The 59,438-nt window shown below is 42.2% G+C and overlaps 1 protein-coding gene across 1 annotated transcript; it reads right to left on the bottom strand.

Annotated features, from left to right (window-relative positions):
• Positions 1–4,786: 4,786 nt before the first annotated feature.
• LOC104274599 (kelch-like protein 29) lies at positions 4,787–45,663 on the bottom strand. Its single transcript, XM_009870281.1, has 6 exons — positions 45,527–45,663; positions 30,108–30,307; positions 23,953–24,212; positions 11,167–11,365; positions 7,703–7,885; positions 4,787–4,971 (listed from the first exon to the last, which is right to left on the bottom strand). The coding sequence occupies exons 1-6, from the start codon at positions 45,661–45,663 to the stop codon at positions 4,787–4,789; spliced, it is 1,164 nt and encodes a 387-aa protein (XP_009868583.1).
• Between the last annotated feature and the right edge of the window lie 13,775 nt (positions 45,664–59,438).

Here is a 59,438-nt window from a genome sequence, read left to right as displayed (position 1 = left end):
TGTTCACTGCCTGTGCTGCGTGCATTGGTGTCGATGCACTTTAGTCAGGCGATCGATCTTGCCAGCTTTTTTGGGGGAGAAGCCCTAATTCTATTGTGACCATGTCTCAATAAACAGTAGATTCTGAAGCAGTTTCTAAAGCTTATAAAGCTTATTCTTTACACTGAATTTTTTAGACTGTCTTTCAAGTACACACTGCCAGACAAGGTAATCTCCCAATTTTAGACAACCCTATTGTAAAAGTGCTGTCAGGTCAAGGGGATTCATCTTCTTCTGTCCTTCAAACAGATAATAACCACAAAGCACCCACATTTCCACACCTTTAGTCACATATATTGTCTTGTCAGTATACGCAGTTTTCTCAGCTCTCAAATTGCATACATTAAAGGGCCCATCCATTATCTAAAAACCTAGTTTGTTGATCCACTTCATTTCGCTGCCTCCCAACCCAACTCATATCTCAGCAGAAGACAGAAAGTGTAATACCCTCTCGCCTAACACCTAATGACTCGCTCCCTGTCATACAGCTACTTGCCAGAGGGGCTTGATGGAGAACTGCAGCCCTGCTGTTATTTCCCTAAACACTCATTTCAAAAACATAACTCTCCCTGAACATCTACCCATGTACAGCCACAAAAATGGGACTTATAACTCAGCCCCTCTGGCACATGCATATTGTTTTAAGATGAGTAACGAATGACTCCGACTCGTCTGTTTGTGATAGTCCCGAAATATTATCCATCAAGCTAGAATTTTTACTGCCTCCTTACAGACAAATGGCAGATAAGGGGTAAAAAAACCTCAGTCCTGTTGAAGTTGATGGGAAAACCCTGACTGATTTAAGTGGCACCAGAATTTTCGATTGAGGCTGCACCCTTCAGCATCAATGACCCAACCAAAAGCAAGATGAGAGGAGAACAGGAGCGGATGCCATAAATCATTAGGAGTCCAGCGGTGCTTATTTGCTTTAATGCTTTCTAATGGTGCAGCAGATGTATTAAGTACAGTCAGATGGCAGCATGTACAGCTAAGGTGGTCTGACATTTGTTTTTAAAAAACAAAATGCAGTAAACCGAACTTTGTAAGCTTTTAACCATGTAACATGAAATATCACAAGAACTCCAGGAAAAATCGGTGGGGAACAAGAAGGACATGGGGAGAAAAATGTTATTTTCTCCATCTTCAAAGACCTGCTGTGGTGAGACACCCTGTAGTCTCCATGCTGTGGGGCTGCTAACTGGTGAGGTCAGGGTAGGTCACTTTGGACCAGAGACATTCCCTCCACCACGCCAGTGAATATGCATCAAAACCTGATTGAGGCTGGACATGGTTACGCTTGAGCTAACCGAGCAAGCAGAAAGCACAATGTGGTTGGAAAAGACAAGCTGCATGTGCACAAGGGGAGACGGTAGGTGACCTAGCAAGGGAGGGTGTCCACCACCTTGCCCTTCACAAGGGTGGCACAGACCAGGACCGCATTCTGTGTCAGGCCTGGATATGTCCCTGCACCCTCATCTAGGTGGATAACAGGGCTATACTCTGAGATGTCTCCACTGAGGTGAAAAAACTAAAACCCAAGAGAGTGTGACCCTGAAACTCAGCACCAAAGGGAACAGTGTTAACCTCAGAGGTAAGTGTAATTTCGGCATCGTGTCACCTTATTATTTTAATATGGTGCTTTTCTTGGGACCAGCTGGAATGATAGAGAGGTTTCCACTCTCCTGAGAGATGATATCTCAGTGCCCATCCAAAGGAACACAATATTTGAAGAGGAATGTGCAGCCCATACAGAAAGACGGTGAGAGAAGGTTGGTTGCTTGTAGCTCTTGGAGGGGGAGAAAGAAGGCAGAATCAAGAAGTGGGCATTAACTGTGGATAAGACAGCAGAAAACTGAGGAATTAAAATGACTTTATATATATTAATTTGCCTTTTTCACAAGCTGCAATCCAAATTCAGAAAGGCTCATTGCTTCCAAAAGTGGGTAGAGTGATTTAAATTTTGGAACACAAATTAGCTGCCTGTTCCAAATGGGGAATGCTTTTGTCTGAAAAGGTCTGACTTTGCTCAGCACAGTTACAGGGCTTGACTTTTTCTCACCTGCATTTCTAACAGCAGACCCTGAAACATCCTTTCCAAAATGCACAGCTTTCAGTCATGCTATGCCTTGTTTCTGCCATCTCCTCTGTCATTTTGTTACAAAGAATAAATAAGGAAGCATCCCCAAACCTCCCTCGTTTCTTGGCATAACCCTAAGGAGACCATGTTGCACTTTTTCCATGGCTTTGTCTCACAAGCCACTTTCTAGACAATAGCAGATTAATTATAACTACGGGTTTAGCAAATCCCCAGGACAAGACATCCTCATTGTGGTTGAGACAGCGTGTGCTGAAATGATAGGGAGGAAATCTGCTCCTTTCCCACATACAGGTCTCTTGGTGGACTTGGTACAGCTGAAAACCAGCACAGCTGCTCTCGCTGAGCCATGAAGGATACGCCGAGGGCCTGAGCGTGACTTTGCAGGCTTCAATGTCATTTGTGGCAAGGGCTTAGGTGACTAAGATGAGAAGGAAGGAGAAGGGGTGACTTTGCTTGAGTTGGGGTTCATTCAGCTGACCAACATTTTGGATACTTTTTTAAAGAGAGACCATGAGAATCAGAGCATACAGAAATGAAACCCTGGGAAACATAAAAAGAGTTAATTTAATCAATGACATCTATCAAAACACCTATCCATAACAGCATTATTTTGATGTTCATTTTGTCAAGAGATAGAATGAAAGGAAGGAATTTTTTACCATTAGGGTAGTGAAGCGCTGGACCAGGTTGCTCAGAGAGGTGGTAGAAGCTCCATCCCTGGAAACATTCCAGGTCAGGTTGGATGGGGCTCTGAGCAACCTGATCTAGTTAAAGGTATCCCTGTTCACTGCACTGGGGTTGGACTAGATAAATTTTAAAAGTCCCTTCCACCCTAACCCATATTATGATTCTACGATCTCTTTCTGACTTCAATTTCTAGACAAATACCTTCAGAAGACAGAAAAAAATCTGTATAAACCAGTGAGATTTCTTTCAAAGCAAGTCCCGATGGAAGCGCCCACCTTGAGCTCAGGGTTAAGGTGGGAAGCAATGCTCATACGTTGCTTTCACTGCCATGACTTTTCATTCATTCCTTGCTGTCTGCATTTCCCTGACTTGCTGAGGGTATCATCACCAACATCGGTTCCTCGGCCTGTGCCTGGGCTAGGAGGGAAGCCCTTGTCCCACAGCACACATCCTTTCCATTCTGTCACATCCTTGTATCCTAGGCAAAATATGGCCAAATTTGTGAAGACAGAGGAACGCAAAACTAGGACCATATGTGCATGGTGATCATGCAGTACCAGCTGGGATCTCCCTGGCCACACGTACAGGCAACTGGCCTGTCCCACGCACCGAGCTAGGCAGAAATCCTTTGGGAAAAAAGAAGTTATCACACGATTAAAGATTATACCAAAAAGTAGAAGATCTGCAGAAGGAAACTGTATTTTTAACACTTCCTAATTTCCTGTCTGTTTGCCTTTGAAACATTAATAAAGGTTTAATTCAGGTTTTGGTATTTCAGTATTTACGATATCTACTTAAATGAAAAAATAAACACCCCCTGCATAAATGGAACGTAAATGTTGCAGCACCAAAATCCAGAAATAATAGATCAAAAACCATCTTTAACACTAATCTTCCGAAAAATATTCATTTTCTTCTTGCAAATCTTTCTTAATGACCTATGCATTCTTGGTTCACCTGTTAAGGCAACTTCTACTGTGAAAAGCCTGCTTCAAAACGTTGCTGAAGAAGTGTTCAAATTCAGCACTTAACACTGACAAAAAGAGAAAAAACTTGGTCTTTTGGGGTGCCAGATCTACTAAGGAAACACATTTCACAAAAATGTGTGCTTAATCTATTGTCACAATGCATTTTTAAGTGTTTGGGCAAGGCTAGATCTGTACTGATCATTTTGGAATGGAATATTCTCATACAATGCATTTCTATTTTTTAATGAAAACACTGACATGCATATAAAATTTCTGCATTTACTGAATGTTATAGTTGGTTTTGGAATTCTACTTTGTGAAATATTTCTTTGTGCTTTTGTTCCTTCCTTTTTATTTTTTAAATTCCACGTAAGAAAAGGAATTTTTTTTTAATCTGTAGTCCTCTTGAATAGAGAAATTTCCATTCTCTTGCATCTCTATTCAGCTCGTCTCGGCCAGGAATTCAAAACTGTTTCCATTTATTGTCTGTTTTACTCAGGGCTTGGCAGGTCCCAGCCCCAGGCCAAGACCACCAAGGGGAGAATCTTCCTTCCAGCCAGGTCAAGGCTGAGGTGCTTTACCAGGAAAGTACACGTAACAAACTTACTTTGAGGTTGCTTTTTTTTTTTTATAAAAAAGGATTATTGTGGTCTGTAAAGACTTTCATCAGAGCTAAATTCAAAGGAAGTTTATTAGTCCATTGTATAATCTGTGTAAAGTGTGCAAAGAAGCTTAATTCCTTTCTTTCCTCCCCCGAGCAAACCGACAAACAAACTGGCAGCTTTCGTCTTTGGTTTTGAAACAATGCTTTCCACTGAAGCTTTAAAAAGAAATCTAATCCTGCATAGTTTCCTCCTTTCTTAGCTGTTATAAAAGCATATTTTAACATGTACAGCCCATTTGATGTGTCCTTTAAAACGGAAATGGTCCTTTAGAATAGCATGAAGAAAAAGCTCCAGCAAGCAGCATGATTTGGGGATTTTTTTTTTTTTTTTTACCTTTCCACATGGTCAACGTTGCCTGCCACACCGACCCCTCCAATGGTATAAATTTTCCCATCGTACACCAGACTGTTATGTCGACACCTTGGGACTGTCATGCGGGACACGAGGTTCCAGTTATCGAGCAAGGACATGTAACACCAGACATCAGCGAGCGTGACACCCGACTCCATGCCGCCTGGCACCGACGGGCGGGTGAGGGAAAGAAAAGGGGAGAAGTACGTGAGATCCTGGAACGGCAGCAGCTTTGCACACAGCAATCAAAGCCAGTTACAAAGTAAAAACTCTTCAAATGACATTTGACTAATTAAAATAAATCACCCTCAATACTGAGCATCTGTTCCGATGATGCATATCTATGTCATTTATTCATGTGCCCTAAAGGCTGTTTTTTTAAATAATATGACATGAAGAAATCAAGATGGCAGGCTACGAGGGACATATACATAAAGGAATAGACCCTTTTCAGTGTTCATAAATAGCTTCCAGGCTATAAAAGTACTGTGATACTTGCAGGAAGGTGTCAGGAGCCAGAGCTTATCTCAGCTTGCAAGACACAGGCTAGTTTGAAATCTAAAAAACACAGTGATGGACTGAGACAACACACACATGGGCAGAATAAAGTCAGTGCTTGCATTGTAGCCTTAAAGTTTAATTTTCAGGGACAAATTTCTTCTTCATTTTGAATTGCTGATAAAGGAAAGAAGCTCCTGTAAAACGGTTCAAGATGCTCCCGTGAAATATTTATATTGGTCATATTTAAACTTTTGACTAAACCTTCCAAGGTAGCCACTTAGTGAGTGTCTTACACTCTGAAGCACAAAGAAGTGAAAGGATTTATTTGAGACCACACTCGGAGTCTGTGGTCGAGCCAGGAAAAGAAACTAAAATTAGTCCTGTGGTTTAATGAGAAAACCAGGCTTCCTCCTTGGTATTTTGCTCTCCAACCCTATGCTATTCTGCGTGCAGTTCAGTACTTGGAGCTCGCAGAGGTTCATTCCCACTTCTTTTGGTTCCCCCTCCCTTTTTCCTGTGTCTTGTAAGTTCGAGCAAAACAAAATATCAACCAGCACTCAGCTGGGTTTCCAGCCATGCAGGACTTTCAACTTTCCTATTGGCAGCCACCAAATACCACCAGATCGGTCATCCAGATTCAAGGGAAAGAGCTGAAATAAGCTTTGGATTTAGGATTCAGCAGCTTTTGTTAGCAGGTATGGCACAGCCTAAACCAGCCCTACATCCTGGAAAGTACCAGAAGGCTTTCGCTCCAGTGGCAAAAAGAGCATCGGCAAAAAAAGTCAAGAAATTTCCAATCAGTCCTTAGGGTATCTGTGCAGTATTAATGGAATTTAACACCACAGGCAGCAGTTTACTGTGGAAAATGCAGTGAGGGAACTCGGCAAAGGAAAGGCAACAGCTGTAACTCCTTACTGGTACTGCCTGGTGCATCTGCACTCCCAAACATATCCTCAGAGCCCACACATCCACCCCTCTCTCCCAGGTTCAAACCTCCACTCAGCTGCCATCTAAGCATCTTTGCATCACCTGGTGGGAATTGCTTCTCCCCCTCCAGCCAAGCAGAGGTACCACCAGACTGCAAAAACCCAGACACCGTGATGCTGCGGGCGCAGTGTAGACAGCTACTTGGGGAGTTAAAGCTTTTTAAGGAGCATGGACTCAGTTTCAGTGAAACTAAGAAGATTATAGGGCTAGTGACTACTGTCAGAAGAGAGTCTCAACAACAAGTAAAAAATATGAATGCTCCTGTAAGCAAATCTTGTAAGTGTAGGTCACATATTCAGTAGTTCAGCCTGTCTGTCTCAAATTCCATAACCCACCATTTAGACTCAACTACAGCCAGTATTTTAAATTGTGTTTCTATGGCAGTGAAACCTCTTTGCATGTTTGATGGTTGTCAGACCTATTTTCTTCACGTTGTGACTGTAAACGTTGCTGTTGACTGCTCTGAAAGAACATTACCACCACACAGAAATGGAGAACGCTAAAAGCAGGAAAATCCTTCTGTCTCAACCTCCTTTCCACTTGCCTTTTTTTTTTTTTTCCCCAGGAGCAGCTGGCTAAAACTCTGGTGTGTCCTTCTTTGTGTTGTCTGTGTTTTATGGAGGAAACTCCCTACAACATCATTAGGAGGAAATTCTCAGCTTGGTAAATCCAGGCAATGAATGGATTGAGAGCAGCACCGTGGAGAAGGACTGGGGAATATTGGTGGATAAAAAAGTGGAAATGATTTGGCAATACGCAGTCACAGCACAGAAGGCCGACTGTACCCCAGGTTGCCGCAAGACAATGTGGCCAGCAGGTCGAGTGAGGTGATTCTCCTCCCCTGCTCTGGTGAGGTCCCACCTGCAGTGCCGTGGCCAGCTCTGGGGTCCCCTGTGTAAGAAAGATGTGGAGCTGTTGGAGCAGGTCCCCAGGAAGGCCACGAAAATGGTCAGAGGACTTGAACGCCTCCTCTATGAGGACAGACTGAGACAGTTAGGGTTGCTCAGCCTGGAGAAGAGAAGGTTCCAGGAAACACCTTATAGTGGCCTTCCAGTATTTAAAAGGGGGCTTACAAGAAGGATGGAAGGAGACTTTCTGCCAAGGCCTGTAATAAAGGACCAGAGGTAATAGCTTTAACCGAAAGAGGGTAGGCAGATTTAGATGGGACATAAGAAAGAAATTTATTACAATGAGGGCAGTGAGACACTGGAGCAAGTTGCCCAGAGAAGCTGTGGATGTCCCATCATCGGAAGTGTTCAAGGACGGGTTGGATGGGGCATTGAGCAGCCTGGTCTAGTGGAAGGCGTCCCTGCCCATGGCTGCGGGATTGGACTAGATGATCATTAAAGTCCCTTCCAACCCAAACCATTCTGTGATTCTGTGTTTCTACGAAATCTGCTGCTTACCTGAGAGATAGATGTTGTCCCCAGCGCTGACCACACTGAAAAACTCTCTATCATAGAAGGGCAGGCTGGCCAACGGATACCACTTGTTGTTTTGAGGATTTAAGCAAGTGACGGCTGTTAAAGCGCGTTGATTCATGCCAATCATCTGACGACCCCCAACTAAGACTATTACCTCGGCTACACCTAGGATTCAAGTAAGAAAATAATATTATAATAAAGTTTCATCTGTTGACAAGGCAGGAGCCTATCAAAAAATACTCGTTAGTCAGGGTAATTATAATGTATCATATATAGGTCTGTTTTAGACTGTGCAATCAAACCAAGAAGAGTGAGAATACAGAGTGTGTATGTGTGTGAGTGTTGGGTGAGGAATGACACTATGAACACGCCTGGGAGAACCTGGGAGGGAGCATGCTCTAGGCAAATCTTGAAGGGGAAAGAAAGAAAAAGGCAGTTCCATGTAAAGGTGTCCATTGACTTCAACAGTCTTTGGGTGAGACCTCCATGTATTAAATTCCTGTTTTACTGAAGAAAATGTGAATTTTGTCCAGGATTCTGATAGCTTTGGAGCTTGGCTGTTATCCAGGGAAAGTATGTTTGGACTTGAAGAAGGTGTTATCACATGAAAAGTTAATGTCTGGAGATTTAGACTATGGTTATGATTCTTCATCCCGATCTCTCTGCATGTACTCTATTAAGATATTATTATGTGGTGGGTTTTTTTTCATGCTTTTCCCAGAGAAAGCAGGTTTTCCAGATGTGGACAACATGTGCTCAAGCCATGGATCAGGGTCTTAGTGTAAAAGTTGCCAGAAAATGTGGTGGAGATAGCCCCTGCCCTAACACAATTATTAACTGAGATTTATCTGCACTTGAACAGCTTCCCCAAGCCCAGAACACGCAGGGTGTCATCACCATCATCATCATGGATAGGCTTAGCAAACGAAGATATGGGAAGGGCTCTACCCACACTTGCTACAAGCACACTGATGGCTAAAAAGGCCGATGCGGGATAGGCAAGTCCGGTTGCAAAAGGCACAGAGGAAAGTCTCCTCAGGCGGTATTGGCGAGGCACGGTTCTTTGTGCGTTGTCTTTTCTTCTCAAGACTCATTCTATGTGCATTCTCAAAGAAGGCAGCAGCATTATGGATGGTCTCCATGTCTTCCGACTGGAGGCCAGAGTGGACACTGATGGTAGTCAACATGGCCAAAACTGAGGTATTGTTTCAGAGAGTCCTTGTATCTCCTCTTTGGGGCTCCTCTGTTGCGGCAGCCCGTGGCGAGTTCCCCACAGAGCACAACCTTAGGGAGGCGGTGATCCTCCCTCCTGGAGACGTGCCCTGCCCAGCGCAGCTGTGTCCTCAGCAGCACGGCCTCAGTACTGGTGACCCCTGCTCGTTCAAGGACAGCAAGCTAAATTCTCTGTTTGTGCAAATGGACAGAACTTTTGAAATCCACATCTCAGGGTTTTTATTCCCACTTCACAGCGAGAGATGAGTAAAATCTCATCTGAGTCTTGCTCCAGACTCATCCCTGCAGTGATGGGTCACAGTTTAACCCTGGGATGTTTTCTGTCTCCAACTCCAAGAATCAAGTTCTGGCGATAGTTTAGATTTAGCATTTAGCAGAAGTGTTAATAATCTGCAGCAATTGTAAGCTTCAGTGCAGTTTGTCACCAGGAGAAGCAGGCTTAGAAGCAGGAGCACTAGGCCGTGAGCTGGAAGGAATCACCATTTTTGTGTCTTGACCTGTTGCTGTGACGCGTTACGGTGCTCAGCCTCGACACTATGTGTTTAGGCAGGGAAGTCAGAAGCACAGAAGTGAGATTGCCAGCAAGAGAAATTAGGAACTGCAGCAGAGAGAAATGAGGCTTCAGAGTAATGGATTATCGTCGTTCTTCATTAGAGTTTTTCAAAAAAATATTTGTGTCATTTAAGTAAGGTTACTCTCTGAAAAGTTATTGAGTTAAAGTGCTGTACAGTTTTAAATAAAGATTTTGGAGTAGCATGAGATCATTATTTTTGCACCGCAGCAGAAAATCTAATCACCTGTGCAAGACATAACTTGATTATAATCAATGACCCTGAGAGGGCATGTGACATGCTGCAGCGAGTCCACAAAGGGTGTTTAGAGATCCTTTGTGCCTACATGAATGCCGTTGATATGCAAAATAACATGACTCCATATAATTAGGCTCTGACCTAAAAAACTATAATCACCCTCTCTTACCCTGAGAGAATCACTTTTCCCTCATCAACAAGCTTCTGGAAATGGATCATATTACACCTACAATTTTATATACATAAAATAAGCACTTTTCAAAAATCCCTTCAAACATCACACCATTAGTTGTCTTCAGTGAAAGACTTTTTAGGGTAGATTGTTATTGAAAGTCCTCTACACTTCATCGTTCTGAAAGGTGCCTTGATGAGGCAGTCTCCAGAAGCTGCAAATGCCGCCGTCTCCGTGACACATCAGCATTAGTGGCAGTGCCGGGAAGTTTTGCCTGGCTTTGTGATTGTACTTACGGGAGGCAGAAGTACAGGCAGCATGTTAAAACAATTCCCCAGTTTCATCTGACTCCCTCTCAGACGCAGGTTTCCAACATGATCTGCACCACTCTCTGTTCACCAAGTATTCAGCAAGGATATTTCTCTCACTACTGTGCTATGGGCTCTGCTGACAGGTTGGGCATTTGGGTTTTTTTCATGTACTTTTTGAAAAAGAAAATGCATGCGTTCCTCAGGTCAGACTCTTCTTGAAGAGAAGTTCTCCATAGCTGCTGGGTTTTTAAAAAGGAGTCTCCTCTTCTGGAGACATTCAAAACCTGTCTGGATGCGTTCAGTGACCTACTGTAGGTGATCCTGCTCTGGCAGGGAGGCTGGACTAGATGATCTTTTGAGGTCTCTTCCAACATTCTGTGATTGTGTGAATCTGTGAATATATCATGTGTGATTCATTTGTTTTGAAGGTAGCAAACAGCCTGAACTGGTACTGTAAAATTTACCATATGAAAATAATATATTTACACAGGGCAGTGAAAGTGGAGCTGTTTTATGAATATTAGTCAGATACTCCCCACAAAAGGCTGAAGGCCAAAGCAGCACATTATTAACTTATTTTTGTGTTTAGAGAAACTGAGGCACAGAGGACGAGGGGCTCATTTTTAGGACAATGGGGGAACATCACGATCTCTGCCAAAGATAAGAATTCCTAAAAAACGGGCTCCTTTTAAATCTTGTTTCAGGAACGCACATCTAAACACCCACGCCTGACCATTAGGAGAGGCTCCTCAATGTGTGAGCAAAGTAGATACGGAAAATTGAGCTTGAAATATCGTCAGGCTCCAAGAAGGAGCCAAGGGAAGGAGATGATGTCAGTGCCCCATCTCAGGGCACGTCCCGGCCGTGCGCAGAAACCACTGGAGCAGGGAGCTCGTGTCGCTGAAAGAAGTTTTGCTTTACCTGCAGAAAGCCTGGGCCGGGTCCTCGGTGTCTGCATCTCTTGTCGGGCATGCGGCAGCATGTGATAACGTTTAGCTTCGTTCACTAGATCCCGGCAAGCCTCCGAAGACTTTATCAACTCCTCGTTGTCAACAACATTTAGCAGATAGCTGGGATGGATGAAGGGGAGGCGCACCACTGCCAGCAACTCCGCAGCGTACTGTGAGGGGGGGAAAATAATAACACACTGCAGCCTTCACGGCAGAGTTCAGCTGCTCAGCATCTCCGCCTCCTTCCCTGCAAACCGTGCCCTGTCACCCAACCTGGAAGGATGCTTGGCAAGGACCCTGCGTACCGGCCCTGCCTAGAGACTGGGGGGACTGAGACAATGTAGCCCCCAGTGCTTCCCAACCAGGGCTGGTTTTAGTCCCGGGAAACTGGAAATATTCTTCAAAAGGTGGAAACTCTAGTTATATAGTCCTGTCTGGAGGGATTTTTGAAATAAAAGCTCATTCTGAACTCAGGCTGGTTATAATCTTGTGTACTAGAGACATGGAGCAAGCTTTAGAGTTTTCTGAATTGACCTTGAGATCTAAGTATGGTTTTTTCAGTGTAAAAAAAAAATCCCAAACAAGTCTTTTCTGGCACTATAAATGTGAAACAAGCCAGATTTCAACAACTTCTGTGGCAGAAACTGAATAATATTATCCAATTTAGTAAAAATCTTTTAATTAATAGGGTTTACTTGTCGGTGAAAAAAATCATGTAGTTCTGGATTTTGGGGAAGTCAGACTCCAGAGGGTGCTATACAAATACTGACAGTAAGTTTCATCTTCTAAATAAATACATTAAACCTCGTAGGGCAAAGAACACCCGAGCAAATGAAGCTGTCTGTCACTGAACACAGCTTAAAGGAGAACAAAACCCCAAGAGAGAAAACTGCAATTGAATAACCAAGAGTCCATCCCTAGATTATTCTTTTTATATATAATTAGTTATATCACAACACAGTACAAGAGTACAGTGAAAATCAGGGTAATAAGAAAACGTGATTCTCGAGGAGCAACACACACAAACAGGCTGCAAACTAAGGGTGCGCAGCAAGAAAAGATAATCATCTTTTGTAATAAATATTCATATAGTGGCAGCATCCAAATATCCCAACTGGGATTGAGGCCAGGATGCAAATAAATATTTCTGAGGTCCGTGTGACTGGTCCTGAGAAACGCTGGTCGCCAGCAGCATCTGCTGCCCTGCAGATGCCTCCGGTCTTCCAGAAGCTACTTGGCTCTCGCTTTCTTTGTCAGCAGCGTGCCTGTCCCTGCAGCGCTGGCTGGGAGAGCCAAGTCACAGCAGGAGCAGGAGCAGGGAAGGGAATGGGGCAGGGGCACAATGAGAGGAGGGCAGGGACGCAGCTTGAGCCAGCTAAGGGGCTGGCCAGGCGGGTGAGGACACAGTGACACCCAGGACTGCTTCCAGGGCTTCCCCTTTCCTCATCCAAATTGAAGAAACATGCTTCATTGGGGAAGAAACCAGAGGATTTCTCCTCCTCACAGCAATTTATACCGGAAAGCCCGGTGCAGGGTAAGTCAAAGTGAGGCTGCGACTACCCGTGGGGAGGTGAAGCCCACAGGGCAGCAGGGAGATGACCACAGTCTCAGGCTGAGTCCCAGCTCCTTGCTCACCAGCCCTCCTCAACACCGGTGCCAGCAATTTTAGGTAGAGCACAGTGTTTAGCTCTGGACGCCCTGAGGTTATTTGCAGATGGGAAAGAGAAGTGATGCAAAAGGCACAAACCAACGACAGTACTCATCTGGAAAAAATCCCATGTGAGCGGTGAGTCTGTGGCTCCTCACTATTACCTCTGGTGTGACAGACGGCTCAGGAGAGCTTGAGATCACTTCATCAGCCTCCAAACTAGAAAAGAAGACACTCCTCTCTTTTCCCTTGCTGAAATCCATTTCCAAGGCACTTTCTAGGAGGTAAAAAGACTTTTCCCCTTTCCTGGAGTCACAAATGTCAGGCACTTGGCTGCAGATATCTTAATGTCATTAAATGGTACCTTGTAGGAGAAGGAGCAGTGGACATATGGCAGTGGGTGGCAAAGCTCGGATTTCAGGAAGTGCTTTTTTTAAGAAGGTTGGAGGCGTTTAACCTTACGTGGGAGCCAAGATGAAACGTGGCATTGGGACACGGGAATAATGCAGATAGTGGGTGTACTGGGGACAAGCCAGACAACTCCCATGGTGGAGGTTAATCCCCACTACAGACTGCTCAGGAAGCTGTACGAGTCACTAAAGGGCAGTTTAAATAAGGTTATAAATTACATGGAGTGTACAGAGCGAAGCCAGCACCTTCCTTTGGTGTGGTGTGACACACTAGAGCTGCCCCTGACGGTCCTGAAGCAATTCTGTGCTGGAAACACCCATAACATGAAGCAATGCAAAATACAGGCACAAACTGTTGTGCCACTAAATTAGGACAGGCACCATAATGTCCCAAAGCGGAGTGGGAATTAGCACTGGGAAGAGAGCTTCTCTCTGCCAGGGGCAGACAATTCCCACGGGCACGGCGGAGCGGCCGCCTCCATCTCCCACCTTTCCCAGAATAAATGGGGCAGCGCCGTTGCCTGAGCACGGCGAGCTCTACCTCTCACTCGCCCACCTTGCTTTAATTAGATAAGTGAGAAAATGTGATTCTGTTTCTCTCCTGGATTTTTTTTCCGCCCTTTCTCTCCTCTTTTGTCTGAGCTCGTGGCTTATTTTGAAAGGGGAATAATAATTAGAACATGTGGCTCCCTTTCATCAGCTTGAAAGTTAATGTCACATATCAAAACCGATGTCACTTTTCACTCTTTTTCTTCCCTTTGCTCTCCTTGCTAGAAAAAGCCGTCTCTGTGTGTGTGTGTGTGTGCGTGCGTACAACCATGCACAGTCGCGACTTGGGCTCATCGCTGAGAGCATTAAGGGTACCTATAATCGCAGTGTTTTTCACCAAGGGATTTGAAGAGTATGTACCATCACAGTGTCTCTAGAAGACAGGAGAGGCTTTTATAAACCGATGGCTTTTCACACTAGCTCTTTTAAGCACTATAGTCAAGGGTGAATTTCATTTAGCCTCACTGATTTAAGAATATTCAAGTGATTTAGACAATCAGCAGCCCTTTTCTTTTGGATTCTCCCTTACGAAGGCTTCCTAGCTCTGTTAGCTATGATTGTACTAAATATCCCGTTACTATTATCCTTTTCATTTAAGACTGGAATAAGCACCGTAAAGCATTTCAACCTCTTTACCATCTGTTATTTGCTCTCCATTCTCTCTTGTCTTTCCATTATTCCTTATACAGCTATGAAATATCTACTGCATCTACCAATGTTACCTTTTTTCATTAAAACAGCAGAATACGTGCACAGGGCACACTGCCAAATTTAGCAGACAACCTCAGGTCCCTGGAGTTGCGGTTTGTGCCTGTAACTCTAAGGATGTTTCCTTCTCACTACTTGACTGCAGGTGCTGGCTGGACAAATAGAAATATTTCTCAGGTCTTTGCTGGGAATCACTTACGACTACTCTACAACCTGCAACACATGCCAGGGTGAAACAGAGAATATTAATGACCCTTCTGGCCTAAAATTAGGAGTTATCAACTCATAAACATGGGAAACCATGCCTCAGCTCCTTGGAAATGGACACCATTATGCAAAAATCTAAGAAATTTACTGTTTAAAATGCTAGGAAAGTTTTTGAACACCACCAGGACTGTTTTTGCAGGTGATGAGAACCTCGGCATAGCTCTTGTTGGATGAAGGCAGTTGCTCAGGTTTTGCACCAACAGAGAATCTAGTCCCTAAACTCCTTGCTCCAGATCTAGTCCAGAAACTCCAGTGAAGCTGCTGGATGCCCTCGTGGTGTCGTGCATGTCCGGGGTGATCCTGCAGGAGCCGGGACACCACCACCACATGAATACAGGTTTTTGGACAGTCACTGGGGACACAGTACAGTAGCAACTTTTGAGAGCTGCTACCTGGGCTGCTTCAAGGCACCTGTTTCACCAATCCTGATTTCATTGGCTGAACTGAAAGCAGAGTCCTTCAACCAGCCTGCAATCACGAGCACGTTTCATAAAAAAAGAGGGAAAGAAAAATCTTAGCAGATCTTATCTTTTCTTAATTACCTAAATGTTTTTGGGGGAGATACTCAGCTCTACATTCAGACACCTAAATAGGTACACACAAGCAAGTATTTACTTGTCAGCTAGACATGTGTAAACTCATGTTATAATTAATAGAGATTTAGTCAACACACTTGACACAGTCCCCAGAGCAACCTGAGCTGAGTGGATGCATCACGCACCAGAGGAAGCAGAGGGTTTCAGTGTCCCCTTCTGGCCTAAAACTGTGATCCATCAGCTCCTGGGAAAGGGACTGTGCTCCTCAGACGATGCCGCAGAGATGTCTACAAGCAGATTCAACCCAGACTGGAGGATGATGAATTCTCCCCTCTGGTGGGAATTTTCGCATCCATCTGCCCTGGGTGCTGTGCTCAGAAGTTCATGATCATGCTATGAAGAAGCCTAAATGTTATCTTGGGACAGTGTTGACTCAGAGGAATATATGATCAACTCACTCCACTATACCTTGAAGTTGACCCTTTCAAGCCTTTTCCTAATAATCTGTTCAAATACCAGTTACTCCCCTCTCGGTAGGCAGGCCAGAGCTTGAGGAGACTAGATTACAAAACAGTTGAATTTGCTTTTTTTTTTTTGTCGTTCCTGGCTGGTAGTTTTAGTGGGAACATTTACTTTGCTAAACTTTTTGTGACATTTCTTCTATTAATTATATAGGTATTATGAATGCTTGCTTGCAAGTGGGCTTTGTTCTGGTATCTTCTAAGTCTCAGTTACAAAACCCTCTTCAGTATCGCATTAAAAATAATCTTTTTATTCTCAAATCTCTAATCCAGTAAAATCCTCACAGGTATTCTGCAAAAGGACTCTCACTGTGCTCCTGCATAGACTTCGGCTACAACAGTACACAGTTAGTTTTCAAAGGAAATATATTTACTGCTTCAGAGTCAAATTTCCTTCTCCTTAAATGTTACACTGCAAAGCTCTGAAGAATTTTAACATTTTTGAAGTAATGCCCAGAGAGGTTAAAATAATGTTTCCCTTATCCCTTATAACTCATCTGTCTCTCTAGTTTACTGTTCTTCCTAGAAAGAACCCTTTGTGCTATCTGCCTAAAGAAACAGGATTCAGCTAGAAATACAAATACAGAAGTTAGATCACCTACATTATGATAGGGTTTTGCTCCAAAAAACTGCTGTTTCAGCTCTTTAAGCGTAATTCCAATAGAGTTTGGAAAACATTATGAAGTAGGGAGACATTCAGCCCATCTGAGAGCAACAAAGGAGATTTATGTTGTCTCACACAAACTCCTTCAGACTTGCCCCAGGTCTTGCATCAGCCTGATCTGAGAGCTGCAGCACGGACCCGCTCGGACAGAGGGAGCCATGGGGGACAGATCTGAAGCAGGAGCAGTTCCCAGCTGCATAAAACTCTTTCAAATGAGAAGTGGACACTGATTAAGAACAAAATAAAATATCCCCTAAAACCCCCAAAGGGCAGATGCTAGCCATTGATGCCCTACTTGCGACCTGGTAATGAACTGCTCAGTGAGCTGTGTGGCTGGTGACACCTGGGGCTGGGGAGTGGTGGCCACACAAGAAGGTGTAAGGGGGTGGTGATGTGAGTGTGCAACCATCTCCAGCCCAGGCTTCCCAACTTGATACTCAAATTATTGCTGACTCCACGTTTCCAGGTACAAGTCCAGCAGGGAACTGGCTGAAATGGGGAAGCCAAAGTTGCTGGTGCACTGCTTTGCTGTTCGCAGAAACTGCCTTCTTCAGCTAGATTTTCACAGCACTGCCCCACTACTCCATAAGGAGCATACTTGCTTTGATACATCTAATCCCTGGATATTACAAAGAGACATTGTGTTTCCAGAAACCTCCTGCACATTCCTACACCCAAGGTCACACCCAAGCCCAACCTAAGCTCTCTTCTGCCCTCAGTATATTTATTAATCACGTGTATCGACTGCTTGGAACTGCAGTGTGGCCTTCAGATTAAACCAAAAGGCTTGGTATCACGTCAGCCGACAGCCTCATAATATCATGATAAACATGTGTCAGAAAATCTGGTTCACAGGCGTCAGGTTCAGCTGGTGGCTCAGTGGCGGGATGCCACGTGCATAAATCTCATGCCTAGCAAGAAGGAAAGAGCAGCCCCTCTGTCTTCCTGAAATAAGGTTTCAACGTGACATCTTTATGGCAGCACAGCTGACTACACACTGTAATGTCATCAGCACTGCATAAAGAGAACTGCTGTCCTCTGCTCCGAACCATTGGCAAAGCAGCACACAGCTCCGTACTCCTACCAGTAATATGACGAGAGTTTTTTAAACACGCAGGAAGATTTATCATCGATCCATCATACTGGGAATTCACCTGACACTGAGGCTTAATACAACTTCACTCTTACCACACACTATCAAATAAACGCCCCAAGCTCCCCTGAAGGCTATTGTAGTGGTGAGTGGTGATTTGTTTATGGGCAGTCTCCTGCTCAAACACCCGTACGCACACAGATGCACCACACAAGCACACTGCCAACAACACAACGGCTGAAGCTTCCAAGACACTTCACAGAACCTGATACATCCATCCGCATAACATACTGACACGTGAATCTGCGTGCAGTAATTCTCCCAAATGCTTCTTGCCTGTGGTGTAAAATGATTTTGTTTCTGGAAGTCGGTCCTGAGCGCTGGGGCCAGGTGCAGCACAAGACGAATGCAACCGAGCACGTGTGAGATGCTGCTTGTGGATGTGTGTGTCTACTATAAGGTCATTGCTTCAGCAACAGCAGAGGAATATTTTGTAACAAATAGGAAAACGTGCTGGAAAAGCCACAGATGCAGAGACTGAGAAGACTGGGAGACAAGGGAGCTCCTCAAGCCCATTTAAACTTCAAAGAAATAATTCAGCAGATTTTCAGTCGAGCGTATCTCTTTAAAAAAACTTAGAAGTTTAGTATGGCTGGAATTTAAGGAACTGCTAATGACACCTGCATCCTCTTTGCTTTTTGTTTAATGCAGTTTCTTCCTCCAATATATAGCTAAGGGCATGTTCCTGCACTGATTCTGTTCCTGCTGCAGCCTTTTCTTCTCCCTCTGTAAGCCTGTACAGGCTCTGAGTGTGTCTGCAAAAGTCTCATTTAAATCTGAGCTCTTTGAGCAGCCCGTCCCTGGGAAATCACCGGGGTTACTGCTCATCCCTTGCTTTTTTCACTTTCAGAGAAATTGGAGCTTCTTGCACTTTCATTATGGCATCTTTTTGAATTTGTCTGCTCTTCCCACAAATGGTTTTCAAAGCATCAGGGTAGCCTGGGCTTTTCAAAGAAGCCTAATTGAACCATAATGGAGTGTTAGCGCCTAATTCACATAGGCTCCCTTGGAAGCTTCCCTTTCATACTTATTCCAACACCACTTTCCTGAAGCGTAATGCCCTTAAGTACATTGATTGAACAATTAATTCCCTTTTATGATGAATTTAAGTAATTTGGACATGCTGGTATTGTGTATCAGCGTCTGAATATATCATTACCCTCTTGTCATTGCAGAGCAGAGTTGGGAGTGTGCTTGTTCCCTGTCAGATTCTCCATTTTCTTGGAGCAAGCCACTCTTCTGCAACTTTGGAGACTCTTTAAAATGTGCTAGAGAAATGATGCTGCCATTTCAACAGCCTAAGACCGTAAGCCAGGGATCTTCCATCTGCTCTCTCATGGTTACCAACTCCTTCTCCTCTGTAGAATCTTGCACCCATACTGCCATTCTCCATCACTGCTAAAATATAGCTCATGGGCATTTGTACCATTTTTGACATAAATCCTCTTTTTCTATCACCTTTCCTTAGCTCCACTGACAGATACAGGGCTTTCAGGTGGGCTTTGTGCTTCCTTAGACTAATTTGCCGAGTCTCAAATTCGTCCCTGTGGTCCTTACTGTTGTTATACCACTTGTATCCTTCCAAGCACCTCCTCTCCTTGGGGCTTCAAACACTCATAGACGTTTATCCCTCCTTAACTGTCATTAGGCCAAGTCATGCATATTCACATCTTTTAATCTTTTTTTTCTCACATCAGTTCCTTCAGTATTTTAATCATTTGTGTTGCTCTTCCCTAAATTACCTTCAATTTGTTTACGCGTCTCTGGTTCTCAGGCACCATGAAGATGCTGTTTAGACAAATCCGCCTCTGAGGACAAAGTTCGTAAGAAGGCTTGCTAATGCCTTTATGGTGGAGATATTTCATTTTGCTGCTGGACATGATGATTTTAAACAGGATTTGAAAAAAAGAGCACACAATAATATCCTCGCAGAGTGTAACAAAAGGTGACTGCCGTTCAGCTGAGCCTCTCATCTGTCACTCTTTGCTGCAGTATCTGCCTCTCTTCCAGCACTACTCCAGGCAACTTGTTGAAATGTTTGTCCTCTCCTCACTTCTTATGGCTCCTCAGGTGGAGACGGAAGCCTCCTGCCTGTTTTCCTAGGCTTTCTGTTATTAATAAATATATTACTATGTTTTTCATCTCAGAGAAAACAGATACAACTTCAGACTTGGAGCAGAAGGTGAAAAAGTTTCCAATGAGCTGGGGTATGTGCATGCTCCGGGCAGGCAGCGAATTTCCACGCGTTCAGCAACTTCACATCTTCCCCATCCTGCGCTGACGCTGGGCATGACCGCAACTCTGTGCAGCTCCGGCAGTCATTAGGACGAGCGGCCAATGTAGCTCGTTATCCATCGGGTCCTCCCAACAGCCCATGTGGGAGGCACCACTTCCCTCCAGCTTATCATGCAAGAAATGGGGGCAAAAAGGTGAAATGACCTGCCCAAGGCCACACAGAAAACTGGGGGATGAGCTCAGGTGAAGACTGCTTGGAGCCTGGTAGAAATCTTTGCTTATTCAGATGACTCAGTCCGTTCTGGTTTCCAGACAGTAAAGCCACCATTATACAATATATTTTTTGCATGAGTTCACCAGAGTTGTAATAAGCTTATCAAGGGGATAACTGTTAGGATAAAGCCTACAATCTTGTCCATCAGTCAGGAAGAGAAATAAATGGAAAAAAACCTAGTAGATTCAGCTTTTCCAGATGTGTCAGTCGGCTGCAGGCTTTCCACTCTGTGACAAGCAATCAAGAAGACTCCTATAACCAGCGCTCCGCGTCCGTGGTACAGGAAATTACCTACCTAGCCCAGACCTCACATCACAGGTTGCTTCTTTCGGTTAGGCTGATTTTACACGACTGCACTACCCAGCAGCACTAAAATAGCTCCACAAACATTACCATACGAGCTGGTGTGCTGCTCCAATGTTCTGGATACAGTTATTTACCAAATCCTATCTTAAGACATATGTCATTATCTGAACCGCCTTTCTGTCTTACGTAGATGGATCAGTAACCTTTAAAGCGCTGTTATTCCCTCTTTACAACAAGGCTTGGATGCTGTTTTTTTGTAATGCCACGGAGCTTTTATAAGCACTATAAGATTCCATATAAGCACAATTTGCAAAATTAAAAGTCAGCCAGAGCGCAGCTTTTCAACTTGCCTTGCAAACAAATCCTGCCTCCCTCCCTGTCACTGCAGTGAAGGAAACACAAGGGCTGAGATTTACTGTCCCCAGGTGCAAGCTTGCACTCCAGAGTGACACAAAGCCGTTAAAGCCCAAGGAATTGTGGAGGGCTGCAGCTGCCCTGGGGGCAGAGGGTGCTGATTTAGAGAGAAGGCTCCTTCAAAGCTCCTCTGTGGGGATGTCTCTGCTGAGTGAGCCCCTGCCAGGCTTTGCCAGGGAAGATGGACATGCAGGTGAGATGAAGAGCATAGACCTTTCCCTGTTTCTGCCAGATACCCACCTTTGGGGGAATCACCAAGTCGGTGCTTGGAAGAAGCTGCCAAAGAGGCATTTTAATCACCTGCCATCAGAGCTACTGAAAATAAAAACGGGGCGATAGAGCCTGGCTTGTCAGGCAAAGAGAGGTGGGAAGAGGGGAGATAACAAATAAAGTGTGAGCCCTGGAAATCCAGGCCCTGAAAGATATAGCTGCCAGGACTGCCTTTGGGGGAAGGAAATAAAACCCAACCAGTCACTTGAGGAGTGCAGTAGAGCAGCACTGATGTGTTGGGGCTGTTGCAATTCATAGCTAAAACCTCTTCAGCGACCTTCTAAACAGATCCCATCAGCTGGATGCAGAAGCAACAATTTTGTTGCTGCACTGGTATCCTCTGTGTGCTGGTTCCCCACCCCAAAGAATCTAGAAACAGCTGAGCGAATTCATCTCAGCGTACTCAGACTAAAGTGAAAATATGCATGCACAGCTTCTGCAAGAAGGTCCATCCCACATTTGGTATTGCCATGGTTGCCCAGTACTGCAAATCTCTGAGCAGCCTGCGCATCTCACGAGGGCAGCTCTTGACATGATGGGCCTCAATGCACACCAAGCACAAATTTTCACTCATCATCTTTATCAGAAATAAGATTATTTAGGTCTATCTTCTTTACTATCCACCATCAGAGCTATTTGTTCCTGGGCTCTGAAAATGCCAAAGTCATTATTTTAAAGATGGTACTTTTCATGGTAAGTATGAGTTCCTACTTTGAGAAAGTAAGTGCCTATTTAACTAAGGGATTTATAATAGATCAAGCAGTGCACAGAGTACAAAAAAAGTGAGAACTACGATCCAAAGAAATTAGTATAGTGGTAGGATTGGACAGGAAAAGAGTTATCTGCTTGGTATCTTTAATATTAATTTATTCAGGATCCTCATCTCTGGATAAATACAAATTAAAAATTAAAAGCCCTTGTAAAGTAATGCACGAAACCAAAGCACCACAGAGAAATTTGGAGAAGCAAATAAAACTGCCATCGTAAACTACAAGGCACTGCAGAAGCAGGGCAGCGGGGAAGACAAGTTGGAAATAAAAAAAAACCAGAAAACCAAGCCAACTGCAACACGAAAGGAAGGGAGGAGGAGATGGTGGTGGTGGCAGCAACGAGAGGGGGGCAAGAAGAACCATCACTTAAAAAAATAACATCACTGCAGGAGGACGCAGAAGAAAATATTTAAACTAGCAATTTTGAAAACGTAACCCAGGCCCCCTGGTGAGTGACACCTTCTTTCTGCACCAGACAAAGAGGCCCCTGCCGCAGGGCTCCTGCTCTGGTCCCTGGGAACAACCCCTGAGGCTGTGTTGGGTTCAGAGCTCAGCGCTGCACAGAGCTGCCTCCTGTCATCAAACGTCCAGCAAGCAGGGAAATACTCTGTAAAATAGTGTGTTCTTCAAGGCCAGCGAGAGCCAAAAAGACGCCATAATCAATAAATCAATGATATCGTGTACGTGTTTTAGGCAATAATAATATTGGGCAATACTAAATGGCACCACCAGCACAGGCAGGAGGTGGTCAGAGAGAGCGGCGGGTCCCCAGCCCAGAATTGTCCTGCTGAGCTACATTAGTGGCTCACAGAGGGCAGGACAAGTTTGGAGAAAGGCCCCGGGGGCTGCTGGCACGGGCTGAGCCGGCAGCGGCAGCAAGGCTTGGCCTGGCATGGAGTGCCCCACCAACCTTAACGCCCTTATCCACATCCAGCAGCCCACTGAGGTCAGAAAATGCTATTTCTTCCACTTGCCAGGTGGCAATGACAGAAATGCAACTGCTCCAGGTCACATCCAGTGATATATTTAATATCCTCCTGCACATTCAGGTGCTTGAATTCCCACGTAAATCAAGCAGGTAGAGCCTTTCATGATGTGGCATGGCATCAACGACATGTGGCCAAGAGTTTCCCTGCATCTCAGTCTGGTCCATAAGCAACTGGACCATCCAAAACTTTGACCGGGGATCAACAGCAGTTGGCCTTGCCAGGTACAGGATAGCAACTTCGATCTTCAAAGAAGTGGAAAGGGAGAAAACAACTCTCCCCTTTTGGGGTCTGTGGGAAGAACTGGCCTCCAAATGAAGAGGTTTGGGGCTCAGACCACCACAGTTCACCACTCACAAAAGCCAAGTTGCAAGAGCTGAACTGGAGGCAAGTGGCAGGTTTTAAAATATCACCAGGGACATCTTCTGGTCCCAAGGACAATCATCAGCCTCCAAACAGCCATTGCTTCTAGCTTTTATATGTAGACAGTGCTCAGCAAAGTAATACACTCATTTTTTTTAGTCAAGAGCAGACTGCATAGCTCAGACGGTTAAGGAAAGGGCAGCCCTAATACATATACAATACCCAAGGGGTTATCTAAGCAGACAGTAAAGATATAGAATCATTTTTTTTATGTACTGAAGTTCTATTCATTTAGTACATGACATCAAAAGAAATACAGATTTTCTGACAGATTTTTGTTTCCCACTGTTACTGAGACACATCCCCTTCTAAAATCAGGATCTCACACAACTCTCATCCTTCCCCATTTATCTCTGACTGAGCCTGCAGCCAACAACTCGAGGCCCTAGCTTTGTACCATGCATGCCACAAACAAAATTTTGATTCTAAATGGTCAGATACAGGGATCAGATTTTCAAAGTACATGTTTTGTGCATAGGCTGCATTCCCTTTCTCTCCTTCTGTCTGAACTGCCCATCCCATCTCCTACGCACCCTCATGTTTAAAATTGCGTGAGGATGGTTTCTATTTTAAAAGAGGCATTCACAGGAATGGAGCAGTGAGGCTGCTGAGATTATTTTTACCTGAGCTCTGATTGCAGCATCCTTCTTAATCCACTTTATCACTGTTTCATACACCAGCTCCTCTGCTTTGGTGTTCAGGCTGTCATTGGACATGTAGGAAATGAAGTCGTCTTTTGAGATATTGAGAATCTCTTCCTGGTTTGCCACCTCTGGGAAAATTTGCAGGGCGTATGCTTTGGCCATGTTGTATAGTTCAGTGCACTGCATGGCTTCAGCCATGGCTAATATTCCTAAGCAGTTGCTGGCAGTCAGCTGTTTTTCTAAAAGGAGCAAAGAGGGGGGAAAAAAAAAAGCCAGTGAGATTTATGAAAAGTAGGATTCACATTTTTTACCGAGATCATGAAAAAAGTAAGTGCCAACGACAAACCTCCAACCCTAATTAATTCCAGGGAGTTAATCAGAAGCAGCATCCTGGGTTTCTTTAGGATTAGGGTTTAATGTACAAAAAACCAATGTCTGTCTAACAACTGAGCTGGGGATAAGGAGAGAAATGCACTTTCTGAGTTTGCTTTCTGTGTGAGCCTTCACAAGGCACTGGGGAAACCTACTGACATAATAGTATCTGGGGCTTCCCAAGGGATGGAAACCCAGCCAAGAGGCTGCTGCTATTCCTACCGCCTACAATGTTGCTTTAAGAAATAGCAAAGATGTAAACGCCAGTGCAGACACTTAAGAATAAATGCAAACAGCACTAAGGACATTTCTGAGGATGCTGCCGTCGCTTTATGATAATTTTTGCCCTGTTCAGCTACTAAGCTACTTCAAATAAAAAAAAAAAAAATCCTCCTCCTGCTTTCTTTTTCAAAGGAACTTTGTTGCTGCTGAATGTGATGACATCCCTTATGCAAAACACAGATTATACTAACGCCTTCTGTTAAATGTTGTGTAGTGGGTTTCAAAGAAAATCATGCACAGAGGAGACAGCATTATCTCCTACCCAGCAACCAAAAGTAACGGCACAGTGTGTAGCTTTGCGTTAAAAGTGTGCTACACCATACATTTGGCTGTACTTTTTTCCTTTTCTGCTGTTCTGAAGAAGAAAAACCCACCAATTCCAGACATGAATAAGAGGAACTCTCAGATTCTCCTCAGCTTTTGTTAACCAAGCCACTACTAATAGGCAGAATATATTCTTTTAAGATATAGGACCAAGATAAAAAAAAAAAAAGAGGCAGACTGCGACAGATCACAAAAATATTGGTATCAATGGCAGGCTTCTGCGCTGTCAGAGAAGTATATCACATTTGGGCAGTGTCACATCCTATTTCAGAGCACTGGACAGGAATGTGTGATAGCCCCACATCTCTTCAAACAAAACTCTCATCAGACTGCTTCTGCTGGAAAAGCTTGGGAATTTTTGCCTACACCCAGCTTGTGCCTTCATCACATTTAAAACCTGCACACTATCTATACGTGGCTTTTATTAAAATGGGATTATAACCTACTGTAGGGTTTTTTTTTTTTTTGTAATCTGGTATAAGGGTAGGAGTTTTGGTGTTGGTTTTTCTCTTTTATTTTTTCCCCCTAACTCTTTTCTTTTACAGATCCAGCAATCTTGAAACTAGGTTATCTCATTTTGAATCAGTTGATCGTACTGACTCCAAGGAGCCCATTTCCTCAAGCAAACTAGAGTAGTGGCACTGTTTGCTGTCAGTAGATTTTGTCATTCAAAGACTGCCCAGAGCAGGCTGAAAACTGGTAACTATGAAGCACAAAGCTCCCAAATTTTTTGCTCTTCCAGGTTCCTTGGTTCTATCTGCTGGCACAGTTCCATGTATGCATACAGCTAGGGGTAAAATCATCATCTAACCGAGCCCAAAACTCTCATCATCGCCTGGCAAACTCTCAAGTCAAAGACAAATCTGACATTGCTCCTTCTCACTAAGTAGCCATTTACTAGCACACAATGGAAAAGACTTCCAAGAATGAGTCTTCATCTCCAGTGGACTGGGTCTGCCTTTGTCAGGAGAGATACACCATCCCCAGCTGACTCTCTGGCATGGGACAGAAAAAACACTGGTCACGACTGGTTTCTTCAGATCTGGATAGGTTTTTCTACCTCTAACAGTGCCAGGGGACTGATGCAGCCTGGTACATCGGTGACCAAGCAGTTCTACCTTGTCCCTTTGAACTTTGCTCCTTTCTCTCCCCCAGAAACCACTTGGTGGGGCAGACCCAAATGATGTTATCCCAGTTACTCTGACTATAAAGGGAGCCTACATGACTACTTAGATATAGGCTTCTGGTAAATACCTAATGTAGTGCATCTCATCGATGTAGCCCATCCCCAGTGACAGCAATCTGGGGGCACTTCTGGATGCTGAAATGACAAAGACATGCAAGGACCAGTTCTACTCCATCTGCTCCTAAGCTGTTTTCCTTTGGGCACTGATCTCCTTACAATAATTGCTGGTTTTGCCATAGTGACACCAGACTTGTAACAACTCATTTTTCTGGAGTTTCACCTTGAGTCCATTCAGAAGACAGTTGCTCATTGCTAAGCTATTCCCAACTCTCAAGGACAGTTCATGAGTGGACTCCAAGGACATCAGGTTTAATCTAGTAGGTTCTCTCTGGTTTGAGACAGTGCTGGCTGGCATATTTGCTTCTATGCATGTCACAATATTGCAGATCAGCAGCCAGTATTCTCCACTTAAGTTAGATATGATTTGGGAACAGGATCCTGTGCAGAGTCATCATGAGATAATCAGCCAGGCAGACTGCTAGGACTACACTTCTGGGAGTGGGATGACTCCAGATAAAGTCAGAGATAGACGGTTTGTAGGAAGAATTACTCAGCAAGATTATGGTAACAGTAGGTGGAAACTCAATGGCTGATGTAAGCTCCTCCTCTGTGCATTAAGTACTGTATTTTCACTTAGAGATGCTTTCTAGATGATGACTTGGATATCACTAAAATTAGCACAAAATGTGCATTTCCTCCTTATACTCTATGTACATCCCGATGGGGATATTATTCCTGAGGTGTTCCTAATAGTGTCAAAAGCATGTGAAGATGGAAGACAGATGGCAGACTTTTGGATACATTCCTCATCTAAAAGATTTCATTTCCCCTTTGAGAGTGTTCCTCATTGCTCTGATCTCCAGATCCAGTTGATGCTCCAGTTTCTCCACTGCTGGGCAGAATGGTTGTCCAGCTGCTGCAAAAATTTTTCATCTTGGATAAACAAAACAGTACCCATAATACTTTCTCCTGAATTCATAAGGACCACAAAGGCTTCTTCTTCCCTCAGGTGGATATGCCTATTCATGCACATCTCACCATTTCTTGTTCAATTTTTCTCATAGCTTCCCCTCACACTCTCTGCAAACTTTGTGCCTTTTACCCAGGAGAATAAGAAAATCCAGAGTTCCTGCTCTTTCCTATTCTGCTCCATGAATCCATTAGATTCCACCAGCTTCTTCAGACTTACAGAAGAATACTTTCATTTATCGGCAGCAGGCTGAAGTACAAGCTCCGAATGTGTTCACTCCTGTGAACACACAAACCGTGATACTGATGAATCACCTGAAATCCGATTTGAGCCATGACTGTGATGACAGTGTAAAACAAGTAGGAAAATAAAATAAAATAAAATAAAATAAAATACAATACAATAAAAAATCCCCAAATCCTCAAGTATTCAGCCATATGGATAGAGGAGATACCTATGATGTCCTGAGCAGTTTGCAAACATTTGCCCAGTTATCATATGGTGCCTGCACGAACTTGTTGGCATCGTTGCATCAGTCGGCACAAAACTGTTGTCATTTCTCATGGTCTAGACAAAAGCAGAGAAGACAGCATGTGGGGGAGAGAGAACGTCGCTATAATTAGCCCAGTGAAGCTTGCTAGGAAATCTCCCATTGAAATGAAACGATTTTCCTGACACATTTGCAGCATGTTTGCACCAGAAAGTGCAAGCAGATTTGACATTCCTCTGCCCAGAGCTGCTGAGAGGCCCAGGACAGAGACACAAGAGCTGCCTGGACATCAAGCAGTCAGGATGCTGCTGGAGCTTTGTGGCTAAAAAGGATGACCTGAATTTCCCCTGAGATGTGCTGTGCTCAACAGACCTATTGATTTAGGGTTTTTACTTCTTTGGGCCTCTTTGGACTTCCCTCCACTTCTCTCACTATTTAGACATGGCCACTGATGGGCAAGAATCACTGTTTACACTCGTGAATCCTCCAGAGACCCTGGGAAAAACCCTGATTTTTACCACATTTCTGCTTTGTGGGGAGCAGAAGTGGCTGGGATGAAAAGAAAAAATACAGCCACAGAGAAGAAAAAGTGCTTTTCCCTTAACTTTCTAGATGGAAAATGCTCTGCTATCTCTGTGGAGCAATCCAGTCACAGCTATAAATAAAAATAAGCAATTACACTCCATGAATTCTCCAAATGAGAATACAAAATTCCAGCAACCCCCATATATCACTGAACTTACAACCAACTCTACTATTTCATACCATAACATGGTTCACTGATTTAAACTATTAACTATTGGGAAAGAGAAATCTCACATTGATTTAGTGAAATAAATGTATTTTGGTTTTGTGGTTGAATCTTTAGAGATAGCACAACTTAAACACATCTCCTGTTCCTGGAAAGACTGTAAGATCTCTAATCACTTCAAAAGGTGACGAAGGGAAGCTGGGGGAAAGCAATGCCAGAGCCAGAGCCCTCACTCAAGCTGCCCAACCAAGAGTGGATTGCCAAGCATAGGTTTCACCCCCATTATCAACTCATTTCGGAACAGACTTTTTTAAAAGTGACACGTAAAAAGTGGTAAAGAACAGAAGAATACAATACCACATATTCTTTACTGACGTCTGCATCGTACCAGCCTAGTCACACCACTCATCTTGCCAGAGTCAGCTTAGCAGTGAAAATTAACACAGCAGTAAACTAGATTCATCTGAGGTCTGTTTTTTTTTTTTAAAATTTATTTTTTAATGAGGGCAACGTTTTCTAAACTCTCATCTTCCACACTTTATAATTCTAGCTGTCAATTTTAAATGAGAACTGCCCAAGAAGAACCTATAGTTCATGTGGGTTGAAGGGGTGCAGAGAGAATGACATCTCTCATACCAAGTTCAGGGAGTATGAATAGAAATCAGATGTTCAAAAAATGTATTTGGAACTTGGAAACAGGAAGCAAATCATATAAGAACAAGCTCATGTTTTGTATTGATAATTTTGTGCTAATAATTTATATATTATTAATGGCTCATTAACTGATATTATAGCCATGCTAGTGAACAAGTAGTATGTGGTGAAGGCAGGAATTTAAACCGTGTTTTTCATTTGACGTCCAGTTCTGACTCCTCTAATGCCATGACAGAAATGGGGCTGGATGGTTCCAGTTCAGACCAGTAAAGCAAAGTTAACTGAGCAGGTCACTTTAGACTGCTGTGAAATAAGCTATATTGGAAAATATGCAGAAAATACAATGAGCAGGATGACACGGTGCTCCAGACAAGAGGAATGGGCTTCTCACGTGCACAGAGGCACTGGTGAGGATCTTGAACTGAACACTCTCACTGGGACAAACGCTCCCCACGCACGCAGGGCACACCAGCTACCAGGGGAGGATACGGCCACCTTTCATTCCCATCCACCACTCGTGATGACACACATCCATCAGACTGCAACTCCGTACGGAAGATCAAACCTCGTGAACATCCAATGTGGAGTAGTACAATCAGATCTGGCTTTACAAGAACGTTAGACATGTGAAAGATTTTCTCAGGGATACAAGAAAATTGCAGACCCTGCTCTTTCAGTGCTTGACCAAGCTGGCCTCGTGCAGCAGCAAACAGTTGCTGTGGCAGTAACAAGCGACCTGTGCGTCACAGCCCGGTACCTGTGCAGTCATCAGCCTCTGGGAAACAAAACGTCATCACAACAAGTACGAACCAAGATGTGAAAGCAGTTGTCACTCAAACAACAGGCTACACTTCTCCAGGAGATTATCTTCCACTGGCCACAGCGTCAGCATTTTAAATTTAACTCTCAACCCAAATAAATACTGTGTTCTATTTTATTACATTGAATTTTGGGCTTCCTAATTGTCTTTCAAGAGTTGTTAGAAGAAAGGCTTACAAACCTTAAAACGAGCTCTTAAAATCTCACTAGATGGAGTGATTCTTACCTAGAAACGAAACGCAGACTTTACAGAAAGTATGAAACTGGAACTTGCTGGCAGCTTCCAGTAGGGTTTTTGCATTCGCTGAATCTATGATCAAAGAACCTGTATAAACAAACTCCAGGAGTAATTCCAGGACATCCGCAGTCAGGTTGGACATGGCCAATTCCAGCTTCTCGCCGCTTCTGCTACTGTCTCGTGGTGACCTGGTAACAGCAGACAATTAAATTATGGACATTACACCATCCCCATTTTGCTGGCATTTACTGATTAGTGAGGGCTAGAAAATCGCTTTGCACCTCATTATATTTCTCCGTTATTTTTGTTTACAGAACTGAAGAATACGAGTTTTAAAACAATTGAACTTAAAAACTTTAACTGGATCTGAAAGAGAAGAGTCTTAAAGCAAGTCTTATGAAAAAACTGTTCATTGCTACTCTGCCTTTTCATGCAAAAACAGTTGCAAAAGAAAAGGAAAGGAAAGAAAGAAAAAGAAAAATGAATGAGCCAACATTAATGAAAATGAAGAATGGGATTAGCTTTCAAAGGGAAACAATACATTTTAACATCTTGGTTAACATCTCATCTTCTGCGCATAATGTAACTGTTAAGAAAAACATTTTCCAATTTCAAGAGAAAAGGTCATCTACTTTTTCAGGAATCCAGCACTGGAATAATTTTAAATGTCATGTGCATTGAAGGATACATTTAAAGACCTTTTCATAAAAAATAACAATAATAAATATTAATTTCTGTTTAGCTTGAACTTCTCAGTAGGTTATATTGAAGTATAGATATGATAGATATGATATGCATATACAGACACTCATATACAAAAACATATATATGCTTATTCTAAAAATCTATTGTTCCCTTTTAGGCACTAAAAAAAGGAAGCCCTTCATGGCAATTGCTTTGAAAACTGAATACAAGACAAGATAGACAGACAAAATGGTTAGAGCAAAGAAGGGAGAGGGGGGAAAACAACAACCAGCTCTGCCACAGGAAGCCAGCAGCCATCCTCTAGGAGTTTCATGACCGTGGCCTACGGTTTATCCCGCATGAAGCGCTGAACAATTTGGGGATCAAAGTATCTCCTGCATTTGAAGTGTGGATTAGTGCTTGTGAAATTATTGGACAAAAAGAAAATTATACTGAATTAAAGTAAGGGCCGAGTTCTTAATGCATAGTTGGCTGATGTGTCTGCAACACTAAAGGCAGGTTACACCTGAAAGACAAAAGTGATGATAAATTTGGTAACATCAAGGAGGGGAGGGGAAATCTGTTGGAGTAAGAAAATAAACTCTTTTAATGGTTAGGACCAGCCAGCACCTTCTCAAAGAAACATGAACTTCTCCTAGTCACTGAACAGTCAACGTCTGCTGGCTCCAATTCTGCTAGAGTACTTGCAAAAGCCATTGCACGATGGACACAAACCCGGCACACGAAGCTGCGTGACTTCTATGGACTGGCCAAAGCATCGCTACTCACAGGCAATGGCAGCTTTAAGCATGAGCAAGAGCGCTACCAACCTCTCGGATTCACAAAGCTGCCTAGAAAGGTGATGGTCAGACCTCTACTATCATAATGGTGGAAAAATAAACGACGTATGAGGTTCAGTTCTCTTCTTTCATGACACCCCACCCCACCCACACGAATAAACCCTAAAATCATTTGGGGAAATGGGTAAAATTTCCAGTGGATGCTTTGACACCGGTCTTCCACTGACTAGTCCTGTTCAAGTCAAAGGCACAGCTTTAATCCATACGAATTTTGCAGGATAAGAGCTTTCAACAGGTTTCATTTTTCAGCTAAAAGTATTTTGATGGTGCCACTACCATAATGGAGGACCACCTGGCTGTCCTGCATTTAATCTGCTTCTCTAAGGTAGTGAACAACAGTTACTCCCATTCACGAAAGGGAACTGAGGCACGGGGGAGACAAAATCACTTGCCTGAGATCATATAGAACACCACGGGCAAAGCAAGGAACTAAACCTCATTTTTCAGTTCTAAATATTGGACTATCCCTTTGTATGGGAACTCAGGTAGGTTAGATCATATTCCACAAGCAGATGGGTGAGAACATATACTGATCACAATAGCCGTGGTACCCCTACCTGCACAGACGTGTACACTACCCTGAATCCTTATGCTTTATCACACCTCAATACTCTTTCGGAACTCCTGCATATGGATTCAATTTTGCACTCAAGGAGGAAAACCTCAGGTGTTAAAACAGAAGAGCTGCCATTTGCTAGATCCTCAAGAGGATGTCACAAAATGGCATATATTTTTTTCCTTCTCACACTCACATCCCAGTAACACATCTCAGATCTGTTTTATCTCCAGTTGTGCACACATCTGGGGCTGCACCCTGAGCTCTCAAAATGCCTCCTGGCACTGATCTAATTCTTACCAAGTTGTTTCCAGAAGTGGTTTGTACCTGACAGTGAGTTCAAATTCACGTGAGCTGGTTAATAAGGGCATTGCCTAAAATTTAAGTGAGATTTGGAGGTACCCACAAGCGACAGAATTGGGCTCTGCACTGTAAGAAGCCTCACTGTAAGCAATTATTTATTTAGTGCCACTGATTGCACTGTGCTAGTGATGGCTGTGGGGACAACTGTATGTGACCCATGGGGAATTGCACGCTCTCACCCAGTGCAGAGACCAGGAGGCACGAAGAATGACATGACACACCCATGTTAGCAATGTTGCAAGCTGCTGTTTTTCAGAATAATTAAGTAATAATCTCCTTTTACTTTGTAATACACCAAGCAATAAACTGCTGCTGCAATTGATTAAATGCCAAAGAAAAGCTAAGGTGTTTAATCAATCATTAGAGCCACTTACGGCAAGTATAATACAAAGCTACAGAGATTATTGATATTGCACAATGAGCCAGAAATGGGACAGAAAGTTATCCCTGTTCTTTCCTCTGAGATGTGTTGTGCTGTTTTGCTTGTGCTTTCTGAGCAGCAAGCACCTTGGCTCCACGTTTAGCTGGACAAATGTTGAGCATAGGCTTGGTTCAGCCTGCACAGGGAAATCACAGCTACTCTGGTTTCCATGCTGGGGATCTGGCTTCGGACAGGCTGCAGAATGGACAGGGAATTGGTTTAAGCAGGTCCTAACTGATCAAAAATGACTGCTTGAAGGAAGAAAAGAAAATAATGTGGGGAAGCAGACTGATGTGCCTGAAGTGGGAAATTCCACAGATTTCTCCTGGAAACGATTTCACTGAATCAGGTTGTGGCATCTCCCTCCAAGCCTGACTAAAGCTTTCTGTGTTCCTTGTTTTCACACCTATTAGAATATCAATATGCTCTGTGCAGTTATACTTCATCTGCTTGGGACAGAGTCTTTGCTCAGCTACTCTAGAGCAAGTGCAGCGAAGTAGCTAAAGCTGCATTACAAGAATAGAATTTAGTCCTGTAAATGCATATGCGATGGACTGGGGAAAATCTGTATGAATGTATACAGCTGTGCCCCAAACAGCTTGTCCTGTGTCGCATCAGGAGGAGTTTTGTCAGCAGATGCAAACATGTAGAAACGTCTGCTCTCAGAAAAGCACCGACTTCTTGCCTGAAGAGCTGGGAAAAGACACAGCTCTGCCAGGTATATGCACTCCTGTTCCTCCACTCCCGGCACAAATACGGGATATTTTGGAGATGGAGAGTCTGCCTGCGTCATGTTTCAGGCTCGCTTGAAGCCAGGCAATGTACACTTATCGTCCGTGGACATCATTAAATGTGGCACATTCTGCTATTTGCCCTGCGAACTCTAAAGTTTAAACAGAATGATGTCATTTTATTGGCTTTGTAATCATTGCTCATATTATAAAGGTCACACATTTCACATTGTGGCAGAAAATCAATAGCTCTCCCAACAGCCTCTGGGGGAAAAAGTTTTGCTTCTGAAGAATAATATATAACAAACAATTTTAGTCCTTACTTTATCACGGCTGTAATCTTGCAGAATAGCTACAGTAAAAATCTGGCAAAAGCTGATATATAAACTCATTAAAATCGGGAAGTGATTTAGAACAGGACTTTTAAAAAGATTTATCTTGAGCTAAACAGCAAAGAGGTTTGTTTAGGTCTACATTTAAACAAGCTCCAAGAGCTCTTTAACAGCTTAATTTTACGGTAGCTATCGGGGAATTCTTTCGGATTTACAAATCATGCATTTCTCCAGCAAGGTGATAGAACTGAGCAACGTGCAGGCAGAACTGAACTCGCAGATAAGCAGGAAGCACAGATACACTCTGAATGTGTAAGAGGGGAGTTACTGAAAAATATTTTCCATTGTCTGGAATAAACAGGTCTAAGAAAATAAAGCCAAGGCATCTGAACGTACTCTGCCTACTTATCCTTCAACTTAATTACTTAAACTAGAGAAGACAAAGGCACAGGGAACCTTTTAGAGCAAAAGTTACAAAAAAATCCACTCTCAAACAACAAATAAAAATCGGTGTCCCTTTCTGTTAACAGTGATAGCAGGAAAAATAACCCTAAAACCTTATCTGCAATATTTAGGAGTGGAACTGACAAAAGAATAAGAAGAGAACTTTACATTTTTGGAATTAATTTGTCCTTGAAAATCATTTCCATACATGCAATATACACAGAGAAGAATCAGCACTAGTGTTTTCATCCTTAATAGCGATGCAATCAGCTTTCTGCATCTTGAGCTATGAATATGTGTATATCTATGCATTTTCCCTGCATTATTCGTATCAACACGCTCATGTAACAGAATGTCTGCATGATTCAGTTCAGAACAGTTAATAGTGAGCTGCCTTGATTTGCAAAGCCACATTCAGAGTAGCTGTGTAAGTGAAACCCTGCTAGCGCATCAATTTGTCAATTTACGGACAGCGCTACCGCCTCTAATTCAGGCTTCCCTCATGGTCTGGATATGCTGCCTTTAACCAGCTTGCAACATTATTTCAAGTGACTAATGGTTTGGCTACAGCCTCACTCAATTTTAGATCAAATACGAAAAGCTACCTATACCCAGTACAGATGCCAGCCTACTCTCTGTTTACAAGCTACAGTCACAAAGTCAAAACAAATTCTGGATGTTCAAAATGGAGCCATCTGCATGGAATAAACATGAAAAATGTGAAACATTTTATGTAAACGTACATTACTGCCTAGGAACAGTTGGTTCAGCTTCCTCCCAGGCTGCCTGGCTGGGAACAGGAGGACTGACAGAGTTTGTGACACCTATTTACATTCGAAGCCATATGACTCACTGTGCTGTAGACTCAAAGGTATGACGTACATTTAAGCTTTGTGCTCTAAAGAGGCACTGAAATAAATGATTACCTTTTAAAATAAAGACACATTCAGAATCGTCATTTGTCATTTTTGCCTGGACACATGGGACTTGGTGTGTGCCTTTTCCTTTCTGCCTTTCCAAGGTCCATCACTCCTGTGTGTGAACAGCGAACCTACCACCATTACCTGCTACTCCCGAGAGGAGACAACAGAGAAGAGTTAGCTCCATAATACAGCCTCCAGCCTCAGTTTTGCCCATTTTACACTCAGAATTTGAAAACTCAGGAATATGAAAACACATGGATTCTGGCAGTGTAATAAAAAAGTAAAATTGCTATCTTTGCTTACCTATTGCTCAGAGCCTCATAGAACTCAGGACTCTGAATATCCTCCACTAAAAGCACATTTCAGCTGATGGGAGGCTACTGCCAGCATGCAGGCAGGAACTTCGGCTCCACCCTGGACCGAGGCATCTGAAGCCTGTATTTTGGGATTGGTTCCTCCCTGCATAGATCAAAGCAAGAGTCTGTCCCACCGGCCAGCTGCCTGCCAGCCTCTGCACCTCACACCCTCCCAGGATCTGCCCCATCAGCTCGACATGCTGATCTTGCTGGCTTGCTCTCATAATTAGGAACACAAATGTTTACCCTACATTAATTGTGCTCCCATGCCACTACAGAAAAATATTTGCTGCCAAGACAGACAGGACAAAAAAATAAAATAATTTCAAATCAAACGGCTTTGTTCCCTGGACAGTGTTTTGGTCTGCAAAAAACAGGAAATCCAAGATTTTTATGCAAGATGAAGCACTTAAATGAAGAGAAGCTACTTTTTTCTCTCTCTCTGTCAAATTATTTTGATTACCAAAAGACTGGGACAGGCAGCTTGTCATGAGGCTTAAGAGTCTGTTATCTATGTGCTCATTAGAAACTCCTGCTCTATATAATTTAGACTGAACATCTTGTTTACTGTAGAGCATAATCCTTAAAGCGTTAAAACTCCAGGCGAAGAAATGTTGCTGCCTCTTAACTGTCCACTATTTGACTTTTCATCATCTTCAGAGTTATTAATGGTTCAAAATCCGCATGCCTATTTATCTTGGGAGAAGCAACAAAGAAATTTTGTTATATTATAACCAACTTTCAGCTATGGACAGAACCGGCAAGGCACTCTACATGGAAAGTCATTATTTTGTACTGAAGAGCTTGATTTATCATAACTACATGCTCATGAGATAGAAAGCATAGATGCCCAAACATACCAACATACATTTCTGTGACACACATACCAAGATGCATGTGCATACTGAGGTAACAGGTTATTTACTGAGTTACTCAAGTTTATGCAGCTGCAAGGTATTCAATCACGTAAACGATGACAGGAAGGGACATTTATGAGCAACATCATTGCTATATGTATGTCATAAGGCACTGAATGTTCTATTAAATAGGATTTTTTAAAAAACAAATTACACCCTAGCATCGCCTCTCCTTTGGAATTATTTTATCAGCTCAGAATGTATTAACTTGCAAATCTCTGCCTTCGTTATACTATCTTGTACATAAATATTATCTTTGAGCCTCAGCCACTATCCATCTGTCTCACGAGAGAAGAAAACATATACTGTTACGGTGCTATTGTATGATTACAGTAAAGAACTAGTAAATTCACAAGATTAAATAAATTACTCTGTTTAAACACAGGCTTGCAAATTTGTCATGAAAATTTACCTGACCAACAAATCCATTTGCTCACTTTTAACCAGGATGCAAATACTGTTCCTTGTTCCAGGCAGACAAAATTTGGCAAGTCTAGTGTAACTTATTAGGGTCAAACGCTGCCAGTTTGCACCTGCTCTATCAGGATAAAATCAGGAAAATTAATGGCTGCGAGCTCGGGCATGCACTAGCAGCTCCTGCTAATTCACCAGCACAGAAATGATCATTACAAACCAAGATGAGCAATGGGATTAACAGCAAATGCTTTTGTTCATGGACAACACGGCCAGAATGAAATAAAACAAACAAAAGAGCCACGTCTCCTATATATCCTTAACGCTATTCACCGACAGAATGCAATCTAACTGCTCAGTCAAGACTATTTCTAAAGGCGTGGGAGCAGCGGCAGCCTGTAACGCTATAGTGTCGGAGATCAGTCGGAGGCACAAATCTGCCTCCCTGCTGTGATTTAAGAAAGAAGATGACGAGTTTGAAGATTCTGGCTTAAATGATGAGCAAGTGAATGCAGAAGTGAATAGCAAGTGCCCTTGGAAGAACAGCATTTCATGACCCAGACTTTTGCTAGGGACTGAGAATAAACTGGGTCTCACAAGGTACTAGTGGAACAGTGAAAAAACTGGGCCAATTTATTAACAGCACGGGAGCTAATTTGTTTGCAAGTGTCTCCGGCAGCCTAATTCAGCAAATACAAGGCAAAAGAGCCTGGAGTGAGACCTAGTCTTTGTCATAGGTAAATAACAGATGAGAGCAGGTTTTGGTGGATTATATGGGAGGAAGACTAAAAATAAAATGACAGAATACAAAAATTATTCCCATCAAGCTTAAAGCTCACCCATTTAACCAACTACTGTCTGATTTGTTTTAATGATATTTATTACACCATCAAAAACCAGCTTAGCAGAGAGCTGGCATTATGCAGCTAATAAATCTGTTTCTTAGGAATGTAGTGAAATTTATACAAGTAATTATCTAGGTAAGTCTATCCAAGCCTCTTTCTCATCATTGAAAAGTCTAGAGGGAAAATAATAATAAAATAATGATGACCACAATTATTATTTATTGCTACTACTACGATTATGCTAGTGCCCAAAGATCCCAATCAGCATTTCAGTAATTAGAATTAATTCTGTCAGGCACTGGTTCTTTTTCACTCAGCTACAGGGTGTTGCAAATGCTTTTCTACAGTATACGTAGAGCCACCTTGCACTCTGGTGAAAGGTAACATACTGCATCTCCTGTGGCCACGGTGTATGAGAAAAAGGGCAAGTAGCTCTTCTCACCCCACCAACCTCTGCCCACCCTACTCCAGAGAACTGCGATAGCAAAAAGAGCGGATCGTGATCTGATACGATCAGAGCCTGGCCACATTAAGTCAAATTCATTATCCCAATCCAGCAGTGGCTAATCCTTGATGATTTAAATGAAAGGAAGTGAACTGCTGATCCCTGCAGCTACCTGCAAGCGTGCTGGAGTCGGAGATTAGATTACCCTTGTTTTAGGGCACAACTGGCTTTTGGAAGTGGCCCAAAAATAACAGCTTTCAAGAACACAGCTCCAGTTTTTAGGCCATGGAAGTTTTTTTTGTTGTTTTTGATCCGTTTAGCTTGAACTACACCTCATTAGATAACTTTCTTTTCACCTCTAAATTTCAATGCCGTCAAGCCGAGACAGGGCTGTGAGATATAAGTAAATACACGTGGGTCACTGCACTGGCACCTTACGAGTGGTTGGATGACAGCTGCATGGCTTGCACATAGGTCTAGCCAGAGCAAGAGAGGTGATTAGTCTGTCATTCCTTGGATAAGATTTGCAGGATTTGTAGTTGTGTCTAGAAATTATGTGAGCAAGAAGCCCAAACTACAGTAAGCACAGATTCTGTCAATGAGGGAGAGGAGTGAGAGGTCAAGTGATTCTGCTCGGTGCTTCTGCAAGCTGCAGCCATTACAAGGCAGAAGCTTAATTTCTGTGCTGCATCTCAAGGCTTGAAAAGGAACCTTTCTGGCCTCCTTGCCACGCTTTCTCTTCAGAACAGGACACACTGATCTGTCCCTCCTTTCAGAACAGCGTCCAGCCCAAGCCACTCACCCTCTTAATCGATGGCCATGCCCGCCAGGCCGGTAACAGCCAGGATGTGATGCTTGCTATGGGTTTTGCGGCAGTTCCTTAGCCTGGCAGCCCAGTAACACCCACTGAATATTTGTTAAGCTGAAATTCATTTATGTAGAAGACCATACATTTTTGCTTGGTGAAAACATGTTTTCCAGGGCCTGGCAGCTGCAAAATTTAAAACCCAGCAGGCAGCTCCAGCATCAGGGCGGGAGTGCGGCTGCTCGGCCAGGCAGAGCGAGCGAAGCGCCGCTCCCTGAAAGGGGCCGCTGAAAGCAGAAAGCTACTGCCCGTGCCAAGATTTTGCGCCCAACACACAGCAATTATCAGTCCCTCGTTTAAGACAAAAATGTCGTTCATCACATAATTTACACCTGCACCCTGGCAGTAAAGGGTGAAGAATATTTTGTACTCCCACGAACCTCCCATTCTTGTAGATTCCTTTAAATGGTTTAACAAAAACCACTGGCGCTGTATGTCTAGGCACAATATACCTCGCCTGGCACCTGAAACAAACATCGTATTTTTAACTCCCTATTTCTCTGTTTTCAAAGAAAGGTTATAATTTGCTTCCACATTCATTCTGTTCTACAGTGGAGCTGAAGCTTCCAGATGTAGAAATGCTGCCTGCTCCTCTCTTGGAGTTAAAAGCAACGTTCTCAATAAGCAGGAAAACACGAAGGGGTCACTAAGAGTAGATTTTTCTTTCATCTGCTATTTCTCATTTTGGGCTTTTTACAACGTAAACACAAACCAGACAGTCTGTTTTCCAGACACCTAAATGCTTTTGCAGTTTTGTCAGACTGTTTCAGATGGATAGTGGCAGGTTTCTCTGTCTTGCATCCAAATGCTGCCTTTCCACACAATGGTGTAAAACACAGAATAACATCTCTGTCTTCGGTGTAGGTGTAAAGCAAAAGGAATTTGGTCCTTTCACCCTAAATGTTTTACTTCTCTCGCCCTCTGCCCTGCCTTCAAGTCGTCAGAGAGTATATACAACCCTATTTTAGAAAAAAAAGAATAAAAAAAAATACTTGAACACTTGCAAAAAAATATTGTGGAAAAGCAATTTGGCCATGAAGTCACTGGCTCTGCTCCTTAGGAGAAGAAGGATGAACACAGTGTTGCCAGATTACACTTCATCAAAAATGCTTGCTTCTTGTGATCAAATCTCTTTGTGTATGTGATTTACTGCTCTGTGCTAGTGAAATCAGGTAGCCAGGATGACTTCAAGATTAGAAAACATCACTAAAATCAAAGCTTGAAAAGATGAAGCTCGTAGGACAGGATCTGTACATCTTTAGCAACTAACCACAGAGTAATAAAACTAAAGTCTGCTTATAAAAGCCAGCATTTCATCCAAGAAGGGACTTTTATGTAAAGTGCTTCCTATTATTAATGTCATATTTGTTAGAGATTCCAGCACTTTGAGCTGGGTTAAGAAGAAGAAAGCAGCAAATTAAAATATTCCGGTGAAACTCTCTGTTATGGAAATATCAGACATTCCATTTATCCAGCAGCTGTATTTGTCTATCCCAAATGCAGCTGGAAAAAAATTATGCTCTTCATGGGATTTTCCATTCCTTCCTTCCAGAACACACACATCTTGCACCATTTCTTCTTGGGCCGATACAAAGACACAGAGTTCATTTCTCTCTTCCTCCAAATGAAGAATGATTTAAATAAGAAAACCTGTTTTCTGCAAGAGGGGCATTTTGGCCATATTTTTTTTTTTGGTAGATCCTAATCTATTCCTTTCTTTCTGTGTACATAAATAAGCATATGTATGTTGACATTCAGACAAACATTAGTTTCCGGAAAGAATCATTCATGTACTTCTAGCCAGCTATGATTCATGCTGGGTGACTGGCCTTTGCCTCTGGGCAATAAAAAATGAGCACTTCTGAAGGCCATTCATACTATTTATCATAAGGTGAGATTTACCATAAGGACGAACATTCCCGTCTTCCCTCGTGACTTGAGAGGAAATCTATAGGCTGGATTCCTGAAGGAAGCAATGTGACACCCATCTGAACTTCATAGTCTAAGCAAATCACCTAATAATTCCTAATAGTGAAGAAGAATGGCTTCCTCCTCCACCTTGTATTTTAGATACCTACTTTAGAGGACTTGCCTCCCAGTGATGTCTGTCTCCCTCCCTGCAGACTATAGCAGTAGTCTAGAAGGCAAGGTCAGCCTAAACCTGCCTTAGACGCCAACATTGGGCCTAAATGTTGGTTTACGAACAGTGAGAGACAAGCACCCCTCATTGATCTAGAGGGACCCCCGACCTGCCTGCACACAGGTACCTGAATTAGGAGAAAAGGCTCCTTTCGGAAACCTTCAAGGTGCTTCTCTTTGCTGCCTGTACCATAAATTAGGCCCTTGCTCTGGGAAGGCTCTTTTCTTAAGTACCTAAAATACAGATACAAATTAGAGGCCCAAGTCAGGCAGACTGGAAGCAACTGTGGTTGGCGGTGCACTCAAAAAATATAAGATGGCATTTAGGGGAAAGAACCCTATTCCATCTGCTATTTATCATCCATTTTCTCCTGAAGTCCTATACTCCAGTAATCTTGTATGGGTCACAGTTTGAAGAAGCTGACTAACCACATGATTTCCCTAAGAAGAGATAAAGTCTATCAACTCCTCTCTACGCCTGAAGGAGCAAGCAGTAAGGCCAAGTACTCAACCTCATACGTGTCATAAAGTAGGCTCAAATATTCACCTGAAAAATAACACGCTTTAAAAAGAACTTATGAAAAGAACTTAAGGAAACCTAGCTCTCCCCAAATATCTTCAATATTGTATAAAATTGTTCCTGAGGTTGTTAGCAACAGCCCCACCAGCCCCTGAGGTTTTTGCAACATGTTCGACCGAGGGACCAGCTGTGGGCAAGAACCCATCTTCACACTCCCCCGTCCCTCCACTGCACCTCGCTTTTGTCCCTTCCTGGGTGCAATGAAGTGGAACAAATGCCAGGAACATTTCAGACCAGCTGTTCCTAACACACATAATCCTCTTCAGATGATTTTGCACTGAAAAAGACTGTTTTTTATGGTCAGCTGCCCTTGGGAGGGAGATGAACGTCGAGTCCTGGCTTAAGCTAAAGCGCTGTGCAGATCCTGATGGGGACTGGTTAACCCGTTTCCATGAGCACGGTGCTTGGTATGGTGTTAATTTTAAGCTCAAGACTGGACTAACCCCATCTCAAAAGGACCATGCTCCTATAGTTAGAAGACAAATCATAGGAACAAGAACTTTTCTGGATGAAGACCAGAATACTTAGCACACTGCAGGATTAACTGCTTTCTGAGAAACTAAGGGGGTTTCAAAGTGCGCTCTCATTACTGAATTTGTTTCATAAATAATAAATAACCTTAGAATTGTTTTGATCAGTCAAACCTGGTTATCATCCTCTCTCTACAATGTAGAAAAAAAATTATTTTTTTTCCCCGCTGTGACTACTTCTCATCAAATAGCCTTCCTCAAGATGGGCAATAACTCTAGATCTACTATGCTTTTTGTTTATTTCTTTTTTTTATTTTGAGAAGGGAATAATTGATCTTTTTTTGGTTTTAAACATTTCTTTTCTATTCTTCTGAGACACGACTTGCTTTTCTACCACCAGATAACAACTACAACACACAGTGGATTCGATGGCAGAACATGAGGTTAACGATAATTAGCCTGTGGCAAAGAACAGGCAAAGTAAATACTTGGAAAGACATCATTTTTCTGAATCTTTGCATGGATGCACATAGCACCTTCATTAATAGATTATCTTCTCATTGACATTTCTGGTGACCCACCAGTGCCTTCAGCTGGAATGGTGTTAGAGTTTAAGCCTAGCATGCTCTGATCAAAATGAGCTTTATAATACATTTAGTATAAAGAGATGTTTTTTTTTCTTTAAGAAAAACGGTCATTTCTTGTTTTACCTTCTATAATAACACAAAAAATGCAATATAAATCACATAAAGCTTTAAGTACTATCTCAAAGGAGCTGCTAACAAAAATCAGGAGAGGATTCTAGACGTATTACATTTATAAACATATTGACTCTGTGAACTATAATGATTCTATATTATTAAGGGCATGATCCTACAAAATACTGAGTGCCTCTTGCAACTCGAGTCCTTGACTTTCATTGACTTCATGGGGTTTCTAAAGGGACTAGGCTTTACCCTGCAAGTATCCTCTAAAAACCAAATCTTTAGGAATTCCACCCCACAGCCCTAAGTTTATTGCCTCCCAAAGGCACAATTGCTCAGTTTATAGGTGAGTATTTATTTTTCTCACCTGACAGTTTTGCAAAGTCAACTAGACATCAAGCTGGATTTTTCCTTATTCAAGCATCATCATCAGTAATAGGAGTATTTTTGCCTTGGATACACCTGTGCAACTCCATTAGCCTTCATCAAGGTTACATGTGTGAGACTGAGGTTATATATGGAAGACGACTGGGATGGAGACACCTGACTGTGGACACGAATTGACCTCTGGAATATTTATTGCTGATGATGATGTGAAAGAAGGCAAAAAAAGTGGTGAGGTCGGCAAATGGGCTAAACCTCTCACTACTTTTTTCTTGTAACGCATGTGAGCTTTTTGTGAGCAGCTGAAAGACAATAAATGCTGAAAACTAGGGTTTTGCTTTCACAGTCTTTTTTTCAGAACAAATAAAAAGGTTTGGGTTTTTTGTTTGTTTGTTTTAAATGAGTTCACATTGGAGCAGTGTTCAATCTCAAGCGTATCTCCATTTGATAACTAAATAATAAAGCAGCAAGATTCCTCAGTGTGCTTCTAGAAAAAAGATGCTGCCTGATGACTTCTGCACACAAACAGATGTCTTCGCAGCGAAACCCAAATGACAGTCTTTGGTGGTCAGTTATTGATTTCTGTAAGTTGACTCTAAGACTTTTCATTCCCTATGGACTACTCATCACCCTAAAAAAGAATATACTGTTGCCTTAACAATTAAATGATAATGAGCAGGCAGAAGAGAAAGGACAGGAGAGATCTGGCATAGCTACAGTTGGCAATCATTAGATTTACAGAGGGGAAAAGACGTGCTTCCTAGGCCAACATATTTTTTATGAATAATTGATAAGGCAGTCAGCACAGTTATATCATCGAAATGTAATATATATCCATAATTATAAAACCAGCTTTGTGCAAAAGGACATAATACACTGAAAGGAGATACCAGCCAATATGCCATCCTGAAATAAAATACAGTCACTATTGTGTTAGTTGGCAAAATTTAAATACAGGATTTGAAGCAAGCAAAATGTTCTTTAATCCCATTTTTTTAGCACAGTCCAGGCTCAGTCTGCTCAGGAAAATACTGCAAGGCAAAATCAGCAGCTGCATTAATTTGCTGATGATTGAGAGAAAAATGAAAGTTATCCTCATGTTTTTTTTCTCCCTACTTGCTACTCTAACTTACTAATAATACGAGAGTACCAATTTATTCCTATGCGAATATATGAAGCATACAAATTGAAAAATCAATGTAATGGAAAAAAAAGATTATCATGCACTGTTTAGAATCAATCAGCTAGAAACAGAGGGGGGAAAATGCGAAGGCGGAGACATGATGTTTAGAAAATGTACGTATTGTACCTACCCTAAGCTAGAATGTTTGTAGGAAAAGGCTACCCTTAGTCTAACACGCAGACTGAGCTACATTTTTCCCAGAAAAAGCATCTTATTTCCAATCTCTTCTAGAGAAATTGATCAGCTGCCTTTTCGTCTTTTAGAAGTCCCCAAATAATAAAAATATCAATCCCTTTGCCCGTAAAAGCCACACAAAAGCATGTAACCAAGATTTCAGGGTGAAGGGATTCTGATACTCAAAATACTTTATTAGCACAATGTCTCAGCATCGTTCATCAGGACGCTGATGGCTTATTGTAGCCTGAAGGACAGATGTCTGTCGCGTGTGACAGAGTCCCTTGAAGACATCGAGAGCAATAGTTTTTAGTTGTGGTCTGAATCACCATTAGCAGTTGAGTTTGAATCTCAGATCTCTCAGTGGTGGAACACTTTCTTCAGCCAAAACCGGCCTCTACTCATCAGAAATAATTACACTGTACGAGTCAGATGTGTAACAAATGGGTCTGAGTCTCAGTTTGGAAATACATTCAGAGGAGGTGGAAAGAATGGCTACTGGCTCTGTGACAGGAGATTCAATCTTCATAAACCTGCAAGAGAGGGGAGGAAAAAAAAGCGACACAAATGCGCCCTACAAAAGAACAGAGCAGATCACAGCTGGAAGGAAGGCAAACCTTTTAATCAGGTCCTTGAAATACAAGCTGCAGGAAGCTAGAACATTTTGGTGGACTTCAAACTCTTTGCCTTCAACAATAATTTTCAGGTCTGTAAACTCTTTCGCTCTGCGTTGCTGGTTCAACTCCTTCAACATTTCTGCAGAACAGAGAAGACAGACAGTGCCAGGGTTCCCATTAAGAGTTTTTTATTTTTACTTTTTACTTTTCTTTTTTTTTTTGTAAAGAAGTAGAGAAACAGGAAACAACTGATATTTTTGTTGGTAAGATTGGCTCAACACAGACAGTCAGAAGTTACGAACATAACATATCAAAGAAAAAGAAAAAAGCAGGAACCAGTAGGTCTAAACAACTGAAATACATATACAGAAAAAAAGCAAAAACAATCCCAAATTTGGAGGGGTTAAAATGAAAACAAAATATTTCAGCATCAGCAAATCAGAAACACAGAGAATGCATTATCACAGAAAAGATAAAATAATTCGCTATAATAAAAAACAAGAGCTAATGAATTTCTATCCAAATGCAAATAAGTTTTGAACATACTAGAGTAATATTAGTAAAAATATGGTATTATGATGCAATATGAACTGGATATGGGTCAAAATAATAAAATCACAAGACCTGTAAAAATAACTTATCCTTAACATAGTAAAAATGTGTTAAGCCTCTCAGTTAACAGAATAAAATTGTACTTCTAAATAACACATAAATTGCAAGCATAAAAAATTAGCCAAATTATCAATGCATCTTGAAATATACCTTAGCTATACAACTACAATTGTATATGTTTCAGAATTAGCTTAAAAGCATCCTTACAATAAAAAATAATCTCACGCAGAGCATAAATTACTGGCTTTTATAGCAATTCCCATTTTTTGCACTCGAAGGATTTTTACCATCACAGCATTTTTATTTTTTTAGCCTTCAATGGCTTCATTTACAGCAACAATCAACTTTCACACATCATGAAAGAATCGTAATGATTAAAATAACCTATGAAAGTGTTTCCATCCTGCAATAAAGCACCTACCTTGCGCGATGCCTCCTTTTATAATGCCTATTGGTACTAACAGGATGATATAATAGCATGCCATGTCTTCAGGTGTGGATGTGAACTACTAAGCAACCTACATGTTTTATATGCTGGCTGGACTTCTAATGGGAAGACTTCCCTCCAACTTTGCAGACCAAAGTGGCTATCAAGATGAATAATATACTTTTCACCTGGGCAATAGTCTGGCAGTTCAGAAGCCAGTCATCAAGATGATAAAAGAGCTGATTTTAAATACTAAAGGATTTTGGTTTTATTTTATGTTTGCAATAGGTCAAGGTTCTCATTTTCTCAGTGTAACATGCTTTCCTCTCCAGACAGATCTGTAAATCAACAACAGCTCTTTACACGGAGTCCCTACTTACACGATGTAAAAGGGACCTCAAGAGTGTGTAACTATAACCATGTTTAATGGCACTGTGGGGCTCGAGCACTGGGCTGCCAACACAGTGCCAAAGGGCCTTACGGTGAAATGGAGACCCAAATAATCTTCGTGTTCTCCTGCTTGGCCAGTGAGACTCAACGGGAATCATTTCAGCGAAGCACTAGTGGTTAAAGACCAGAAAAGTATGCAAATACACAAATGCTGCGTGAAAAGAAATTGAAGTTCCCCCAAGCCCCAACATCTGTGGTGCACATTTTTCAGGCCTAAGTAAATAAATGTCACCTTGCACATTTATGTCTATTTAATGGAAACACAGTAGTGTCTGAAAGGCTAATTATTCTGTGCTGAAATGGGTCAGTGCTCTCCAGAGAGCAAGCAGATCATTAGAGAGGGCACAGAAATAACAGCAGGCTTGTGTCAGATCTATAATAGGGGAAAATAAACCGCTCTGTCCTGTGGGTGCTGTAGCAGGGACTATTTTTAACAAATTCATCTGAGCTAAAGTACAACGATACATTTAGAGAAAAACTTAAAACAGGAAGCAAATACGCACTCTTCTGCAAGAAAATTTCAGGCTTTTGCTGGAGGTGTGGCGCTTTAAGTCTGACTTAACCAGGAATGCTTAGGGCCTCAGTTAAAGACCAAGGGCGCTACGGACCCAAGGGTGTTCTACCTGATTTAGGGTTAAAGTGACTAAGGTCTCTGGTTTCACAGGTGCCTTCTTAGTTGCATATTATTTGAGGCGATTTTTCTGTTCCTTTTCACATATGAATGGTTTTTTTCTTTTTTTCTGTCTTGGTCCATTTTCCCACTTACACTTACAGGAACTACATTTTCCTCCTCACCAATTTTCTGTCATTTCATGCCTTAAAGACAGTTACTCTTCCCTCTAAGCTTTCTGATGCTCTTTTATCCCTTGCTTAATTTCACTTTTGTTTTCTGTCATTCCCCTTTTCAAATTTGCCCAACTACTGTCCTCCATCCCCATTTGCACTTCCTCTGAGTTCCTGTTCAAGATCCTTTTCTCTAGCACCTGTGGCAGCCCTTTACAATCTTCCTTGCAGAAGCCTTTCAAGACAAGGGTTCCAACCAAGACTAAGTCATACAAGTGTACGCTTGCACTTACATAAGGGGTCAATCTCCATCACAGCTCATTCCATTTCCTCCTTTTAAAGCTCATGATTAATTAATCTTAGTACTCAAAGAGCGCAATGATACAAATAGCAACTGTTTAGATGGATCCTGTGCTCTAGGAGAGGAGAGGAAATAAAGTTTAGCTCTAGGCTGAATGGGCCACGGGCTTTTGGAGGTGAGCTCAGTGTAAGCAGGACAGGAGAGACCATCCTTACCCTCGTGACTGTGCAAAGCCAAGATTGCTGAATAGTAAGACACAAAGTTCAGCCACTGCATCTATCAATTTGGAGGTCTCTGCACTATCTCCAGTACTGTGAGAGCTGGTTTGAGCATCTGAGTCCCCAAACGGCTCCCCTAGGTAATGGGCTGATTAGTTGGACTTTACTGAGCACCCTTTAATTACATCCAGTCCTGCAGTTCTGGGCACAGTTTCTATCTATGCTCTTTACACACTTCAGTGTGCTTTATATTGCACGCATTCATTACGGGATGCAAACCAAGAAACACAGGTCTGGAGATTTGGCTCATAAAAAAACAGGAATCAGAACAAGCCCTAATCAGAAACTGAAGCTCCTCTTTTTTCCCATAGACATTTGGAGGCCATAACTCCTTCCTTGTCCCCCAACTTGCTATCGTGCTCTCCACAGAGATGACTATGAACAGTCTTCTATTTTTTGTAGCTCAGTTTCTCAACTAGAAAGAGGCAGGTGGAGAGGAGGAAGAAGTCGGGAGACTGCATCGATTCATCGATCTTCCTCGCTGAGGCTCCTTTGTATTACTAAATAACCAGCAGGCATTAGTATCGGACACAAGGTAATACCAGAACGGGCCCTCATTCTCAGAGTATTTGTAATGCTCACACTGTGCTTAGCCAGGCATTAATGATTTATGAGGACTCAGGATGAGTTGCAAAACAATTTTTTTCACCAGGTAATAATGCCTGCCGATGAGTTGTAAAAGGAGAGACAACACAGTGCAGTCCTGGCAGTGAAAAATTATCTCAGCTGTTTTCTGCTAGTCCCTCTCCTGGACTCCTCCTGATTTTCAATATTTCCTCCAACAAATGGAATTTCCTGAAACCTTCAGAAAGGGATGTGCTGGGAATTTCCTAGTGCTTATTTATACCTCTGGTTTCTTTGTTCATACAAACAGTTTTATCTTTGCTTTTTTTTTTTTCCTTCTCCTCATCTGAATTTTCAAAAGAGACCCAGGTAAAAACAAAGTGCTAAGGTGCAAGGTTTCAGCAGGGTGGGCACTGATGTTCCCTCTCCTCGGTGAATCACAGCAAATGCTCTCACATCCACAGTGCAAGGGACTTTCCTTCCTGCCCCAGGTGCACACACCCATTGGGACTCCACAAACCAATGCAGTTCTTCCTGTCTTCTTCATCCATTACCATTGCTAAATCAGTCAAAGACTGTCTGAATGCTTTCTTCATAAAGAAGTACACACTAGAAACCCCTATGTTCTTCCATAATTACATGAGCCATTTAGCAGTAGAACCTAAAGGGGACTTGACCTGAAACCAGCAAATGAACATCTCTGTGGAGCTCGTGAAAGCAAACACTTTCCATCTTGCCATTATCAGCCTTCCCGTCATTGCTTGGGGGCATTTAAACATAATTATATTGAGAATCCCAGAGACAATATGGGTCAGAAGGTATAAGTGACTTTCCTCAGGTCAGAAACAGAGCCAGGAAAAACTCAGAAGCTTTTATTCCTGGTCCCCAGCTCCACCCACTGCACTACATCTTCTCCTTCTTAATTAATGGACAAATTACAAATTAAACTGAAGAGCCCACAAGCCTTGGATCAAATGTAGGACCAAGAACAACTGTGTAATTGTGTAGTAAAGGGAACAGAAATTATATAGTGAATTTCTTTTTTTTTTAAAAAAAATTACTTATGATCAGAAATAGAAGGAACTTATTCCCCAAGTTTATTTATTCTGTAATTCAAGTACAGTGGAGGCTGGATACCCAGTCAAAGATTGTCTCTAATGCACACTCCTGTGGCACAGTGGAAACTCTCAGGTTCATTTGCATTCTTAATGAAGAATTCTTTACTTAAATTCTAGTAGACCAGGCTTTAAAAAGGGGCAGCAAGAGCTAAAATATAATGACCCATGAAGTACAGAAGAACAGTTTTTACCAACAGTACTTTTTAAAATTTGCTCAGAAAAACTAACCTATTATAAAACTGCAAAGGGTAATTGAAGCCACATCACTAATTACTCTTGCAAAGAACATGCAAGAAAACAGTCCTTGCGCAGACAGCTCCACGCTTTCACGATTGGGACAGAAAATGTGGGAAAGCCAAGAAAAGTTACCAGAAGGAAAATCCAATTACTTCCTTGCCTTAATAAGCAAGGAGATTAATTCCCACAGCTATGATCTCATTACATAAAACAAACATTTTAACCCTTAAGTGCCAGCACTGAACACACTTGCTCATTTTGACAGACAGTGGTAGAGCTACAAGAAATTAAATTATGAACCAAAGACCTGCTAGTCAAATAGGAGCTATGAGTGATGGGTAAGTGTGTACCTTGGTGAACCTGTCCTACTGAGCCACACATTTTGACAACTCTCTTTCTCCTCACTGCTACGCTCACAGATAGAGGACCCCAAAGCCTGGAAAGTGCCACAATAAACTGCTCCATCTACCCTCACGCTGTTAATAGGTAGCTTGAAGCAGCTGCATAGAGAGGTGACAACTAAATGCCTCGTCACCTCATTAGGCCAGTCTGATGAAGTTAAGCAGACACACTTGGTGTTGCAGTGGCTGTTCTCTGCCTCCCTGGGGCTTCTCGACACTGCAGACCAACAACTGCTGAACATCATCCCTTAGGGTCTCCCATGATTATCGGGCAGGGGGTTAATTATTTCCCAGTTGAGAAATACACCTTCAGCTACGGCAGCTTCCATGTGATGTAAAGGCATGTACACACCTCTGGAGAACAGCTTCCTACTCAGGACTGAGAACAAGAAATAGGTCCCCAATTCTCTTTTGGCCTGAAACAAAATAGTAGTAGAGTAAAAGGGGAAGGAGTGAAGCCCTGTGGGAATCATTAAGAGATGATGATGTCTCAGCTATCACCTTGTGATCTTCAGTATCTTTCCCAGACTCTAAAAATTAAATGCCTGCTTATCTGGACTGCTTCTGTAGTCAAACAGAGACAGAAACATGTCTCGTGTGCAACCCAGGCCCTTCTGTGTGCTCAGCCAGGCAGGATGAGCTACCACGGGTGTCTCTCCCCAGAAATTACCAAGGGAGATTAGATAATTAGCTGACATCAGACACATTTTTTTTTTCCCCCACAGAAGGTGAGAATTAATCTCTTGCAGATAAATACTTTCACTTTTTCCTTTTGGATCTCAATTTCAGTTGAATTTCATCAAGAGCAGAAGGAGAAGGGGGTGTAACAAAGCTAGGACTCAACTATATGAGGATCCTTTATCGGTGTGATGGGGGAGGCAGACAAGTGGCGAGACACTCTCGCTCCGTTCTGTGAAGTGCCAAGGCTGCTGACGGCTTGGGATGGAGCTGAAGAACACTGCTGTACGATACTGGTGTGCCCAGCCCTCCTCTCCCAATCCATATTGATTTCGCAGTTTCTGGTGTGCCCAGCCCTCCTCTCCCAATCCATATTGATTTCGCAGTTTCTGGTGTGCCCAGCCCTCCTCTCCCAATCCATATTGATTTCGCAGTTTCCACAGGATGCCGCCCTGCTCCAAAGGCATCTGAAAACACTCGACTGAATGTTTTGCTTTCATAAGCCCTTAAGCCAGATAAAATGAACTGAGAAAAGTTCAATACTGACTACCGGGGCACTGCAGCCCCAAAGCACAGGCTCAGCGAGGTCATGCCCTACACAGTCGCTGCCACCCAGCTACTCTCAAGTGAAGATGGAGCATGTGCTGAAGGAGAGGTATCGCTGCTGGCACAGCTACACCGGCCTCTGAACAAAAGGCGACGAGAGTCATCTTCTGCTGGGTTTTGTCAGCACAGCAATGTGAAATGCAAGGTGTGAAGTTGTCATCCTCCAAGCAGATACAGCTATGACAGTAGGACTTTGTAGTGCAGACCAACCTGTCTAGATCTTAGTCTTGCTGACACTATTAAACACCTGTGCTGCTAAAGAAAGCAGTAACAGATGCCAGAGAGTGGGAAAATATTTTTACATCTCGTACTGAACAACAAATATGTGGCTGCATATGATAATTCTGCTCTAAGGAACATTGGCCATGAGATGCCCCATTGTGCTAAACAATTTTTTGTTGTTCACAGAGGGAAATTCTTCTCACCTTTTACGATGAGAAAGGGTCAACAAAGTTGGTTACGATGATTACTCACTTGAGAAGACAACTACAACTCTATATGTAAATGGAGCCTTTCTCAATATACTAAAAACTCAGGGAAGTCACTGTATCATGTTTTGAAACCAATTTTCAGGCTATTATCATCACTAGAACTGACATTAGGAGGTACCTCAAGGATGCCTTCACACATTACAGAATTGATATTTCCCTGTATTAGGCTACAGAACTATTTCAACGTATTTTCTGACTACATGCAGAGGTGAACTACTCCCCTAATTTCTAGAAAATCTACTTTAAAAGCAACTTTGGAATGATTTTAGTATCACAGTTGTGCATTAGAAAACAATAATGGGACTTTGGAGGCGAGAATGCCTTTGCTGCTTTGATTTATAAGGTAACATCTTCTGCAGTGCCCATGCCTGCTAATTTATACAGGATTAGAGATGCACAGTGAGCATACTACATATATGAATGCAAAGAATCAGAAAAAATATAGGAACAACCTGATCTCCTTCATTTTCCAACATAGACTGTGATCCATGCAAGGACAAGCAGCAAGACCAAAGGCTCCAGCATAAAAATACCCACTGAGAGGTTGAGATAAAGATGCAGCCTCCTATATCAGGACCTTCTATATTTTTTGTTTTTTTTTCGTTTTTTTTTCCCCCAAGATTCACCCTTGACGAAATACAAAGTTGGCTGCAGCCTATTCTATATTGGCCAAGGCAAACAAACCCCAGGGGATCCCAGCAAATTGTCAGCCTGGCCCCCTGTTCCATATATAAAACGCCACTATTTCAGTAAGCCCTGTAACTTGATTTCCAGGCAGACAATAATTTTCTCTGGAGACAAAATGAGAGAGCGAGAGAGACAGACAGAAAGAGAAGGGAGGAAAAAAAAAAATCCATGAGCGCTGGAAATGCAGAGCAGCCCAGATTCAAAGAGAAATTTAGTTCTGATTGTTTTATTTACCAGCAGGCAGCCCTGAATATCAATACACACTTAAGGGAAGGCTAAAATATTTATTACTATGTGATCTGGGATGGATTCAGTATTATCCTGATTGCTTGCAGCAGAAGATGAGCAGACAGCTTTTAGACCTTTTTGATCTCTTTATGTAGTGCAAGGCATTAGCTAAACGTTTCCTAGTTTTGAAGGCTTTGAACAAGAAAGTATCCACCTGTGAAACAGAGAGTGTAATCAACAGGCTCCCCGACACGGCAGCAATAGCCCAATTCTGACCAGCTTTGGTGGTGGAAGAGCACAAGGTGTGAACTGCGTGTTAGCAGCAGTCGGGCACAAGCACGTGCACACCTACGGCCGCCAAACTAGCGGCTCGTTTGCCAAAATAAGAAAGTAAGCAGAGACAGGTTTCTGAAAACAAATCACCGTTGCATCCAGGACAAATTGCATATGTTAGAGTAAAAAAATTAATAAATACAACTCTAACTAGATGATCTTTGAGGTCCCTTCCAATGCATATCATTCTGTGATTCTATGATTCTACAAGGCATAACATCCGACAACCAAAAACTTCAAAGCGTTTAATGTACATGAATTAGAAAGGGGAGGGGGTTCCTCTGCCCATTGTAAACAAAGGCAGGGCTGCCCAGTTTCAACAGGGGCAGGGACTTCGTTTTTCCCTAAAATCTGTGGAAGTGTAATCAACACAATTCTTTGAGACAAATCCATCTTTACCGACCAGCAGTAATGGACCTATTTCTTAGCATTCATATACTACAGTATATGATGCCTAATGAAAGCAAATAAAACCAATACAAATCTTTGCCATGAAATCTTGCCCTTTCAGTTGATATTATACAGAATCTGTAAGTCATAAAGTACCAAATCTAAGTATATACTTAGTGGATGGCTTCATACGGGGCACATGTTATGTCCTGGGTTAATGCATGTGACAGCATCTCTTGGTCCCCCGACATTTCCTACAACAGAGAAATGTTCTTTTGGTACAGACTGTGTCTCCACAATGAGTCTCAGTGATTCATTACACTATCAGAACAGACATGTGTAACCAAATACTGCAAAATAAAGAAATTAAAATGCTGCCAGTCAACCCCAGGCCTTCCCTTGGGGTAGTCTGCAACCCAACAACTCCGCTTCAACAACTGGTTCCCTGCTTTGCGGTTAGCATGTGTCGGTGGCTGCACTCAGTTTCACTCACAAGTCCAGAAGTAATTATGGTGGTTAAACACAAGGCTGTTAACTTGCCTAAGAATCATAAATTGCTAGAAGTTTGCAAAAAAGTATAAATAAGCTATTTTTTTTTGCCCCATGAGCTTTAGCAACACCGTGTCATATGTTAAAAAAGCCATAATTTGTGTCAGATTTCCTTTGAACATCTCCCTACTTGTAACATTTTCAAATCTCTAGATTCTATCTGTTCTAGAGATGTGAAAGACTTTATAATTGATTGGTTTTCTTCTTTTATAAGCACTGTAAAATTTTCAAAGTCTAACAGCATAGTAGCTCTTTAGGAAATGTTTTGTAAAACCTCCTTCTTGCTTCTGCCTAACTCATGTTTTCTCCCTAATAAGGTAAACCTTGATTTTTAAATTTTTATTTTTAACCAAACTCTTTGGAAGGTATTGCTGTTAATATTACGCATTCTTGCACAAATCCTAGCAAGGTCACTTCCTAGTATTGGAGTTGCCTGAGTAGTCAGTTTGTACAGTATGGCAAGAGAATATGAGCTGTGACTGACTGATAATGTAAGAAACCATTTAACTGCAAATGTTGTTCATATTCATAGAGGAACAAGTTATCAGGAAGTGTTTAAGTAGCTGCCTTACCAAACTTAGAACAAAAATAAAAAAAAAAGACACTTTCAAGAAGTCTGTTGAGATTAAAGGACAGATTTATTTAATGAGTATTAAAATTTATGGGGTCTCTAAGAATTAAGCAAGCTTATAAAGACTATTTTGAGAGCTGAATGGCTTTCACATAATGAAGATGGTTGATAAGACTTGGCTAAAATATTTCAATACAATCAAAAACAAAGGGATGCCTCAGAAAACACAGTGATTAAGTCAAAATTTCAACTGTGAAGGTAATATACAAATTTCACAATCATTTCATAATCTGAAAATGCCACTGAGACCAACCAGCAAAGGTGCTGAACCTATGAAAAGATGACAACAGGCAATTTTGAATCTAGACAACCATGAAAGAAGCATGTTTTTCTCCTTCTGTGTAGTTATGGAAACAGAGAGATATAAAACCCCTCCTAACCGAACGAGGGCTTTTTTCCTCTCTCTGCTCCCATCCGCAACTTTACAGCTGTCACCACAAGTCATCCCGCTCGCTCCTGCAAGCCGGCAGGCAGCAAGCAGGCATCTGAGGCGAGGCAAGAACAAAAGAGGCTGCAATACAGCTCCAGTTCAAATGACAGCCTCACCAGGGCTCCAGCTTGCACTGGGAAGACAAAGTCGCAAAGTTTGACGAGAGAATTGAAGTAAATTTCTTTTCTAGAGGTCTTAGCGGGAAATCAAAGATCTACTTTAATTTAAGACACCGGCAGCTTCGCTTGCTAATGGCTAAAATATCCAGACCGATAGCTCCCCAAGAGTAGTTTGCAGGATGACAGGGGTCCATAAAGCCACTTGCACTGTTCTGAAAAGCCGTACGCAGAGTAAAACGTTAACTGTTTCCAGTTCTGAAGCTGAGCGCTGAAGATGGTGAAATGTAAGAAACGCGGAGGGCCCACAGGTACCTTTGAAAGACGTTGTTGAAACCGTGCACATCTGGAGAGGGGGACATGCTACGGCTTTAACTGCAAATAACGAGATCTAATTTCGGTGGGAGATTCTTTGATGGGCACTGACCTGTCCACCTCATGGTGAAAATCAGAAACGCGCTGATGTAGATGATTTAGAAACTTTCTTTGGTACGGTGGATTTTGGGAAAGTCACATTAGTACTCCTGTTGATTTGTTTCTTGGGCTTAAACTAGAACATAATCTAGCATGCCAAATCTGAAATGGAAATAGATACTCATCCATAAGCTACTTCACTAATCTGTGACACGCTAGAACAGGGCTTACTACTATTTTGGAGAAGAGTGCTGCCTTTGAGGTCGTCTCAAAGGGGAGATGCTTTCTTGCAGCCTTAAATTCAGTGATGAGATCTCCAAAAAGGAGCATACAGAACTGCAGAAAAAATAACCACCATTTATTGTCTATGGTCTTTTTAATTTTTATTTTGCATTCTTCCAGAACAAAACAATTGGTGATTATTTACTTTGTTTTCAATGATATTTTGCCCTACGACACAGAGTAGAATCTGGTGTCTCTGACTACTGTGAGTTGTGTGTCTGAACTGGTTGCAGGAGAGATAATTATTATAATTTCATTTATTATTTCTCATTTCTCTAGACCATTAATTTTCATATATCATCTACATATTTATGAAAATTGTGGTACTTCTAATTAACTGTAAGGTATTAGTAGTTTATATGTACAAATGAACAACCCTGGGAACAAACTCATTAAAAATCCATGGTTAAACTTCAAAGGCTTTGGGATTTCACCTCTCCTGTACTTGCCCTCTCCTCGCTCAGGCAGTAGAAGGCTAACACATATTTTAAATGAACAAATATCTACCTGTGAAAAAAACACCCTTTACATTTCACAGGAAATGTCAATATTTCAAAAGGTGGTTTTGTCATGCCAGGTATCTGTGATCCTTTCTGGGGACTGAAGATTTCATATACAGGGCTTTAAAAATTAAAATTGTTTTTAATTTTTTTTTTCACTTGTACATAAATTTCTACATTGCTTAATAAAATGTCATTAATAGTGACAATATGTCAAGTCTCACTGCACTGATGTCTTTAGGTTAGTTTCGAAGCATTTTTTCTAGGTCATTGTTTATAATTAATAGAACAAATTAGTATATTTTTATTCAAAATGTCAAACTGTTTTATTAATAACACAAAACTGAAACATTAACCTAGAAAACAGGATGCTTCCCTGGTACTAAATAGCAACAACGTAATTAAAGACACGACATTCTAAAATGAAAATAGAATATTTGACCATTTTACATCTTAATGAGCTATCATATCTACTTGCTATTTAAATTTTATTAAACTGGATCCCAAATATCAAATCCATTTCGAAACATCATATCTTGCAACAAAATCTGTAAATATGTACCTTGTTAATGATGGTTAAACGACTTCTCTAATTAGCACGACTTGGAAAAAAACTCTGATTGAAATGGTGTCTTACAGCAAAAAATAGTTTCAAGGACAATTTATTTCAGTGAAGACGCTGCCAGTACTGCATCAGGCGGTAGCTATTCAGCTATAATCAGAGCTTGCTTTAACTCAGTTACGGCTGGGCAGTAACTAGTAGAGTTAAAGTGACACAAAGCCCTTTTAAGTGACACTAAGTGCTTATCAGTTCTAAGCAATGCACCAGTTTAGCTGAGAATTTGGTTCTCAATACTGTACTTCAAAATAAACACAGCTATACAGACACATACTTCCAATGCTACCAAAGGAGCATCGTTTCTTGACTTCCCGACACTTTTTAATGTTAATTTTCTAGTCAGCTTAACTTATGCCTTGGGTTTTGTTTAGTTTTCCTTTTTCCCCTTAACAGTTACATCATTATTCTTCAGCTCTCTCTTGTACAACTTGCGATTTTCTCCTAACGGTATTCTTTTAGAGGCAGTAACATACCATTGAAGAATGTGATTAAGATAATTTGGTGCATTCCTAAGGACACTAAATTGTCAGAATGAAGTGTAATTTGCGTAGGCTACTCTTTTTAAGAAAGACATAATGCTGTAAATGCAAAATAAAAGTGAAGATGAAGCAGCGGGTCTGGGGTCCTTATCTGCAAGAACTCTAAGAAATGAAAAAAACCCAGAAGATTTAGATTAAATTTTGCAAAATGCTTAAGTAACTTTTGAGCCTGGGATTTAACAGCTCATGAAAATTTAACCCATCTATAAATCATCATACAGAAAAACAATGTTTTCTCCTAAAGTAATAGGGTTAAACTGCTTTTGACTAATCTAAGTAATGTCAAAGGTTAAAAAGATAAAGCTGGAAGAAAAGTACCTACTCTGTAAAACAGCCATTCATCAGAGCTTTAAATCTCTGCTTGTTCTGCAGGGAATAGTCTGCAGTGACAACTTCACCTAAAAGTAAGACATCCTCCCTTTTGAAGGGGACTATACAATTCTTGTTTTCTTCACACTGATTCTACATCATTTTAACAGCAATCTTTAATACCGGTTTAAGTAAAAGAAGTCAGAGTTCAGAACTAGAAGTGTGAGCTCTAGCTCAGTGGACCCATGCGAACCTCGTGAGGTTCAACAAGGGCAAGTGCGAGGTCCTGCACCTGGGCTGGGGCAATCCTCGCCACCAGTACGGGCTGGGGGACAATGTGCTAGAGAGCAGCCCTGAGGAGAAGGACTTGGGGGTGTTGTTGGATGAGAAGCTGGACACGAGCCAGCAATACATGCTCACAGCCCAGAGAGCCAGTTACATCCTGGGCTGCATCCAAAGCAGCGTGGCCGGCAGGGCGAGAGAGGGGATTCTGCCCCTCTGGTGAGACCCCACCTGCAGTGCTGTGTCCAGCTGTGGAGCCCTCAGCACAACAAGGACGTGGACCTGTTGGAGCAGGTCCAGAGGAGGCCACAAACATGACCAGAGGGTTGGAGCACCTTTCCTACGAGGACAGGCTGAGAGTTGGGGTTGTTCAGCCTGGAGAAGAGAAGGCTTTGGGGAGACCTTTGAGCAGGACTGTCTGCAAGGGCATGCAGCAACAGGACAAGGGGCAATGGTTTTAAACAAGAGCAGCATAGATGAGGGTGGTGAAACACTAGTAAATTTTGCCCAGAGAGGTGATGAAGGCTCCATCTTTGGAGACATTCAACGTCAGCAAGCTGATCTGGTTAAAGATGTCCCTGCTCACTGCAAGAGGGTTCAACTAGATGATCTTTAAAAGCCCCTTCCAGCCTAATGCATTCTATGATTCCATGGTTC

The sequence above is a fragment of the Apaloderma vittatum genome, unplaced genomic scaffold (assembly GCF_000703405.1).
Source record: "Apaloderma vittatum isolate BGI_N311 unplaced genomic scaffold, ASM70340v1 scaffold2925, whole genome shotgun sequence".
Classification (NCBI taxonomy): domain Eukaryota; kingdom Metazoa; phylum Chordata; class Aves; order Trogoniformes; family Trogonidae; genus Apaloderma; species Apaloderma vittatum.
Note: the sequence above shows the minus strand (reverse complement) of the source record. Positions and strands in the feature narration are given on the sequence as shown.

Excerpts from the sequence above, each read along its gene's own strand:
- LOC104274599 (XM_009870281.1), bottom strand. The coding sequence starts at position 45,663 with ATGTTGAAGGAGTTGAACCAGCAACGCAGAGCGAAAGAGTTTACAGAC. Across the intron at positions 24,213-30,107 it reads AGTCTGCGTTTCGTTTCTAG|AAAAACAGCTGACTGCCAGC; the intron begins GTAAGAATCACT and ends TGCTCCTTTTAG. Across the intron at positions 7,886-11,166 it reads CCGGCCCAGGCTTTCTGCAG|GTGTAGCCGAGGTAATAGTC; the intron begins GTAAAGCAAAAC and ends CTTGAATCCTAG.